The 72,089-nt window shown below is 34.4% G+C and overlaps 2 protein-coding genes across 2 annotated transcripts; one reads left to right on the top strand and one right to left on the bottom strand.

The window, feature by feature from the left end:
* Nucleotides 1–26,505: 26,505 nt before the first annotated feature.
* On the bottom strand, nt 26,506–28,345 carry LOC149537975 (anthocyanin 3'-O-beta-glucosyltransferase-like). Its single transcript, XM_089799378.1, has one exon. It carries the CDS (start codon nt 28,257–28,259, stop codon nt 26,778–26,780), a length of 1,482 nt encoding a protein of 493 aa, XP_089655504.1. The 5' UTR covers nt 28,260–28,345; the 3' UTR covers nt 26,506–26,777.
* A 12,399-nt stretch (nt 28,346–40,744) lies between these two features.
* On the top strand, nt 40,745–42,519 carry LOC149537976 (anthocyanin 3'-O-beta-glucosyltransferase-like). Its single transcript, XM_089799379.1, has one exon. The coding sequence runs from the start codon at nt 40,777–40,779 to the stop codon at nt 42,313–42,315; it is 1,539 nt and encodes a 512-aa protein (XP_089655505.1). The 5' UTR covers nt 40,745–40,776; the 3' UTR covers nt 42,316–42,519.
* Nucleotides 42,520–72,089: the final 29,570 nt, after the last annotated feature.

Genomic DNA, 72,089 nt, shown 5'->3' on the forward strand with positions numbered 1-72,089 from the left:
TAAGTCAGATAGTGATGAAGAACAAGAATACATACCTAATTCATAAAACCAACAAGATATGTGTGAAGATCGAGTCCCTTCTACTAATCTCCTTTGGGGAGATTTAGATAATCTAGTATCTCATGAGACAATTGCCAATTTAGAACAAGAAAGTGTGACTCTTGATAGTATTGAAGCTTCCACATCTAGACATCTCAAGCATTCATGGTGTAAGCATCCTAGTCGAGATTTTGAAATAGATTCCAATGAGTATGAATGGGATTCTTTCTCAGAATCTTCCATAGTTGATATGGATGTTGATGTTGTTCATACATATAGTTCTCAACTTGAGTTATTTAATGAGTCACATGTAGGACTAGAGGATTTGAACTCACATGTTGCCTTAGTGGACGATTCTTCACTTTTGAGGATGAATCTTGATTTGGGTAGTTTAGGAAGTTACTTGACAGACTTTGAATCTTCAATCACTAGAGATATCATCCATATTCACAATCTTGAACCTATCATTGATTTATCCCTTGTTCATCTTGACCTAATTGATTGGTCCCAACGCAACCAAGAACCTGAAATCTTAACATTTCAAAATGACTATGAAATAGCCTGTTATTTGAATGCCATTGAACTTGTAGTCTCTTCCACCAGTGAACCAGCTGCTAGTATGATAGAGCCAGATATCAAGTACCTTAGTCACAAAATAAAGAGAAAAGAAAAGAAAAAGAAAAGGAGTTCTGATGGAAAAAACCACTATGTGGCAGTGTCAGAACCAAAAAAAGTAAAAAGAAAGGACATATCCAAGGGTGAAAACCTATCTGAGGCACCTAAGGATGAGGTACTTGATTCTCTTCCTAGCTATTTTCAAGATAGATCTTCACTACTTATTGAACCAACACAAGCAGTCAATTTGGGTATGGATGAAGCTCCGCAAATGGTACATTTGGCTTAGTCTTTGTCATCACAAGAAAAAGAAGCCTATACTAAATTCTTACAAGAAAAGAAGATTAATTTTGCATGGACTTATTTAGATATGCCAGGGTTGGACACTAACCTTATTATGCATCACTTATCCATAGCTCCAGTTGTTAAACCAGTTAAGCAAAAATTGAGAAAAATGCATCCTCACATAGCTCTCTTAGTCAAGGCAGAATTAGAAAAACTTCTTGGTGCAAAATTCATAAGAGCTATTGCCTATGCTGAATGGATATCAAACATTGTACCAGTTTCAAAACATGACAAAACTATTCAAGTTTGCATAGATTTTAGAGATGTTAATAAAGCGTGCCCAAAGGATGATTTTCCACTTCCTAATATAGACATGATAGTGGATATGACCGCGGGTTATGAGATTTATTCCTTAATGGATGGTTTTTCTAGATATAATCAAATTAAGATAGCTCCTAAAGACCAAGAAGAGACTACATTTAATTGTGCATGGGATACCTATTGTTGGAATGTTATGCCTTTTGGATTAAAAAATGCAAGAGCTACCTATCAATGAGCTATGACAACTATTTTTCATGATATGATGCATAAAAACATGGAAGATTATGTGGATGACACCTTGGAAAAGTCTAAGAAAAGAGATACACACTTAGATGATTTAGAAGTCATTCTAGATTGTATGGAACAATTTCAACTAAGGTTAAATCCTAAAAAGTGTGCATTTGGAGTCACCTCTAGCAAATTACTAGGATTCATTATTTCAGCAAAAGGGATAGAGGTGGATCATAAAAAGGTTCAAGCAATTGTGGATATGCCACCTCCTAAAAACATTAGTCAAATGAGGAGTCTTCAAGGACGTCTTCAATCTATGAGGTTTATTTCACAGTTGGCAAATAGAGTTCAACATTTCAACAAAAAATTACATAAAGAAGTCAAATGTATATGGAATGATGAATGTCAACAGAGCATGGACCAAATCAAGAAATACTTGGCAAATCCTCCTATTTTAATGCCTCCTATCCCAGGGAAACCACTTATCCTATACATTTCAGCAACAAAATCTGCCTTGGGGGCATTATTAGCTCAACTTGATGAACATGGGAAAGAAAGAGCAATATATTACATTAGCCATACTCTTGTTTCATATGACATTAATTACACCAATATTGAGAAAGCTTTCCTCACAGTTGTGTTTGCTTCCCAAAAGTTGTGACATTATATGCTTGCACACACTATACACCTCATAGCAAAAATAGATCCACTCAAGCACTTACTATGTAAGACTGCCCTCACAGATAGAATTGCTAAATGGATGATGATCCTTTCAAAGTTTGAGATAGAGTACATTGAGCGTAAAGCAATCAAAGGAAAAGTCATAGTAGATCAATTGGTTGATTTCCCACTACAAGATGATGCACCTATTCAAGTTGATTTCCTAGATGAGAACCTCATGTATATGACTGAAAGAACATGGAAGATGTTCTTTGATGGGTCCTTTATGCAAAGTGGTTCAGGAGTTGGTGTGTTGTTTGTTTCTCCTCATGGGTACACAATTCCTAAATATTACAAGCTATTATTTCCATGTACAAACAATATTATTGAATATGAAGCTTTAACAAATGGACTTAAAATAGCCATAGAATGGAGAATTACAGAGTTACACATCTATGGAGATTCACAGCTAATAATCAACCAAGTCAATGACGATTGTCTAACAAAAAATGATAAATTGGTACCTTACAAGAAAATGGTTGATTCCTTGAGACTCTACTTCACATTCATCTCATTTTAACAAATCCCTTGAAAAAAAAATAAGGCAGCTGATGCTATGGCTACACTTGCTTCACTTCTTCAATTAGAGCAACATGAATCAAGATTTGAATTCTTGGTGGAAGAGCTACATCACCCTATCTATGAGTCCCAAGAAAGTCATGTTATTTGTACCCTTGTTGGTCATGAGTCATCTCGTTATGGTGCCATTTACTCATACATTCGTGATGGAATCATACCTAAAACCTTTAATCAATTTGAACGTAGAAACCTTATTCGAAATGCCTCTCGTCATTCCCTTATCTCTGGTGATTTGTATAGGAAGGGTCTAAATGGAACACTTCTTAGATGCTTAGAAAAGGATGAATCTAATCAAGCGTTAGTTGACATCCATGAGGGTATCTGTGGGGGACATTCTAATGGTCTTTCCATGGCTCAAAGATTGCTTAGGGCAGGATACTATTGGCCCACAATGCAAATTGATGCAGTAGCTTTTGCAAAGTCATGTGAAAAATGTCAAAAACATGGTAACTTGATACATACTCCAAGTAGGGAGCTCATTCCTTCTATTTCTCATTGGTTGTTTCAGCATTGGGCCTTTGATCTTGTTGGGAAAATTCATCCCAACTCATCATCTAGATAGAAGTAATTTATTATCACTGCCATTGATTATTTCACTAAATGGGTAGAAGCTATCCCACTTTCTATTGCCTCAGGTAAGGCAGTTTCTCTATTTATTTTGAATCATATTATCTATAGATATGGAGTGCCTTCTGAGATTATCACTGATAATGGAGGTCAGTTTAAAAATAAGGACCTTAAGCAACTCTGTAACAAGTTCAAAATAAAACAACATTGGTCCTCTATTTATTTCCTGCAAGGAAATGATCAAGCAGAAGCATCAAACAAAACCATTCTTAAAATCTTGCATAAAATAGTTCATAAGAATGGTAGAGATTGGCATTTACAAATAAATCCAGCTTTCTGGGCCTATAGAATGAGTATTCACACTCCTACTAGGGCTACTCCTTTTTCCCTTACATATGGTGCTGAAGCAGTGTTACCTTTAGAGGTTGAGTTCCTTCACTTAGAGTTTCTCTCAAAGGTCTAGTTTCAGATGAAGACTACCATGCCATGAGACTTCAAGAGTTAGAACTTCTAGATGAGAAATGACAAGCATCATTTAACCATATGAGGGTCTATCAAAAGCATTTAACAAAAAGGTTCACCCTAGAGAGTTCCAAGTGGGAGATCTTGTCCTATGTGTGAATCATAAGAATCAACAGAATGGAGATCAAAAGGGTAAGTTTGAACCTAATTGGCTTGGACCTTACATTATCACAGCAGCTTTTGGTTCTGGTGCTTATTTACTATCTACAGTAGAGGGAGAGCAGCTCCCTAATCCTATAAATGTCTTGCACTTGAAGAAGTTCTATCCATAATGCTCATTTTGTCTAGGGGCATCTTTGTATATATTTATTGATCCTGAAAAAATAAAAATAAAAATTGATATATTTCAAAAATCCAAAAAAATAATATATTGTAAAAAAGTCTAAAAATTGAAAAATGTCCTAAAAAAAATGATCTTAGTGACAACCTAGTAATAGGCACTTCGATGTATCTCCAAAAAATTATATATTCCAAAAAAAAAAAAAAAAAAAAAATCAAAAAATTCAAAAACAAAAAAAAATAGAAAAAGTGCCTTGGTGAAAACTTGGAAACAAGCACCTTGGTAGCAAAAATACAAAAAAAAAAATTATATAAAGTCATGAAAAAAAAAAAAAAAAAGAACCCAAGTGGTGAAAACCTAGAAACGGGCGCTACTTGAGGCCTTTGCACCCCTATTTCTTAGCACATGTCCTCGACACTTAGCCTTTCTCCATCATGCCTTGTCCTTCTTTCCTTGGTTTGGAATTGGTCTTTGTCTAGGGGGCATAACTATCTTAGCTTTGGTCTCTTGGATGTGTTAGTCTTTATGACACCTCGCAAACAGTGTTTTTAAACACCACTCCAATTGTATTTTTCAATACAACCTTTGACATCGAGTGTTTTTCAACACCTATTGGTTTGGTCTTACCTAGTATCATCATGTGATCTTCCCTTCCTGCAAGCATTTGATCCTTATCTTCCAAACTCAATATCAGTTAACACACTTAAATTTTAAATGCAACACTTAATGCTTGACTTATGTCATGATTTTTTTTGGGTGTCCTTGTCTGATAAGTCTCTCCATGATGCATCGCTAGAGGACTTGGGGCATAGGACATGTTTTTATTTGTTTTTTGCTTGCGGGTGTGATCTTGAAACTCTAGAGTGTCTCTTGTTGTCCCCTTGAAATGCTTAGGAGATTTGAGGCATCATCCTTGATTGTTTTTGCACAACCGTTCTTATGGTCATTTTAGCATCTATGCCTTGATGCGAGCATGGTTTTGCTACATTAAATTGGGTAAGCTAACATCGAAGTCATCTTAACCTTTATGTATTTGATGCTTATGTTAGAATCTTTCCACATTCATATCCGATATAAATTACATTCATATCTTTATAGTTGCACTTGTGACTAGTGATGATTCTGTGATTTTTGATGTCCATTAATAATGGTTCAATGATGAAAATAAGTTCTTTTACATTCTTTAATGAATGATGAACACAAAAATCCTATGTTACAGTTGCTCTTTTGCAAGTACACCTTTGCATTTTCATGTAGCTTGCATTATTAGACTTCATGTTAGTTTGCATTTTTAGGCTGCATTATGAGTTTGAGAGGGTTCTCCCTTCATCTTTATTTTGGGCTTTTAATCAACTATGGTCACGTTTTGATCTTCATTTCCTTATCTTCTTTCGTGATCTCAATCAAAATTTCTATCTTAAATAGTTGATTGATTTTGGGGCATTTTCTTTTCTTCTTTCTGTTTCTTTCCATATCTTCCAAACTTATATCTTCCATTTTCTTTTTCCCCACTTCTTTTCTTCTAAATCACCTTTGGGGCATTATATTTCATGCTTGATGATCTACCTTGGTTCTATGATTCTTATATCTTTCATCTTACATCAAGAACCTTATCTTTTGTTTGATTTGATCAAATTTAGCAATTTGTTGTTTCTCCTCTATCTCATTTCGATTTCGATCACGAGGAGGCAGTAATTATCAAATTCAATCTTTGATTCAGTTTTATCAATTTTATCCTTAACTTTTTCAAGTCAAAATTTATTTGTATTCTTTGTTCTATTGTGTTCCCGATTCGACCACACATCTGGGTTGTTTTGTGATCCCAAATCGACCTCACGCTTCAATTTCTTTCTTTGACTACATGTGTTCTCAAATTGATCACACATTGGTCAAAGAGGGGCAAATGTATGCACCCTAAAATGGTCACCTAGACTTAGGGCCCCCATTATTCAATTTATCAAATTATCAAATTTTCTAAATCAATGGTGTGTAATAGTTTATTAAATCAATTCAAATCAATTTCCTTGATCAAATTCAATTTGTTTTATTTCTAAGGTTGATCATTTTATTCTAAGTCTTATTTAATTAAAAGAACTTGCTCTCTTTTAATTAAATAAAATAAGTCCCAGTTTAATTTAAAAAAAACCTCTCTTTTAATTAAATATTTCATCCACATTTAATTAATTAAGAGAAAAACCTCTCTTTTAATTTAATTAAATATTTCCTATTTAATTAAAAAAACTTGCTCTTCGTTAATTAAATAAAATAAGTCCCCGTTTAATTAAAAGAAAACCTCTCTTTTAATTAAATAGTTCATCCACATTTAATTAATTAAGAGAAAAACCTCTCTTTTAATTTAATTAAATAATTCCTATTTAATTAAAAGAACTTGCTCTCTTTTAATTAAATAAAATAAGTCTCCATTTAATTAAAAGAAAACCTCTCTTTTAATTTAATAATTCATCTACATTTCATTAAATAAGAGAAAAACCCCTCTTTTAATTTGATTAAATATTTCCTATTTAATTAAAAGAACTTGCTCCCTTTTAATTAAATAAAAATCTCTTTTTGATGAAAAAGGAGTTAAAACAAATAAAAAATTAAATAAATCTTTTATCTACACATAATATGGAACTTATCTTCATCATTTCTCCACTTTGTTCTCAACCACTCCACTTTTCTCATTGGTGGATCTTTAGTTCACATGGATCATTATTTCTCCACCCTTGATTAAACCTTTTTCCTCTCAATCTAGATCGTCCAATCTTCGTTACAAGGGAGAGTCCTCTCCTCATTTTTGAGACACCCATTATTATGCTATTGTCATGTTGTAAGTTTGGAGAGTGATTTTTGAAGAAGGAGTTTTGAATATTAAAGCTTTTGTGGAGAACTTCTATCTTCTTGTCTCATTCTCTCTTGCATGCATGGCTTCCATCATCATGATCCATACTTTGATTTTCATGTTAGCTTAGATCTTGCATTGATAGATTAGATCTTGCTTTCATAGATTAGATCTGCATTGTTATTTCTTTTCATAGATTAGATTTCATTTCTTGAATTGTTTTGCATTGTTATCATTTAGATTTTTTTTTTCCATTTCCATTTGCATGCATATTAGATCATCGAATCTCTTGTTTCGTTACATACCCCTACACTCCATGAATAGGGAGCTATGAGTCACCATTCGAGACCTCATTTTTGAGAAATCTTGAATATAATGACTCATAGAAGTGTGCTCACATTTTAGGCATACAATGACTAGTTTCTTTCTAAAAATATCTGCTATGATATGTTTTTGTAAAATTTCTTTGCAAACTCTACCTATTTTTCCTCGTCTACATTATTTTTGTGTAGGATCTTGAGGTAAGTCACTTAGCACAGGTTGAGTTAGTTTTATTGTTTTATTATTTGGAGTCTAGAATATTTATGTTTTCTGGATCAATTTTTTGTTGTTCTAAGATATAATAAGCACCTTAAAAAAGATCTCTAAGATATACATGTTTAGAAGGAAATATAAAGAGATACATGTTTAGAAGGAAAAGAAAAGAAAATTTATATAGCCCTTGAAGAAAATCATAGAGCAAGTGCACGAAGATCACAAGGGCATGACATGGCAATGAAATCATAGAGCAAGGGTATGAAGATCACAAGGGCATGACATGGTAATGAAATCGTAGAGCAAGCACATTGCAGTGAAATTACAGAGCAAGGGCATGAAAATGAAATACATAGATCACAAGGGCACATCAAAAAAATCTTAGAGAAAGGGTGGCAATGAAATGTAGAGATCACAAGGGCACAGCAATGTTCAGAGCTCTCCACCTATGTTCGAAGCTCTCCACACTCTTTCATGCATAGCTCTCCATAATCAAAACAAATGGGGATTGATTTATGTCATGTTTTCTTCTTTTTTTGTTTATGCTCACATGGGTGTCACAATTATGATGCCAATGTTGGTATTGTGATGTTATCTGAGACAATTGCAAAAAAAACATATGAAAATCACCACAAATTACACCGCCATTGTAATTTGACCCCAAATATAGTAGTGTCCTTTCCAAAAGAATTTTATGAGTTTTCCTTCTAGTCTTTTGTTAATAGTTTTAAGGGGAGACACTACATTTGGTAACTAAGGATGGATGATAGAATATCTTTAATTTTTTAAGTTTTTCATACCTTGGTTAACCATTTTCCTTTCCAACTTTCAATCTGCTTATCAATTCTTTTTAAGATCGTATTCCATATTTTAGTTCTTCTTGCCCATTTTTCTAAGTGAATACCTTGATACTTGCATGGGAAAGAACCCTTTTTAATCTCATACTATTGCAAATAAGATCTTCCATTTTTGGTACTGTGTCGAGGAAGAAGATTTTTTATTTCTCGGCATTCACCTTTTTTCCTAAAGATTTTGTATATTCTTATATAATTTGTTTGAGGTTTTTTTGTTTATTCTATTGTACTTTCTCCTGGTGGGATTATATCATCAGAAAAGTGTTGGTGAGTAACATTATGGATATTTTCTACTACATTCGTTCCATTGATTTTTCCTTCTTCTTGAGCATTTTTTATTGCTCTACCAAATGCTTCAACCATGGTAATGAATAAAAAGGGTGATATAGGGTATCCTTGTCATATCTCTCTCGATATACTAAAGAACCCTTCTAGAGAACCATTTATAAGGAGTGAAATTTTTGGTGTTGCAATACATTTGAATATGATGTTAATCCATTAGTGAGAGAAACCAAATTCTTTGAGGGTCTTACATAAAAATCTCCAATCCACCATGTCATAAGCTTTTTGGATGTCTAGTTTCATAAGCATGCATGCATCCTTGTTCATGGAGATTGAATGAATTATTTCTTGAATGATAGAGATGTCATCTAAAATAGATCTACTAGGAAGAAAACTAGTTTGCTCTTTAGAAATTAGTTTAGGAAGGATATTTTGATTCTAAAAGATAATAATTTTGATAAGATTTTGTATATTGTATTACATAATGTGATAGGTCTAAAGTCTCCAATTCTTCATAGTTCTTGTTTTTGGGTATAAGAGTTAAGAATATATGGTTGATCTCCATCAATAGTGATCCTACATTTCTTGAGGCTTATATTGCCTTCTAGATGTCCACTCCTACAATATTCCAACACTTCTAAAAGAAGAATGCTTGAAAAGCATCTAGTCCTGGTGATTTATCTAGGTTAAGGTTGAAGAGGGTAATTTTTATTTCCTCTAGAGAAAATGGTTTATTAAGAAATTGATTATCTACTATTATGACCAGTTTTGAGATTTCTTTTAACATCTTTTCTTGTGTTATTTGATCAAAATAGTCAAAGTTGTTCGGGATGCTTTTCTAATAATCTATGAATACCTCTACTACCTTAGTAGGATTTTCTTCTATATTCCCTTCTTTGTTTATAATTTTTAGAATTATGTTGATAGATCTATTATTGATAGTGTTGTTATGAAAAATAATCATGTTATGGTCCTCTTCTACTAACCAATCCCCCCTTGATTTTTATTTCCTAAATATCTCCTCCTTTGCCAATATGTTTTCTTGTTTTTCTAATAGCTCTTTCTCTTTGTTAAATTTTTCATTACCCATTCTTTTTTTAATTATTTCTTCATTAATTTTTTAAGATCTTCTTCATTGTTTAATGTTTCTTTAAATATGTTGTTGAATTGAGTTGTATTCTATTTTAAGATATATTTTTTAAGAATTTTAAGTTTGGACACAAAGTAGTACATTTTGGATCCTTGGAAATTACCTTCTCGCCACCATTGCCTAATGTTTTCCATGAATTTGTTTTCTAAGAACCACATTTTTTCACATTTGAATAGATTTCTTGATGGTTTGACAAGTTCTACTAATTCAATTATGGTTGGTTAATGATCTGAGCCTTCATGTGGTAGAATGGACGAGTGAAGTGCCAAATCTATGGAACTTAAGTCCCCTTTGAAGAGAAACCTATCTAGTTTCTCTACTATATGGCAGCATCCTTTTCTTCTATTGTTCCAAGTATATACTCCATTACTGGTTGATATATCGAATAAGTTATTTTTCCCAAACCATTCTCTAAAATATGTTATTACCTATGTTACCATTTGAGAACCACCATACTTTTCTTCCAGGTTTAATATTGCATTAAAATCACCACTAATAATGAAGTTCTCTCTATGATTAGCTTTCATAAAGGAACTAATTTCATCCCACAATTGTTTCTTATATGTTGTTTGGGTGGGCCCATAAACATTAATTAGGATTATTTGGAGGTTATGTCTAAAGCTTTTAATTTTTTCCCCCATCCAATTATTATTTGAAACCATTTTGTTAAAGGATATTTTCCATGGATTCCAAATTATTCCTATTCCTCCTGAAGCCCCATTAGATTCCATAAGGGAGATTTCCAATTGCCCATTTTTTTTCTAGTTTGCCTCCTTCTTTATTAATTTTAGTCTCTTAAATTAGTATTACTTATGATTCAAATAAAGTCACATTATGCTTTAATAAGATTTTTTTGAGAGAGGCATTTAGACCCCTAGTATTGCAAGTTTTGATCCTTATTGTCCTATGGGAAGGTTCTTCGCCTTCCCTGCATTCAAAATTTTGAAGATTTATTTCTTCTCCTTTGCTTGCCCCACAGCAAATCTCAATTTTTTTAGTGACTTTCTTGCATGCTTCATCTTTTTTTTACCACATATTGGGGTCTTAAAACCATCCTAATTAATTGAAATACCTAAATTATCCATAAACTTTTGAGCATTGTCGATGCTAATTGAAGTCCTTACTTCTTCTGTGACCTCCTCTTCTTCTTCTAGTTCCTTCATTATATGTTCTATTGGAATTATTTAAAATAACTAAGAGGGGGATGAATCAGTTATCCAAGGTCCAGGTGTACAAATAAAACTTTTCACAACTTAGTGAACCCATATCCACAAATCATTTTCATCATACATGTATCCATTAGATCGTACAATTATTTAAACTTATAGGTTGCTCTCAAATCAACTTTGTAGAAATGTAAGCATGAAACATAACATATTCAATAACACATTTGACATAATGATTCAACGAGGAAACCAAATTTGGGAAAAATCATCTATAACATGCTACTCATTCTCACTCTTCTAAAGTGATGCCCTAACAAAGGCCAACCTTGTTAAAGGTTACAATGCACATTATTAAATGTGACCTGCTAAAAGATTTCAATCTCCCTATTAGAAGTGACCCTTGTTGGAGGACTTTAGATCATTCACTTGAAATGTCACCCAGTTAAAGGATTTATAAATGACTATTAGGTCAACCTTAATCCAAAGGATTTACCTTAGACTGATACAATGATTAGAAAGTAACAGTAAGGCTTGATCTGATAACAACTTACAACTCCATTTTGCATATTACAAATCTCTATTTTCAGTCTTTCATTCTACTTGCCTTTCACACACTTCAACTCTGACAGCTTGTCCACACTTTAAGCATCCATACCCTTAAACCTTCTTGATTTTTTTGCCAATTTAGTCTCTTCTCTTAGGTCACTACATGAAGAAATGCACTAGATTCCTTTTTGTCCTTAGGTTCTCGCACATGACAACCTTTTCTTTTGACTAGTCATCTCTATAAATAGAAAATTTAGATCTTTTGTCATTCATTCTCCATCATTCATTTTAGGGTTAGGTTGGATTAGGTAGGATTCAATGAATCTACCCATTATTTCATATTATTCCCTTCTAGAAACTTCTTCTTTAATCTTCTTTGAATTTGCCTCAAAATGGTTCGCTTTGCCCACTAGCTCATCAAGTTTATCTTCCACACAGTTCACACAATCCAAGAAATCAAACTTGTTAGCTCAGATTCATTGAATTGATGATCTTTCTCATAATGTTGATGCTCAACATTAACTTGCTTCTGATGCTCAACACATACTATGTTGCTCAACATCCACTATCAAAACACTCGGTATGAACTAAAGTTTGTTGACCTACTCAGCATCAACTAAAATTTACTCGGCTTACACTATATCACTTGGCATACACTAAACTTTGACTTTTCTCAGCTCCAACTGATTTTTTTCTCAGCTTGCATGAAATTTTCTTGGCACCTACTATGCAGATTGTTAATCTTGGCAAACATACTTCTTTTAACTTGTTCTTCTGAACTTAATCAACTCATCCATTCTTTGCAACCTTAAGTAGATTATCAATGCACATTAATATTATTGTCTTAATTGATCCTTGTACTCTTTTTCTTATCATAACTCAACCTTGTAATATTATTGTTACCTTATTTGAGCAAACCCTCTTCATCAATCAAATAAATGATAGTACTCAAATCATCTAAGCAATTGTCTTACTAGCAAGTAGCAGGTTTGACATCAGTGCCAAAATAATAATTGAAAAGCATTTTCATACTTATATCAATCTATTTTCAATAATCTCCCTTTTTTACATTGATGGCAAACCAAACTTACCAAAAATAATCAGTACAACAACCAAAATGCCGAAAAGAAAATAATTCCTTGTAGTGAAATCTCTCCCTCTATCAACAACTTTCATCTTCTGAATAGGTTACAAAATTTTGTTCTAATCAACAAACAAACAATAGACAATCAATCAACTCATCCTTATGACTCCCTCTGGATCACTTCCTAGATCTCCTTTGACATTAACTCCCTCTTACTAGGTATTCCATATATATTTTGTGTTTTCCTTCATCTCCCTCTTTGACAAAAATATCTCCCTTGGCAGTTAGGATTTCTCCCTCATTAGGATTTCTCCCTCTTTGACAACAATTCCAAAAACTTGTCATCTTAATATGTAGATATGAACATTTTCAATTTCTCCATCTGTCAGCTAGCTTGTGACTGATTTGTAGTTCTAGCTCTTTGATTACTTTGGGCAGCTCCTAAAGTAAGATCCATTGCATCAATGTGTAACATATGTCAATCATCTTGTTTGATGCAAGACATTTCTCATGCTTCTTAGATAGTCTTTGATAGGGGTTTTACCCCTAGTATATCTCTTAGATACTCATGTACATCCTTAGGTAATGCTTTTGTGAAGATATCAACTATTTTCTCTTTTGTGTTAACATATTCCATCTTCACCTCTTTATCTTGAACTAACTCTCTCAAGTAATGACACTTAATTGCAATGTGTTTATTCTTTGTATGCATTACATGATTCTTTGATATATTTATAGCACTTGTATTATCACAATAAAGTATCACAGGTTCAATGATTTCCTCCTTCATACCTTTGAGTAGCTATTTGATCCATACAATGTTTGTACAATTTATTGTAGTACCAACATATTCAGCTTTAGTAGTAGATTGAGGTATACTATTTTGTTTCTTTCTAGTCCATGTAACTAGCCTTTTGCCTAAGAAAAATGCTCCTCCACTAGTGCTCTTTCTGTATATTTCCAACCCAATCAATATCAATGTAGGCTCTCAATTCAAATTTCTCATTTTTCTTATAGTATAGACCATAGTCTTCTATTCCTTTTAGATATCTTATTATTCTCTTAATAGCCATCAAATAATTTTTCTTAGGATTAGTAGAGAATCTTGTAACTATCCCAATAGATAATGCAATATTAGGTCTATTGTGTACTACATATTGTAATTTGCCAATCATAGGCCTATACAATGTTTGATTTGCTTCAGCTGAGTTGTCATTCTTTGACAATCTATGTCCTACCACCATAGGTGTGCTTACTAACTTGGAATCTTCCAATCCAAAAAAAAATCATCATCTCCTTTACATACTTTGACTAAGTGGTGTAAATACCATATTTCATTTGATGTACTTGCAAACCCACAAAGAACTTGATCTCCCCAAACATTGACATTTCAAATTCTATCCTCATATCATTTGCAAAAAAATTACATAAAGTATCTTGACCTCCAAATATGATATCATCAACAAAAAATTTAGATATTAAAATACTTTTTCCTTTCTCTATCTTTAGGTACAAATTGTTGTTATCATCAGTCCTCTCAAATCTAATCTTCATAAGGTAGTTATAAAGCCTTTCATATCATGCTCTTGATGCTTGCTTCAAACCATATAAAGCTTTGTGTAGTCTATATACCATGCTTTTGTTGTTAGCATCAACAAATCCTTATGGTTGTTCTATATAAACCTCTTCCTCCTATATAGCATTCAAAAATGCAAACTTAACATCCATTTGATAAACTTTGAAACTTTAGTATGAAGAGTAAGAAATCAGAGTTCTTACTCCTAATCTTGCAATAGGAGTGAACGTTTCTCCATAGTCTATCCCTTATTTTTGTACATATCCTTTACAAACTAATCTTGCCTTTTTCCTTGTGACTTCACCATTTGCATCTAGCTTGTTTCTGTATACCCATTTGGTGCCAATCACATTCTTATCTTCTAGTCTATGAAGTGAAGTCCATGTCTTATTTTTCTCAATTTGTTAAATCTCTTCTTTCATGGCTTTACTCTAGTCCACATCTTCTAAGGCATCTTTTACTATTTTAGGTTCATGTCTACTAAGAAAACATGTATCATTTCTCAATTTTTTTCTTTTCATTGGTCTTGCATATTTATCTCTAATGATTTGTGCAGTAGGGTGATGTCTCTTGACATACTTTGAAAATCTTGGTTCTACTCTATTTTCCTCATTTGGTCTCTCAACTTCTGAATCACTATGTACATATCTATCAGGTAGTTCGACATCTCTTTCATGTACACTAATCTTAGAATCAGAATGTACCTCAACTTCATCCTATAACTTGGCACTTGAATGTAGCTCAGTTCCTAAATGCAACTCAACATTCATAATATGTGACTTGGCAATCACTGAAACTTGTTGTTCATTTGCAACTTGATTTATAGCATCTTCATCCACAAGCATACCTTCATAAAAGTATACAAATGATTTGTATTCCTATAGATCCTTCATAGGTTCAGCCTCGTATACTTTTGTATATTCATCAAATTTCACATTTGCACTTTTCACAACTTTAGTAGTGTTAGTATTTAAACACTTATAAGCTTTACTTCTTGTGGAATAACTAAGAAATATACCTTCTTAACTTTTTCAATCTAATTTACCATTCATGAAATCCTTGAGAATATAACACTTTCTTCCAAATACCTTAAAATATTTTACATTAGGTGAGTATCTATACCATAATTCAAAAGGTGTTGAACGAGTACCTTTCTTGACTTGTATACAATTCAAGGTATAGATAGTTGTACTTACAGCTTCTCTCCAGTATTTTAAAGCAACATTCTTCTCTATCACGAGTGTCATAACACAGTCCATTATAGATCCGTTCCTCCTTTCATCAATTTCATTTTGTAGAGGGGTCCTAGGAGTAGATGTTTTCCTTTTGATTCCTCTATCCTTACAAATCATCTCAAACACATTTGATGTAAATTCTCCTCCTCTGTCAGATCTCAAGCATTTCAAACTTTTACCTATTTCCTTCTCAACTCTTGCTAAGTACCACTTGAATATTTGGAAAGCATCAGATTCCTATTTTAGATACATAACTATCATCATTCTAGAATAATCATCAACAATTAGCATAAGTCAGTATGAACAACCTCTAATATTCCTTTAGAGGTATGAGGCTTACTCTTAAAACTTGACTTTGTCATTTTCCCTAATTGACATTGTTTGCAAATTATGTTGTTGGGTTTCTCAACTTAGGCAAACCTCTAACTCTTCTCATGATACTGATACTAACCAAGTTATCAAAATTAACATAACATAACTTCGTGTGCCATAGCAACACATCATCAAATTCTACAACTAAATAAGTAGCATCCTCTATATCAAGGTAGAATAGATAACCTCTAGTTTGATCACCTTTTCCAATTAGTTTTCCATTAGTATTATATATCTTAGCAATTTTTTTTTCAAAATCAACCTTAGAACCTAAATTATTCAATTGTGACACACTCAACAAATTGTAGGAAAGTCCTTCGACATAATAAGCATTGTCACATAAATTATTTTCCAGTGAGTTTGATAGAATCTTTTCCTTTTATCAAATAGGGTGCATCATTACCAAATCTTACACTATTTCCATCATAATAACTCAAGGTAATAAACTTACTTTTATCTTCAGTTATGTGATGTGAACACCCACTATCAATGATCCATTTTGCATTCTTGTTCACACAAGACACTAGTGAAATTTCCTCATCCTCATCAAATTCATCCTTCATTGCAACATACACCACTTCATCATCATGATAGTCGAATTCATCTCTTGTTTCTTCTTCAGCAATGTAGCAAGACTTCTTGCTTTTGTCTTTGTAATCTTTGTTGTCTTCATCTCTTCTACTTTTGTACTTGTCTCTACCTCTATAATTCTTCTTTTTTGGACATCTTATAGCAATATGATCAACCTCATTGCAATTGAAACACATGATAGATAATTTACTTTTGAATTTTGCTTTACCTCTATGAAATCTCCTTACTAGTAATGCTTCAAGTTGTTCTACATCTTCCTCACCTTTATCACTATCACTAGAAACATATTTTACCTTTTTCTTCTTATTATTATTAGGTTCCTTCAATGACAGCTTGGATTTGAAAGCAAATTCAACATTTTCAAGTTTGAAATTATCAAAATTAGATAGCTCAAAAGTAGTGAGTCTACCTTTCCAGACCTTCAAGAGTTATATTAGAACCCAGTACACATCTTAGTCCTTGAATTGTAGAAACTCTAATAGCATAAATGAGCAGCAGTGTTCTCAAAACTTTTCTTAGTATAGTCTCATCATCTATTTTACCATTAGCTCCTCTTATTGCATTAACAACATCTTTTATCCTAGAGAAATGTTGAGCAACATTCTCACCTTCTTACATTCTCATATCATCGAACTTACCTCTAAGACTTTCAGATTTGGCTCTTAGAACATTTATGTCTCCTCCATAAATAGTGTGAAGAGCATCCCACATTTTATTTGCACTATAATAACCCTTGATATCATCAAACTTAGCATTACTTAGAGCAGAGGCAATCTCCAACATTTCCTAGTTGTGTTCTTTCTTCTTTTTTCAAATCTTCAACAGTTAGGGCTCCTGCAGGATCAACATGCTCAGTGGTGTTGGTAGATTGTGCATGATCTCCAAGACCTCCTAGGTGTAACTTCATTAGACTTTTCTATGTAGGAAATTTATCTTTATTAAGCTTGGGTACCTCTCTTTTTAACATCTTGATCTTTTTTCTTCTAGTACCTTCAAACTAGTCCTCTTAAGAAAATGGTTCTAATGCCAATTGTTGGAATTCTTTAAAATAATTGAGAGGGGGGTGAATCAATTATCCAAGGTCAAAATGTAGAAATAAAACTTTTCAAAACTTAGTGAACCCATATCCATAAACCATTTTCATCATACATGCATCCATTAGATCATACAATTATTTAAACTTGTAGGTTACTTCAAATCAACTTTGTAGAAATGTAAGCATGAAACATAACAAATTCAATAATGTTAGAGAAAAAGGTTAATTTTAATTTCATTAATTAAATTACCTTTTCTTCCTTCTTAAAATTTCACTTTATGCACTTTTACAATCTCATTCAATAATTATTTAGTAATTATTAAATACCATTTACCTTTTAGGTTACCCTTTCTGGGTTTCAATCTCCTACTATAAGGATGGATCATTTGTAAGTATCTTGTATCTTTTCTTTTTCTGAGAATACATTGGCATATTTTTCAGAGTAAACCCTTGCCTCCTCTTTCCTTTTTCTTCTCTTTGACAATTTTTTTACAAGCAATTATTTAAGGGCTTCATGGATTTGTTTTTCATATTGCTCAAATCCTTTATGGTGTCAAAGCTAGATCTGTTGTAACTTGTTCAGTATTTGGAGAAGAAAGAGAATGAGGGTTTGATAGATCAAATTTGGTATTTCTAGGTATTTTTTGTTAAAATGGGGGGCCTCTAAAATTTAGAGCACTTTGAGGCCAAACTAACCTCACAATTGGGTTCAGAAGGCATCAAAACCCCTATTTTCATATAAAGTTCATCCATTTTGGACAATGTTGATCCACCTGAAGTAAAAACATTTTTCCCTATAGGCCATACGGCCTCTACACACACTTCAAGGTGTGTTTACCATTGAAAATCACAAAAAAAAATTTAAAAATCATGGTTTCTGAACTACTGCGATCAAGTAACCACAGAGGCATTGATGTGGTTATTGTTGCGGTCACCATTTAGCGGCTTCGCTAGCGGCTCTACCAATGGCTCCACAGTGACTCCACCAATGGCTCTATTGTACCTCTGCCGCAACTCTAGCCCTCCACCTTGCCACCACCACTTTGAGTGGTGTATATTGTAATTTTAAAAAATAAATAAATAAATAATTTTTTTCCTTGTATTTCTAGGGGCCCTGACAATTTTTTCCCCGCATCTTGAGCATACGGAAGTCTTTTTCAATCTAATAAAAGCACTAAAAAGTTGGTTCCAAGATGGAGACAATGGCATATGATTTTTTGGGTTTTGATTCAATTTGGTTACCTGTTTGGGCATTCAAAGTTGGTTGTTCTATTTTTCACTCCAGAGGGCATATCTTGAGTATCCTAACCCCATCTTTTGAAAATGTTATATTTTTGGAAATCTCATTCAGTTCTCTTTCCAAAAAAGTCAGTTTATCTTCTAGATTTTGCTCCAAGCTCTTTCTATTATGATTTTTGCTTTATTGTACTATGGTAGATATCTTGAGTGTTTCAAGTTTGGGGATCATTTTTGTGGCATGAGATTTCTTCTTTTGGGTTGTACTATATATTGTAATAGCTCTTTGTCCTTTTCTAATCATTGTTGATATCATTTGTAAGCATATTTATGTAAATGCACTGAGATAAAGTGCCACTCCTTGCATTTCAAGATTCTTTTTCATCATTGTGACTCATTGTACTCGCACTGCATTATAAAATGTCATGTGGGATATTTTTTTGTCTTTTAGTGTCATCTTCCTTTGTTAAGTGAGTATCCCTTCCATGACATTAGCCCCATGATGTGTCAATGACACGTGCCTTTATAGGTGTTTGTACCTCTTCTTTACTCTCGATGTTCTTGGTTCTTTTTGTTTTGCAGGGGTTATTGGCCCACTTTCTCAATTTCTTGTCACCTCACCCTTGTCTACATTGGGGGGGTTCTTCTATTGTTTATCATGCTTCCTTGGTTTGATTGATCATCTCTTTGGGCTCTGGTGTTTCATATCATCTGTATCTTCAAGTTTGGTTTTTTGCCTTTGTGTGCCTCTTGATTCGATGCAAATTATAGTCTTATCTACCTAGTGAGGTTCTATTTCAAAGGAGGTTCTATAGATCAGCAGTTTCTTTTTGACAAATTTTACAACTTCTTCATGCTTCAATGATGTTTTTTTCATGATTTCTCTTTGTTCCTATTTTCTAGAATAATTCTCTAGTTGGAGGCTTCTGTAGTCCTTCACTAGGTTTTCAGCTATCTCCTTTTGGAGTAAAGTTTTTCCCACTGGGTTTTCTCTATTTCATAGAGATTTGGTTGTGATTGGGTACCTCATCGGGCCTTGTTGCCGAGACCCAAGTTTTCTTTTAGCATTGCATTGTAGTTTTTTCGCTCTTTCTGCATTATTTGTAACTACATTGTTGCTCATCTTGGGGGGGTGTTAGAGAAAAAGGTTAATTTTATTTTATTAATTAAATTACCTTTTCTCCCTTCTTAAGATTTTTCTTTATACACTTTTGCATTCTCATTTAATAATTACTTAGTAATTATTAAATAGCATTTACCTTTTAGGTTACCCTTTTTGGGTTTCAATTTCTTACTATAAGGATAGATCATTTGTAAGTATCTTGTATCTTGTCTTTTTCTAAGAATACATTGGCATATTTTTCAAAGCAAACCCTTAACTCCTCTTGTCTTTTTCTTCTCTATGACATATTTTTTACATGCAAATATTCGAGGGCTTCATGGATTTGTTTTGTGTATTGCTCAAATCCTTCAAATAACACATTTGACACAATGATTCAACATAGAAACCCAATTTGGGAAAAGCCACCAATAACATGCTACTCATTCTCACTCTTCTAAAGTGATGCTCTATGAAAGGTCAACCATGTTAAACGTTACAATGTACACTATTAAACATGACCTAGTTAAAGGATTACAATCACCCTATTAGGAGTGAGCCTTGTTAGAGGACTTTAGATCATTCACTTGGAATGTCACCCAGTTAAAGGATTTACAAATGATTTTTAGGTCATCCTTAATCCAAAGGACATATCCTAAACTGATAAAATGATTAGAAAAGTAAGGCTTGATCTAATTACAACTTACAACTCCATTTTGCAGATTACAGATCTATGTTTTTAGTCTTCCATTCTACTTGGCTTTCCCACACTTCAACTCTGATAGCTTGTTCATCCTTCAAGCATCCATACCCTTAAGTCTTCTTGCTTTGCTTGCCAATGTAGTCTCTTATCTTAGGTCACTAAATGAAGCAATACCCTAGACTCCTTGTCTTCCTTAGGTTCTCACACATGACAACCTTTACTTCTAACCAGTCGTCTCTATAAATAAAAAATTTAGATCTTTTGTTTTTCATCCTCCATTGTTCATTTTAGGGTTAGGTTGGATTAGGTAGGATTCAATGAATCTACCCATCATTTCATTTCATTCCCTTCTAGAAATTTCTCCTTCAATATTTTTTGAATTCACCTCAAAATAGTTCACCTTGAATTTTGTGCCACCAGCTCATCAAGCTTATCTTCCACACAATTCACACAATCTAAGAAATCAAACTTGTCAGCTCAAATTTATCAAATTCATGATCTTTCTTATAATGTTGACACTCAGCATTAACTTGTTTATGATGCTTGGCACATACTACATTACTCGACATCCACTATCAAAACACTTGATATGAACTGAAGTTTATTGGTTCTTGACATCAACTAAAATTTACTCATCTTACACTTTATCAATTGGCACACACTAAACTTTGACTTTTCTCGGCTCCAATTGATTTTATGCTTAGCTTACACTAAATTTTCTCGGCACCTACTATGCAGATTGTTACACTTGGTAGACATTCTTCCTTTAACTTGTTCTTTTGAACTTAGTCAGTGTATCCATTCTTTGCAACCTTAAGTAGATTATCAATGCACTATAATATTATTGTTTCAACTTATCCTTGTAATCTTTTTCATATCATAACTCAACCTTTCCTCTAGGTGCTAGTGTTACCTTATTTAATCAAATCCTCTTCACTAATCAAACAAATGATAGTACTGAAATCATTTAAGCAATTGTCTTACTAGCAAGTAGTAGGTTTAGCATTAGTGACAAAACAATAATTGAAACACATTTTCATACTCATATCAATTTTTTTTCAACAGGTTCCCCTCTATGTACATTTCACCCATATCTCATTCCTTACTCTATTTATACTTTTTGGTCCATACTTTTAACCTTTTCTTTCTCAATTATTTTCTCTGCATCATTTAAGACCCCAAACTATTCCCATGTCTAGCTAGTTTCTATCTGATTATCATTAACTACCCTTTTTTCTTTATAGGTATCTTATTCCTCTATACTAATTGTCTTAATGCAAGAAACTACTTCCATTTGTATTAGAGGATCCTTATTCTTGTTCAATTCCACATGGCACTATTGTTCCCCTCTATCACTTCCTTCAAAGGGGTCTTTTCCATTTGTAGGATTTTGCCAAAATTTGTGAACTCTTTTCTTCTTCTTTTCTATAGTTTGTGACATTACCCTTATGTTTAGATGAGGCTTGAGGTATACTAACTTCTTAAGCATGTTGTTCTACATGTAAGTGTGTTTCTAGACATGCTTGGCAATCCATGACTTCTAAATTCTTATCAAACTTTGTCTGCACTCTAATTCCATTTCCTTTTGTCGATTCTTGAAGTTCTTTGTCCTCATTTTCTAAATGTTGTTCTTATTTCTCCTTTGTTATGATCTCCATACTTTGATTTAATGTTGCTTGATTCTCTTTTATGTAATTTTCCTTCTGGGTTAAGAATTTATCATAGCTCTAGCTTTTAGGTTGTTTAGTTTCTTGTCTTACTCCATCTCTTGATCCCTCTTTAATCCTTTTATCTATGAGTATTTCTTCTTCTTCTTTATTTGCTAATTTTGAGGCTTTCTCTACTCTAGAACCTTGAGTTGAAAGTTTCAAATGCTTTGTATGCAATCTCTCTCCTAAGACTATTTGATCATAGATATCATTCTTTGTAAGTTTAAGATGTCATGAGATAATCTATTACAGCTCTTCATACTAGAATTGAGGTCTTCTATGAAACCATTCTGTCTTTGGCAAAGTATGCATTGTTTAAACTTAGATATTTCGTATTGCATATACATATATTCCCTAATCCTATTTTTTGTTTCTTTTGATCTCTTCATTTTCCCCTAGTTTTTATTTTGTTTTCTTGATCTTTCCTTTTCTATAAATACATTCTACTTCTTTGGTTCCCCGAATCTTACTTCTTCTTCTTTCATTGCTTCTTTCTTAGCTCCCTTCCTCCATTTATGTATTTTTTGAATATATCCATCCTTTTCTTTTTCTTTTTCTTTTTCATACTATGATCTTTTCCTCCACCTATTCATACTACTAAGTACCTCTTTAAGATTTGTGATTTTATTAATCTGGTAAGTATCACAACTAAGATTTGATCTAATGATGCCTTTGATTTCTCCTTTGAATCTTGTGAAGGTTAGTTCATAAATAGATCTATTTGTAATAATCTTCTTGGTATTAAGGTCCTTCTTCCCTAGCATTGTGTCCATAAAAAACTTAATGGTTTTGGATATGTCAAAATCTGATTCAATGCCCAGGAAATGCCTAAGTTTTTATCTATTTTTTTAAGAATTTGAATATGATTTAATTTTGGTGGAAAGTTTTTGCATTCAAACCAAGTAGGAGCATGATACTTTCCTAACTTTTGTTCATTACAATTTGGTTCCCATGTTATAGATTTTAATGAATATCCTATGTATAAACAATATGAAATTGAAACCAGATCATTCCTAATTTCTTTGTTTAGGCAATTTAAATACAACGAACACTTGGAATAAGTAATGATACTTACCTGATCCCCACAGATAATTTTTAAACTTCTTACAAATTTTGGGATTAAATCTCTCAGGCCACTACAAAATGTGTCTACTCCTAATTCTAAACATTCATGCCATCTATCCTTGCTATATTTGTCACTTATTATCTAGATATCCTTGTATCTATTCTGGTTAGCAATTAGGGTTTCTACTTTTAGTGAGCTATTAGGTATGTCTGAATAATTGTAATTTACCCTAGATCCATTAGATTTTCTGTGAGGTGGGATATAAGCTTTGGGGCATCTGGAAAGGGTATTAAGATTGCTAGATTCCTTGATCAAGTTTAAACTAGAGGATATGTTGGGTTTCTTAGGGCCTATAGGAATTCTATTAGCTACATATACATTTTTGGTTGAGGCTTATTAACACGGGTTATGTCATTATTCCCTTCTTTCGTAGATTTGGATAAGGTCTAAACATGAGGGAAAATGGGATTTCCTACAAACTTTGTTTTACTAAAAAAAATTGTTTATCGCTTGAATCGCAATTCCTCCCTATTCTCGTTATGTGGTTTTGAATCAATCTACACTTGAGGAATTACTACCCTTTTGATTTTTATTTTAAACACATGTTTCCATCATTTTTTAGTTTCATCTAAGTTATTAAGATCATAATTCTGCTTTTCTTGTGCTTTGAGATTTTCTTTGTCTCTTGCTTCAGGAAGCTTGACCAACGATATGAAACTATCTTTCCTATCCACTATAGATTTTTCCTTGCTTTCTTCCTATAGGGAGGTTAAGATGTCAAATCTATTGCTAGTTTGTAAAGGGGGAGACATCACTCGTGAACTACTTCTAGACTTCTGTAGTAACAGAATAATCTTCTTGCTCAAGCATGCATTGTTAGGGAAATTTCCTTTGCCAAGTTTTTGTGAATGAGATTACTCGAATTGAAAAAATATTTTTTTAGCCTTTCTCACATTTTCTACTTTCTTTTTGGGAGAATCGCCAGTTTTAACAACAAAATCAAGAAAATATGTCATGTTGATTGTACAATATATTTAATTAAGTCTAATAGATGAGTAAAATATTTCATGAAATAATCTATAATATTTTTTAAAATGTTCACTTCATGATTAGAATTTTAAAAATTTACGATCATAGTTAACTTTCAAATTAAAACAAATAAATATTATTAAAAAAATAACAGGCTAAAAATTAATCAAAATGAATCATTAATATTAATTTAAAAAAATATGACAATATAAAACCATAAATATTATTAAAAATTGAATGGAAAAATAAAATCAATTAGCATTTCAAAACTATAAAAATATAAACATTTTCTCGTAAGTATCTAAGTTACACACATTTATCTAATTTGAAAATATAAAATGAAAAGTTGAATATTACAATTGTAAAAAAGTGACATAAATTTAAAAATAATTTACAATCTATGTTTCAGAAAATATATGTAGAAGAGTAGCAAGAATTCTAATTAACTAATAGAATATATAATCATATTCAATATACAACAAAATCAAAATTTATAAAAAAATGATTTTTTTTATATGAGTATTATAGAATTAAAATAAATTTAAATTAATCAATATAATAAAAAAACTTACTAAAGTATGAAAAATAAAATTTTAATATTAAATTAAAGAGTGTAACAAATAAACAATAGATAGTGGTAATATTAGAATAATAGATAAAAGAGGAGGAGGAGGGAGGGAAGCAAAGTAGAGAAAGAGGAAGAAGAGGACAATGAGAAGAAGGATAACAGGTGGAGGAGGAAGAGGAGATGATGAGGAGAAGGAAGATGAGGAGGGGGAGTAGGTGGTGAAGAAGGAGAAGGGAAACATGAGATGGATGAGGAGGAGAAGAGGAGGAAAAGAAGAAGAAAGAGAAGGAGAAAAAGGAGAAGGGGAGGAGGTGGTGGTGGAGAAGGATGATAATAAGAGGAAGATGAGAAGACAAAAAAGACAATTTAGAGAAGATGAAGAAAAAGTGACATTGATAGTCGACTCCACTTCAATGAATTAGCTGAGGTTGTATCAAGACAATCTTGGAAGCCTCTCCAACATCACCACCACAAACAATTGAGAGATAAAATAGAGTGTAAGTTGAACAACCCACTGAATTCAACGTGTGGAAATGTGTGGACATGTCATAGTTTACTATGTGAATAAAAATATGGATGTATTAGAGAATGAGAAATTTCTCAATTTTGAAACATGTAGTCCACCCTTTCCAAATGATGTAATATATCTTATTATCTATGTAATCTTTCACTTAGATAGAGGAAAAAAAGATAGAAATACTAAATATATTTTTCTATCGGCTAAAACATTGCACTTCTTTTAGGTGCAACTGCTAGTTAATACAAAAATAAAAATATAACATAATTACAAATGACAATTTAGTATTAGCAATATTCAACAATAGATTATACTAACATTATTTCAATATAAAATTTATCTTAATGTAATATATAATACAAAGAAAATATTATGTGATATTGAAATATTACAATAAACACTATGCAATGATTTTAAGAATAGTTAAAAAATATGTCAAAGCTAATTAATATTTTGAAAAATGTTAAAAGAATAACAATGATTACAATGAAATTATTTTTATGTTTATCTATATTAAATTGACTCGAAAAACTATACAATTTCCAAAATGTCAAAAAAATAACAATGATTACAATGAAATCAATTTTATGTTTATCTACATTAAATTAAAAACTATACAATTTCCAAAATGTCAAAAAAATAATAATGATTACAATTAAATCAGTTATATATTTATCTACATTAAACTATACAATTGAATCTTTGATAACAATTTCACACTTTGACTTATTATGATACGTGGCTCTAAAATCATGATGACATTAGATAGTTGGCACTTAACTAAAAAGATTCTTCTAACTACATCACTATTAAATTCAACACTTGGATACTTCAATTTGTACCCTTCCATATATTAACAACTATTCTATCATAATGAACAAGAGCCTATAACACAATGATAACCTGTAAGCCTCTTATCTAAAAGACAATTTGAATTTACTAGAACTTCAATAAATAAAAATAATAATAATGATCAACCAAAGACTTTGACTTGTATTCTTTAATTTATACCTTTCGATCTATTGACAAGTCAGAGTCAATGATACAATTGAGTGCACTACATAGACAATGGTTAAAGACACAGCCAACACCCACTACATAGACAATGGTTAAAGACACAGCCAACACCCCCCGCCCAAAAGGCCCGTGGCTAACTAATTCAATTAATTAATTAATTCAGAAAACTGTCACATCGATGCAAATCCTCTGCTGTATAGACATCGCCCGCCCAAAAGGCAGAGTTGAGTAAATAAAGAAAATATCTTAGAAAGCAACAGCAATAATTTCGACGGGACGGAGCGTCCAATTGCACGCCCAAACTTTTCACACATTATCATGATCGAAGATGCGATTCTGTTTCAAAAGCTGGAAAACCCAAGTGCTGCAGCTGTTATTTGCAATCCTGAATCCGTTCCGTTTCGTCTCAACACTGCGGGAGTGCATTGATCTCTGAGACGAACAGATCCAGATTCTTAGCAGAAGATCCACCTTCACTGATTGCGCTTCTTGCAGCCGCCTTCAATTCTTTGACCCTCTTCCTCAACTCTTTCCCCTTCTCTTCAATCATCAACAACCGTACAATCCTCTCCACGTCATCTCTGCTCACTAACCAATTCTCCTCAATTCTCTGCGGCGCCTCCAGAGCAATCCCGATCTCATCCACAACAAACTTTGAGTTAAAAGGCTGCTCAGCGTAAAGTGGCCAGGCGATGAGCGGAACTCCAGCGGTGGTGGATTCCAAAACGGCGTTCCAACCGCAATGAGAAATAAAGCCCCCGGTCGCCGGGTGGGCCAGAATGCCCAACTGCGGAGCCCATCCGAGGACAAAGAACCCCTGATCTTTAGCCCCCATACGACCGTGCAACCCCGTCGGGAGAAACTCCAAAGGCGACGAAGAAGACGTCGACTTCCCGGCGGCGTCGGAGGGCGTGCGGAGAACCCACACGAACTTCACCCCGCTCGCCTCCAAACCAAGCGCGAGCTCCTCCACCTGCGCCGTCGATATCGAATTCTCGCTCCCGAACGAAATATAAACCACAGATTCCTCGGCTTGTTTGTCCAGCCACTGCAGACACTTTTCTCCGTCCGTACTCGCCCCCAATTCAACCGCGGGGGCGATTCTTTTTCCCTTCCCGTCCTCGAAAGCCTCCGGCGGGAGAAGAGGCCCGATTGTTCTGAGAGTCCCGTTAACTCTCTCAAAATGATCGACAAATTCCCCTTCGAGCTCGTGAAACGTGTTGACGATGGTCCTCCAGCTCTGCTTGTTCCCGCGCCTCTGCCGCACCCAGAACTGATGCGTCCCGTTCTCCGCCGTCGCCTCGGGCAGCTCGGGCAGCAGCTGAAGCCGGCTCAGTCTCACTTCCCTCGGCACGCCCGGCACCAAGTAACGACCCGACTCCGTACGCGGCAGGTTCCGGGGGAGCGTGTCCCATACGATCTGCTGCACCGACTCCGCGAACATCCCCGACGTCTCGAAACTCACTCTCGGTATACCGAACTTTTTAGCCACGGCCGAAGACCAACCCAGAAGAAAATCTGCAATCAGACAGACCGGGGCGGGCAGGGGGCTTATTTCTCCGGCCAAAAACCGGCCAAGAAATCGGTCGAAATGGGGCTCGAGCCTCTCGTCGGCGTCAAGTAACGGCGGCAGCTGGTGCCACTGCACGCTGTTGCTGTTCACTTTGCCCAGCGTGAGATGATCTTTGGGAATCTCCATCTCGAGCAGGTGGATTTCTAAGCCGGCTTGACGGGCGGCGTCCACTTTCTTTTGCAGGGAAGGGACGTGGTGAAAGGTTGTGACGAAACTGACGGTTAAGCCCTTGGCGGCCAGTTTGTGGGCGAGCTGCATGAAGGGGATCAGGTGACCGTGTCCCAACGAAGACAGCATCATCACGTGCAAACCCATCTTCTTCTATTTTTCTCTCTCTGCTACTCTCTTTGAATTTCAGTTCCAGGTAACTCTTTTTTCTTTCTTCTGCACTGAATTGATGCGGAAGCATGGTTAATATATATAGATGATCCAAGCTTCAAGCCCATGACGTTTCGCTGACGTTTCGCTGACGTTGGCATAGCCACTTACCACACCATCACGTAGTAACATTCGTTCTACAATTACGCAGTCACATTTGCTCTACATTGCCCGTCGAATTGGACCGACGTTTTTTCACATTGAAAAAGACGATTACTCCTGTCTAGTTTCGTGGGGTTGGCACAATCGGCCGGCTGTTAGAGCGAATTAAAAACCTAGTTGTAGATGATGGTTTACGCCTTGGACAAAGGCATGGATTGGGGAGGGATGGCCCCCTTATCAGAGGAAATCGATGGCCACGAATGCCCTGATGTCAAATTCGTGACGTAATGATAAAGAAGAACTTCGTCAAACGTCTCTTGGGCGGTCAATTTCGTTTAGCCAGGGGGTGATTGGAAGGGAACTTGAACAGAGTGGGGTTATGGGTTTTATTTATTTAGTTTTAAAAACTTCTTTTATCTGGAGGTACTAATGAGTGGTATGGAATGATTGATGTTGATATTAATGATCATGTTTGTGTTGTTATATTGTAGATTGATAATATGATTATTAGTCCCTTTGAACTAATGTTTTCATTAGACTCCTCAGTATTAATTTGATTGTAGAAACAAAATGTTAAAAGTTAAGGTTTTTGGATCTGTATTTTTTAATTCAATTATAACAATCAATTTTTTTATTTTTCATCGGTCAAAGATCAATTTCTTGAGTATTAATCTCTTTTTTCAAATTGAGAAAAAGGAAAAAACAGATAGATAACAACATATTTAATGTCTGTCAGTGTTGTGGACCGTTGGTGTTATGTTGCTGAGAAATATTTGTACGGCAAGTCAAGAAGGATGCCATGACACAATTAGACTGAAACACACTCCACACAATTTTATATTGGTAACTTTGCACAGAATTCTCTAGAAGGCAGATTGTACTATGGCATCTTCTACTATCCAATCCCGATTATACTAATAGATTATGCAGGGAATTGTGTGGAAATTCTCTAGAAGGCAGTAGATGTGTTTTTTCAACAACCACAATTTTAAGCCACACGGATATTTGTCCAAAAGAAGACTAAAAAGATTTGAATAAAATGTCATCTGAATCACAATCTACCTACCTAATTAATTTTCAATTTTGACACCACATTTTGTTGTTGAAGGAGGACCAATGAATTCAGCAGGCATTAGCATGATCACACAACTTTTCCCCTATTTGGAAAAATACACAGCAAATGACAAAATATGAGTGTGGATGTGACACTCTTTCTTTGCATATATGACATCCCTGTTTCCTTCACCTTAACTATGGGAAGGGATTTCTTCATTATTCACTTCCTATTCAAACATATAAACATATCTTATTGTCTTTTGTTTGTTGACAATGGGAAGAATTTTAGTGTCCAAAAATCATGGGAAGTATTGCGCTTCCATATTGTAAAGTTGCATTTCCAATCATCCAAATATTATGTTGCTTTACCTCTTTAGCTACAATTGCAAGCCCCCTCCCTGAAAGAAATATTCTCTTAGATTTGAAGAAAGTCGTTGTAGATGAAGATAACAATCTAAGTTCCTAGCAGGGGTTCAATTACTGCACTTGAAAGCCGACTTTTGCACAGGCCACTTCTCTTGATTCAATTTGGGAAGAGATGAGTTAGAAGGCCACATAAATTCATTGATGTTTGACCTTGCAGAGTAATCAAACCCATAGACTTGCTCCTCCACAGAGCAATAAACCATGATAAACTTCATTCCTTCTTTAAACTCCTACGTGTATTTTGTATTATAATTAATATTATATGTGCTAGTGTGTGGATCTTTTTCTGAAAACATGGCAAGGAATTTAACCTACAATGTGAGGGAATCAAAATATTCTGAAAATATTCTATTTGTTAAAAAAGAAATTCTTAAAAACGATAGAAATAATTAGAGTAATCTAATAGTTAAAAATAATAATAATAATGGGCATCACCTATCTTAGCAATTAATTATAAAAATAAAAAAATTAATATATTTAATCAAAGCTAAGTTGAGGATCTTGAATTTAGCTCTTCAATGGGTCAACCCACACTAAGAATTTGTTAAAATTGATATCATGATTGATTTAATCTTTTACTTTTTATGCCATTAAGATTGAGATGTTTGAATTGTTCCAAAGCCAATTTCTTCGTTTCAATTCATTTGACTATGTTCTAAAGCATTCATTCTAGATTCAATTTAAGTTATCATGATTTTTGACTTCATGGCTCTCCCATTTTTCAAAAGGCAGGGACTCCAACTCATCAAGAACTCTTGTTATTGATGGTGGTCGGGTATATTTACTTATTGTATAGCTATGAACACCTATAATCATATATGGTTATTAGTCTTGCTTATTTATAGGCAAAGACTATATTTTTGATGGACTATTTTGTATTAATCCTTGTTTCAAGGTAGTCGTGTAATTTTCAAAACTTTCCCTTTATATTATATGGTCGAACTAAAATTTCTTATTTAATAAAAAAATTGAATTTAATTTCCAATTATTCTATTGGTTGTGTCCATTTTTGTCCGCAATCTTTCCATTTTCTCTTAAGGAAATTTAAGTAAAAATGAACTTGTGATTTGGAAAAGGCAAGCGTGTCATTTCAGGTTCTCTATGGATAATACCGTATAAATTTTCTTAAGTTTATTTTTTCAATTACATTTTATCTTTTTCAAATTTGTTTTAATTTGAACACTATTTTTTTTTTAAATTTACTTATTCTAGTTTTTTGCTATTTTTGTATAATTAGTAGTATTCATAATCATAATGTAATTACAACTAAATATAAAAATATTTGTTATTAGTTTTGTAGATTATTATTTAGGTTTCAATAAATTTAATCTAGTAAATATTAAAACCAACTCTTTATTTAAATATTTTAACATAAATATATACACTTTTTAAATTTTGGTAAATTATTTTTAATTCTTCTATACCTTTTATAATTCTTTTCACTCTCGATTTAATTTTATTTTTATTTTTTACTTCCACTGTCATTTATATATTGCACCAAGTGGGACTCTAGCTTGCAAAGCTCTTGTTATGTTCATGTATTGATTTTGGTTATTAAAGGACAGGTGTAGTTATATTGATTTTTAAAATTATTTTTTGGTTATTGTTATGTATGTGAGAATAAAGTTAATTTTCTTAATGGTCTATTTTATAATTATGATAAAAAGTGACTTTATTATCATGCTACGTGGTACTAGTTATCTATTGCGATGTTATTTTGACTATATGGCTACCCCATAGAAAATAGAAGAGCTACAAATGTGTGATATAATGATAATGATAGAGAAAGCTTGGACACTAGCTAAACGTCTTGTGAGTGATGATTTTTGTTTGCACTAGGGAAATTGGAGAGGAATTTAAAAAGAGGGGGCCATGGATTTTCCTTTTTGTTTGGTCTTATTTTACCTTGAAGCTATATGATGCTCATGTTTGGTATGTTTGCAGGACATTTTTAGTGGAGAGTTTATTTGCATGGGTGATATGGAATAATTGATATTGGATATTTATTATAATGTTTGTATTCTATTTATAGTGTGTATTGAGTCTATGATTGATAAGTTATCTTTATATATTGATGTTGGGGTTTATAAGGGTCGTGCTTAGGTATGTTATATCATATTGATGTCTATACATATTATATATGTTATCATGTTGGTGTAATGCATACCCCTAGTTTACTTTTCAAATTGTATTGCTGAATTCTTCATAAATTTATGAAGAATTGATTGTAGATGAGTTTTACAATCTGAGATAGTATACTATGAACATGACAAAGTATGAACGAAAATTCTATGAGCTCATGCCCTATGCAGGGACTGGTGAGAGTTAATCGTTGATGGTTCAACACTTCATTCAAGGTTTGAACAACCATCTTATTGGGGGTGTAAAAGTCTTCCAACCTAAAACCCTCAAGGATGTGGTACATTAGACTATCCTTGTAGAGAAAAGCGTCACCTTGGGACATGGTGGATTTGTGGGAACACCTACAGCATCAAGGTCCAAAGGTAGTTAGGGATCGAGTAGCAATAGCAAGCCTGCTTCTTCAGAAGGTAATCAGTAGCAGCAAGGATGATCTTATCCTCCAGTATAAATGGTGACAATGGTTCACACTCTAGGGATTCTCAGTACTCTCAGCATAATAAGCGCAACTAGTATGACCAGTCGTCTCGAAGTACTCATTCTTTTGCTAGTGGGGGTAGTTTTTACTGGGCGCACTTAGAGCGTAGAGGAGTTTTGATGGAGAATGTTTTTGATGCGGAAAATGCAGACACAAGTTGTCCCATTGTCCTTAAAGGAAATCATAGTTCTCATATCAGAGACCTACAACTTCAAAACCCATGGTTGGAGATATGGGTAGATCACATAGGGTGTTTTAAGTGGAGTCTTGTTCTCCAACAAGGGGAAAGGATCCAATGGGACCTGCGTAGTGAGTGCTTTAGTTCTATCTTTCTTGTAGGCTTGCAGGAGTAAGTCTAAGTCAAGGGGGGTGGATTTAATGCCTACCCCTAGTTTACTTTTTAGATTGTATTGTTGAATTCTTTTAGGCTAGTTTTATGATTATGTTTTATGATTAGCGGTACTTGGTTACTAGATTTGATTAGATGTTATTTCAAACTCAGTGTATGTTATTTAATGAGCTACTTGATACTTAGTTGTTTCGTGTGTTTAGGATTATCTCGATGATGATACATGTATGTTCATATAGTGACTTCAGTTATTTCATGATGATAGTTAGATGGACTATTTATATGTAGTTTCCATGGATACTTACCCCATACTTGCATGTGTGTGGTGTACTTGCATGTTTTACTTTATGGTTGATGTTTCTAATGTGGTTGAGGGAGGGAGTCGTAGTCACCTGCTAGTCAAGATCTATACGATGCACCACTTCTTGACATTGCTTATTTAGTTTAGATTATATGTATATGTACATGCTCGAATTTTATGCACATTATAGGTATCGGGCATCAACTTCATTGAATTACCAAGATGAGTGTGCCCTATCATAGTATCTCAATGGTGAAAGAGGGGAGATAATTCTTAAGTCCAAATCTTAACCCTAAGCCAATTGTCCTAGAAACTAGGACAAGTATGTGAGTCATTTACCTTTTTGAATTCGTCAAGTGACATGAATTCGTGATTTTGAACCTGGAGTTTGAATCTATGTTTTGTCTTTCAGTTGGGTTTTCATATTAAGTTTTGTTGGTCAGTTGTGATTTTCAATTATAATTAAATCAAATTAAAAGATAATTAAATGATTTAATTTAATTTAATAAAAAAATTATAAAGAAAAACTAATATTTAATTATATTTAATTAATTGAGAAATTAATTGAATAAAATAATTAAATTTAAAGATGTAGTTAAAGTTCTAATTTTGTCGTAATCATATTTATTTTATTTAATAATAATATATTTAGGATTTTAATTTTTATAATAAACTCTAAATATTATTATTAGTTAAGTTAATAAATATTTTATTAAAAAACATCTTGTGATTTAATAAGAGAGAGAAGAAATTAATTTAATAAAGTTTATTTTAATTAAAATGCAAAAGGTTGCATGTGAGATTAAAATAAAATAAAATAATAAAGTAAAAGGTTTCACGTGATTGCGAAATCGAAGCCCTAATTCGAGAAAGCTCTTTATTAAGAAATTAGAGCTCATTTCTCCACAGACAGGTTTGGAGGAGTCAATTTTTGAGAAGAGGGTTTCGAAAGAAAGGGAATTGCTTGCAAGTTTCATTCATTCGAATGTTAGCATTAGATCCAGGCATGATCTTGTTGAGTTTTGTGTAGTGATTTCTCTTTTGAATTCTTTGTCTGCTTCGTGTTTGTTATGGATATGTATTCAGAATTTCAATTGGGTTGACACCCTTGTTTATGTATTTATTGTTTTTCATTTCGAAAACGTTTGTAAACAATTTGAGATTGGAAACCTGGTTTGATGAATTTGGGGATTCGTATTTGGATTGTTAAAAATTTGGGATAGGGGTTCTAAAAAGAGAATCCAATTTTAATTACTAAATTTAATTGTTTAAATTTTGTTGCCCTATCAGATCTGTATTATATATATATATATATATATATATATATATATATATATAATTACCACAGTAATTGGTAATTACATTATTAAATAAAAATAAATGATTTTTTTATATGGGGTTTTTTGTTTTGGTTTTAATGGCGCTTGAAGGAAATTTTTTTAAAATAAAATGTATTTGGGTGGGCAAGGGCCCCCACTTCCCCACCCCCCTTCTCCTCCATTCTCCGTCACATGACTGCAATGGCAGCCAAGGTTGTTGTGTAGTCCTTGACTATTGCACGTAGGCCTAGGGTTGTGTGGTGGCTACCCCACCTTAGGGTTGGATAAGTTGTGTTTTTACTATTTTTTAAAAATTTGAATATCTCTAAATTCTAAATTAGTTGTATTTTATGTATATTAAATATTAATAATTTAAATATTTTTGTTATTAAATATTAAATATTAATAATATTAATAATTAAAATTTTGTTAATAGATTTGTAATTATTTTGTTAATGATTAATATAAATTATTAATAAGTAAATAATTATGATCATTAATAAATTAATTAATGATTATTAAATTTTAATAACATTTAAATGGAAGATTGCTAATTAATAAGATATATTTGGTAAGTAAATTTGAAATTGTAATTGGGAAATTGATTATTTTAGTAAAATCGAGTTTTACTTGATGGTTCAATTTTATATGAAATGATTTCTATTATTAGGGGAAATTTATTACATCTTTTGATAATTCAAAAACCTTAGTAATTTTGATACTTTGGTAATGAAAACTGAAACCCTGGTTGTGTATTGAATCCTTGTGTTTTGATAACCTAACTAGCTATAAAAATAATTCTTGTTATATTCTTGTGAGATGTATGTTGTATTTCATGTTGGGTTTCGGGCTTGACTAAGTATGTTGACCAGTCAGGGTGTCTACAAGAGGCTTGGGGGTTTTGTTCTATGATGATGTTATGTATACGATCTTTTATGCCTGACCATGGTGATGTGTCACATATTTTCTATGATGAGATTTGATCAGTGCTTGTTAGTGTTTTCCAATTGCTTGTATAGAACTGAGGTGATTATTGTGACTTTCTTGTTGTAACCTTTAAGTTTTCGATCAGTTATCTTTTGGTGCTTTCTAGTTGCTTGTATAGAACTAAGGTAATTATTGTGACTTTCTTGTTGTAACCTTTAAGTTTTCGATCAATTATCTTTTGGTGCTTTCTAGTTGCTTGTAAAGGACTAAGGTGAATACTATGTTTTATCTATTGGTTCTTTCCAGTTGCTTGTATAGGATTGAGGTGATGATTGTGATTTATCTTTAGGTTAATTTCTTTTGGGTTCCCTGGCGGGGTGTTATTGTTGGTGTCTTTAACTATTATATGTGCATCTGGCATATATCACTATTATCATGCTTTGTGGAATTAGTAATCTATTGTGATCACAATTTATTTAAACATGACTACATGACTATATTACGCATTCAAATTTTTTTTTTAAAGTAGTTATATTTATCTCTTATCTTAATTATTTTCATTTCCTTTTTACTCACCTCCATTGTTTGACCAAAGAACCTTTCTTGTCCTTCTCATTGAGTCCTCCACAAGAGCCTTGAACTCTTGGAACTGGTTGAAAACCTCATCCTTGGTCTTCAAGAAGTATATCAAGGTCTTCTTGGAGAAATCATCAATAAAAGTAACATATTACTTATATCCTCTAAGATATTTTGTCAACATCAGTCCAAACACATATGGATGTACTAGATCAAGAACACCCTTAGATCTGGTGTCACTCCTTGGAAAAGATGTTTTTGCAAACTTCCTCAACACACATCCCTTGCATACATCATCGTGCTCTATGCTCTCTTCTGGAACACTTGTCAGTCACGAAGAAATTTAAGTGCTCCATGAAGAATATGTCCCATCCTTGTATGCCATGTAGCTCTCCAAGATCTCTAGGATTACTGCTACTCATGAGTGCCTTAAGAGTATCAACTGCAACCTATAAAGGAGAACACTCCTAACTCCAATAGTTATGGGTGATTTCCAATCCTTTTGCTTGATTAGAATATGTGCCTCTCTAAAGAGTGCATTGTACCCTTTATCTTGAAGGATAGATACAAAAATCATATTCATACCTAATCTTGACACATCATGAAGTGGAATTATATTTCCATTTTCCCTCTAAAATTGAACACTCCCTTTCCCAACTGAGTTGAGTTTAGACAAGTTTCCCATAGAAATATGGATATTGGTGTTCTCCTTATAACTAGAGAAGTACTCTCTAACTCCTGTCAAATGAAATGATGCCCCACTATCTATATACTAAACACACTGTGAGGTTGAGCTAACCATACAAGTTATAAGTGCAAACTCATCTTACATTCTACTAAAGAGCTCTTTTGCACTTGCAAAATCTGCCACCTTCTTCTTTCCCTTCTTTCTTTGTGGGAAATCACTAACATAGTGACCATAGTCCTGATAACCAAAGCACTCAATCTTAGACATGTCCTTCTTCTTCTTCTCCTCCTTACTTTGTGAATTTGATCATTTCCTAGACCCCTTCTTTGCTTTCCCTTTTCCCATTAGGGCGACATTTTCCTATTCCACCTCATTTTTTTGACTCTTGTTGGCCCCATTGACAAGACTTAGTCTAAACTCCTCCTAAGTGAAATCACTCCATAGTTAATCCCAACTCGGTAAGGTGTCTCATCCAATGAAAACTTGAACAAAGACACTCCACTGCTTATTAAACCTAGTTAGGGCTATTTGCTAGCTTGTCATCACTAGGGCTATCTCTAATAGCTACTAACTCATCCTTGACAAGTTTAAACCTGGTGAGGTAACTTATGAAATCTTCTCTCAGTTCATTCAAGTATTCTTTAACATCTCTATGAGAACCAACTTCCTATTTGTGGTAGCATTCTAATGTAGATTCAAAATGGCATCTTGCGTCTTCTTCATTGTATGAACTCTGAGATATGTGGAACAATATGGTCCTTGACACCATCAAGGATCACCCTCCTCACCTTGGCATCATCCTTCTTGTATGTTGTAAAATATGTCACATATATAGGTACAACTACAACACTAGTAACATAATCCTTAATACTATTCTCTTCCAACAGTAAAGAAACTTTGGCCTCCTAGACACCAAAATTTGAGGCACCATCCAATGTATCTTGATCTCTCAAACCAGTTGAAGCCATCTCAAGGGATAAATCAATATTAACTGTAAAAAGGTCAAACTAGGTTTTATAAACTCTCAGTTTCTTTCCTAGGGCAAACCCTCAATATTGCTTTGATACCATATCATGAAAATTCCTATTGTAGTCGCTAATTATTAAATTCCTACTTTAAATGATTATTTAACTGCTAAAAATTAATTCACAACTAATATTAAATATAACACAACTGCAACTTCAACAAAAAATAAATACACAAAGAAATTTGCAATATAATGAACACAATATTTTTGGATAAAGTGTCCTTGGGAAAAACCCTAAGGGAAAACCAACTCTACAAGTGAGGAATTATATTCTAGACTTCAACAAATCAAGATATAAAAAATTCCTTGTCTCTTATTGGCAAAACTTTGACAATCTCCCAACTTCTCCCGTTGATATTCCCTTATTGCTATCCCCAACACTAACATTGTGCCCTTGTTAAAACTACAAGATTGTTTGATATCACTACAAATGTGTCTCAAACTTTTTGTTCTCCAAATACCCCCCAAACCCCCTTTTACACTACTCCTATTGGAAAACCAATGACTGAGATTGATTCACAATCAATAGTTGAGACTTAAAAAAACCCAACAACCAATAACAAAATTGGTTTCTAGTTGCTTCTATAAGAGGTCAATTATTTAACAAATAATTTTCCTTACTCTAACCAATTTTTTAATAAAACAATTATTTGCTAAATAATAGCATGTGGACAAACAATTGTCCAAGCTACCTAATTGACAATCAAAGGGCCCTCTCATTGAATAATTGTGGTTGTATTTTTAAGTTTATTATTAATCCATGTTTATATAGGTAGGATCTAATATTTTCATTAGACCCCCCACTTATTAATTTTTTAAAATTTGACATTCTAAAGTATAAAATTAATTTTATTTTTAAATCAATTTATGTACAACAATTTTTGAATTCTTATTGGTCTGTGTCAATTATGCTAGGATAAAATTGAATTTTTTACATCAAAAATAGAAAACAATAAAGTGAACAGATAATCATGCATTAATTAGACTGTCAATACTGACATCAACAAAATTAGTGTAAGGAAGATGAAATCATCAATGAGTTGTACATGGAACCGACAAATAAGATTTGAGACTTTCAAATGCAATTGGCAATGGTAAAATCCCAATTTTATAACCATCGCACATTGGCACATTTTCTTAAAGTGCAGTGTATTCATAGATGATATCTAGAACAAGAAAACGGTTACAATACTTTTTCTTGTACATATAAGGATTGGAAAAAATGTAACTTTATATTTGAGTGTTTTTCACCTCATTATATATGGAGACCAATATGCAATAATATAGGATTTGCAATCTATGATATTTGAATGAAAAACAAAGTTAGTATGGTTGATTGTTTCTTTTTGCATAATATAGGCAAGAAAGCACATTATAAAGTGTGTTCTAGGATGCATTTGGCTCATTTCCCATTTGAGGGTACTTGTTTGACCCCTTCCCTTAGTTATCAAGTTTGTGGAACACGCATAACTTGACTGAAACAATGGATATTGGGTGGATTTGTAGTCACATGAATACATATGCTTCTACCTCTAATGTAATTATCACATGCTCATAGACAAAAAATGAATTTGTGCATTTAAGTTATTTAATTTTCCACTCTAAATGCAAAGAATTTCAAATGTTTCTTTGTAGGGTTGGCTTAGTGTTATTTGGAGTGCCCCCTCTATGAGATTGGTAAGTAATTTTCCTTCGTGAATAAACAATAATCTAGTCCTCATCATCTTTCTTGAGTTCCAATTTTTTTTGAATACCTACAACGAAATTAACAAATGTTAGTGATTATCTTTTCCTACAAACATGGCCACTAACCTTCTTTTTGGTTTCTAAATTATTGTATACCAACTCAAATTTATAGATTTTGATTCTTAGCTCCACCCTACACAACAATATCACCCTTGTTCTATCATACCCAATTTACAATATATCAATAAGATCGTGTGCTTTTTGTCTATAATGTTCAGATTCATAAATAACCATAAATTAAAATGTACAATATTATATATTTAATACCTATTTCATAAATTTAAATGTAAAATATATCGTTTGTCATAATATCCATTTCATAAATTAAAATGTTTTTCATAAAAGGTTATGTAATTTACCATTACATCTCACTCTCTCCTTGTCACAAACATACTCTAGTTATGGAACATGATTATCTTATTGATTCATATTTCTCTTGAGGCTATCACTTCTCCATTCAAACTTGTTTTGTAAAAACATCATTTTCAACAACTCTCACCTCGTGAACTTGTGTCCCTTGACCCCTATTTTGTGAATATATAACTTTATATTTATATTAATAGAAAGGAACTATTCATGAAAAAATAATGTCCTACCAATTAACCTAATGCATTGCTTGACCTTACACACCTCCTCACCCTACCCATTAGAGACCCTACCCATTAGAGACAAAGGTGGTATATACTTTATATCCATCTTTTGCAGACTACAAACACTTAATTCTATAAATAAATAGCTAAAATAATCATAGTTACACACCATCCAACGAGTATAAACATTTAATAGATAGTCCATTGAAAGCTTTCCCAACCGAACTTCAAAGACAGGGACGGCGGGCATGGTTTCTCCCACGCGGACTAAAAACTAAACTATTAAAAATAGTTCGTTTTACCAGAAGAAGATTTTATAATACAATTTGTGCGTCCTCGGACTTCCCTCCACCGAATAATTAGCTGCAAAACACTGTCAACTTGAAAACAAATAATCTCCGATTATTTCGGTAGCCTACAGTTCGTCGTCGTTGGGGGACGCTATTGCATTTACATCAAACACCAAATTAAACACGTCAACTTAGTTCTTTGAACCGACAGAAAAAGACTAGTCATTAACTCCAGTGGAGCAGCTGAGTCCGGAATTTAGAGCTTTGTGATGGGAGCGAATCTGTGGATTACATGAATTATACGTACCGAAAGACAACCTTTTCCTCAATATTTTAGTCATTAGAAAGACGTGGCCGAAATGAAAGGGCCACGAGAAAAAAAAGAAATGGTTGCGTCAAGGCGAGGTCATAAGCGCGTCAGCAAAACCTGGTGTATTATAATGCCCGAGAGAGTAGGAGAAAAAACCACAACAGAAAGAAAGAAGAAAGGAGAGATGGGTGTGCATGTGATGATGCTCTCTTCGTTGGGACACGGTCACCTGATCCCCTTCATGCAGCTGGCCAAGAAGCTGGCCGCAAGGGGCTTAACAATCAGCTTCGTCACCACCTTTCACCACATCCCTTCGCTGCAAAAGAAAGTAGAGGAAGTCCGGACGGCCGGGTTAGATATCCACCTGGTGGAAATGGAGATTCCTCGGGATCATTTAACGGTGGGCAAAGTGAACAGCAACAGCGTGCAGTGGCACCAGCTGCCGCCGATACTCGACGCCGACGAGAGGCTCGAGCCCCACTTCGACCGCTTTCTCGGCAGCTTTTTGGCCGGAGAAATAGGCCCCCTGCCCGCCCCCGTCTGTCTCATCGCAGATTTTCTCCTTGGCTGGGCATCCGCCGTGGCTAAAAAGCACGGTGTGCCGAGAGTGAGTTTCGAAACGTCGGGCACGTTCGCGGAGTCGGTGCATCAGATCGTATGGGAAATTCTTCCGAAGAACCTCCCGCGAACGGAGTCGGGTCGTTACTTGGTGCCCGGCGTGCCGAGGGAAGTTAGGCTGAGCCGGCTTCAGCTGCAGCCCGAGCTGCCCGAGGCGACGGCGGCGAACGGGACGCATCAGTACTGGCGGCGGATGAGGCCCGGGAACCGGCAGAGCTGGAGGACCATCGTCAACACGTTTTACGAGCTGGAGGGTGAGTTTGTCGACCATTATGAGAGAATTAACGGGACTCTCAGAACGATCGGGCCTCTGCTCCCGCCGGAGGCGTTCGAGGAGGGGGAGGCCGTGAAGGGAAAAAGAATCGCCCCCGCGGTTGAATTGGGGGCGAGTACGGACGGAGAAAAGTGTATGCAGTGGCTGGACAAACAAGCCGACGAATCTGTGGTTTATATTTCGTTCGGAAGCGAGAATTCAATATCGACGGCGCAGGTGGAGGAGCTCGCGCTTGGGTTGGAAGCGAGCGGGGTGAAGTTCGTGTGGGTTCTCCGCACGCCCTCCGACGCCGCCGGGCAGTCGACGTCTTCGGCTTCGGAGTTTCTACCAGCGGGGCTGCACGGTCGTATGGGGGCCAAAGATCAGGGGTTCTTTGTCCTCGGGTGGGCCCCGCAGCTGGGCATTTTGGCCCACCCGGCGACCGGGGGCTTCATTTCTCACTGCGGTTGGAATGCTGTTCTGGAATCTACCGCCATGGGAGTTCCGCTCGTCGCCTGGCCGCTTTACGCTGAGCAGCATTTCAATGCTAAGTTTGTTGTGGATGAAATCGGGATCGCTCTGGAGGCGCCGCAGAGAATCGAACAGAACTGGCTGGTTACCAGAGATGACGTGGAGAGGATTGTACGGTTGCTGATGGTGGAAGAGAAGGGGAAAGAGTTGAGGAAGAGGGTCAAAGAATTAAAGACAGCTGCAAGAAGCGCTGTAGGTGAAAATGGATCTTCCGCAAAGAATTTCGATCTGTTCGTTTCAGAAATCATGGCACTGCCACGGGCTTAAGATAACCAGTAATTTTGTCAAAGCACTTTTGAACTGACTCGTTTGACTTGCCGATAGAAGTGTATGTTTGTAGATGAAAATCGCGTCTTCCATCGTGAGAGGTCAAAGGTTGGGTGTTTTTCATGAGAGCGTCCTTTACATCGAAATAATTGTGGCCTCTTAAAGTTCTTTATTTATTTGGGTTGTCTCGGGTTTTTATGGTAAGTGTGATGGCGGTTATTAGTCCCTCCCTTTTATAAGACACGAAACTAACATTTTTCGTTGTCCCGTTATTTTTCTTTTTTCTTCTAATTATGATTACGAATTCTGAAAGGTTTGATTTACAAAATAATTTTCAGATTAGAACTGCTAATTTTTTATAAGTAGGCCAGTAATTTTATGGGGTTTAATCGATTTATTGCAGAAGCAAAAATGGTAATTAACCAAAAAAACAAAACAAAAAAACAAAAAAAATGAGCAGATATTAGGAAGAATTTATTGTGTGACAAGAGGGGCAAAATATCACTGGAAAAAGCAAAGATCACTAATTATATTAAATTATTGGCAGCGACACATTTTATACTTTAAGGCGCAACTTAAGTAACAGGAAACCAAAAAAAGAAAAATAGGAAAGTAACCAGTCCAACGTGATAACAGTCAAAGACAATTTTAGTCCCTCCCTTTTATAAGGCACGAAACCAACATTTTTTGTTGTCCCGTTATTTTTCTTTTTTCTTCTAATTATGATTATGAATTCTAAAAGGTTTGATTTACAAAATAATTTTCAGATTAGAACTGCTAATTTTTTATAAGTAGGCCAGTAATTTTATGGGGTTTAAGCTCGACAATTTCCACACCAGTCAGTTTACACGCTTAGTTTAATACTTTCGTAATCACCTATAGATATACCCCGAATTACAATTTTTACATTTAACATTTGCCCCACCCACCGTAGGTGTAAAATCATAGCAAATTGTATAGGCCTTTATTGTTAGTTATCAAAAAAAATAGTCAAAAAAACTGACTTAAGAAGATTTCAAACCACTTTCAAAGCAATCATGTGCAACGACATTCTTATCATTTTTGGCCAGATTATAGTAGAAACAATGTCATAATTTGCTTCCACAGCTTACAACATGCAATGGTATAGATTTTTATTTTTTCTAAACTGTTATGTATTGGCATGTACATATTCTCTGTACTCACTCTCTTGAAAGGCAACGACTCCAACTCTTTCAAGAGCTCTTGTTGTTATGTAATTTATATTACTATCTATTTTATGAAAAAAAAATTATAGTTAATACTAGCACCTTTACTAAAAGGAGGTGCAATAGTTATGTTGATAGTATTAGTACTTGCATCGGAAGAAGGTGCAAGGGGTAAGCTGATAGGTCAGTTGTGAAAGCAATATTAAAAAACATGTGATATTGTGGAAGGATGGCTTGTACCATTTCAATTAATTCCAAAACATTAGAAATGTTGTATTTGTAAATACAATGAGAACAAATTTAATAGAAATTAATTAGGAAATCAAGACTTCTTTTTTTAAATAAAGAGGGATGGAAATTAACTTAAACATCACACAAAGGAATCGTAGTTGTTTGTGTAGCAAATGTTAAATGCAAAACATACTATGAAATGGATTCCATCAAAAAAATTTGGAGGTATGTTTTACGAGTTGTTATAGAATATATTTCGTTGGATACTAGATTTGATCAAGTGAGAACTCGTCACTTTGTTTTTTCTCAACCATTTCTGCCATGGCATCAAGATTTCTTTCCCCTTTTATTTATTTACTTCTATGAGCAAGGCTAGCACGAGATTCAAGAAAAAACCCTCTCTGAATCCTGCCCTACATTAGGGATTATTGTTGTTAATTTATGAGCATTTTAAAGCCCAGACTTTAAGCAAATCTCCTCATCCTGGTGCAAATGCCTCTGAGGACTCAGGCAGCTCTAGTTTTTCCTCTGATTTAGAGGATATTCAAAGTATCAACTCAGAGGGGGGGGGGGAAATATTTCCTCTGGAAAGAAGGCCAAAGAGTCGGAGAAAAAATTGCACTCATCTATTACCCTAAGCAGGAAGAGCCCTAGAGAACATGGGCCTAAAATTACAGGCCAGGGTGATGAAGAAAATAATGAGGAAGGGGAAGAAATGAAATCTGATGAGGAGGAGGAGGAGGAGGAGATGGAAATTAAGAGGGAGGAACCAGTTGCTAAGAAAAGGAAGAGGAAAAAATAGATGGATGTTGAGGGGGTTTTGGGTCAGGGTCGGATATCTCAACTATTCCTCCTTCCCCTATTCATCCCCAGGAGCAAGAGAAGGAGAAAATTGGAGGAGAGGGTGGAGAAGTGATTATTAAGGATAGGCAAAATGCATGGAGAAATTTCAATGTTAGAACATCCAAGATGGGAATTTTTAGAGAGACAGTGAATCCCCAAATGCTAGAAGAAAAACAGGGCCAACTCCAGTTTGAATAACTCATCAATCCAACTATGGTGGCAATAATGGATAATGCTAGGGAAATGGGCATGAATCTGTTGAATAATTCTTGAAATAGCATGATTGACAATTTTCAGTCAATCAAATGGCTTTACCATGAATTGGAAGAGGTCAGGGAAAAAATTGGCCAAATGGAAAACAATAAGAAGGAGCCAAGTCTAGGAAATTAGAAGAATAAGGAGAGGATAGAATCAGTTTAGCTGAGAAGAGAATCCTAAACCTGGAAAACTATAATCATAATATGGCGAATCAAATGATTTCCATCCTCAATTCTATCAATGATAACATTTTGTCCCTTACTGAAATGTTAAAAGCCAGAGGTCTGCTGGACGAGAGTGAGGACAAGGACAAAGAAAGAGCCAGGGTGGAAGAGGATATGGTGACAAAAATTACTTTCAATAGCCTGGACTAGGAAGCCCATAAGAGTCAAGAGCAGATGGTTGAGGAGACTCACAAAGTCTATGAAGCAGCTCAAACAATGCAGGAGCTTGAGTGAAAGACAAAAGAGTAATCATGGTTTCTTTTTCCCTATCTTTTGCTATTAGGTTACTGTTTTTAATGTCAAGTTGGCTTTTTCTTGTTCTAGCTTTTTGGATGTAAGTTGAGTTGGCCTTTGTGTTTGGTTGGGCTTTCATGCTTATTATCAACATTGGTTTTTGTTTTAACTATTGGGTTCCAGGGTCCCTGTAAAACCTTATTTTCTTATCAAAAACAAATGTTAAATGGATTAAACGAATAATGTGTGAGCACATCTAACACATTTTAAAAATTTTTTATACAAATGAATATTCTTGAGCAATTTTAGGTTTGTAAGAAGATATTAGAAATTATTATTTCAATCAATGTAACTTAAATAAGGAAATATAAGTTTTATAAGTCAGTGTCATTAAATCTTATATAATGAAAAGTATTAGATTAAAGTTTAATGAGAAATTGTTATCATTATTATTATTTTATCAATAAATGACAAAGGCCTTGCAAAATATATTATATTAATAAATCAAATTATAAAGTCTTCGTTCAAATGGGCATTGGTAGGAAAGAATAGAGAATCAAACATCCAATCTTGCCCAAGACTAAAGTCTTATGTAATACAATTTTAAAGTGAACATACCTCAGTTTTAAGATTATTCCCAACACGTTCCTTTCTTTCCTAAAGAGCTTACTTTATCCTTTTTTCTTTTTTGAACCAATTCATGTTTCCACCTACTATTTTAAGCATTCATTTCCCTTATTTAATAATTTTTTTTATAGTGATGGTCCTATTCCATTCTATCTATTGTTCTTAATATAGACCTTCTCTCTATCTTCCTACATCTTAAAACACTTCAAACTCAAATAACACATTAGTCTTTCAAACCATTAGTTAAGCACAGTTATGACCAAAACTTTCTATTTGAAATTTTAGCATAATCATATATCACTAATGTTTTCTTTTGCCTCAGGTTTAGAATGGTATGCTAATTTAAACCTACCTAAATAAGTACTTATTGTTTTAATGTTCATTGTTACACCCAGGGGTTACTTTACTCAGTTTTAATATTGTTATTTCATTTTTTAATTGATAGATATATTGCAAAAATAATGTAAAGACATGTAACGCTCCGCCAGGGAACCCAAAAGAAATTAACCTAAAGTTTTCACTAATTTTGCCAAAAAATTTTTTTTAGAAAGATAATAAACAACAATAGATATAATATAGCGGAAGCAATAATCACATACATAAACACAATACCATAAAACATATTACATCTCTTAAGGGTCCCATGACGTTGAATCACATTTAAAATTTATTAATACTAAAACCAATATATAACAAATCCACATTAAAGAATAACTACACGTACAAATCTATTTAAATATTATACAATTATCTTGAATGCCACTCAACAATAATCAAAATGCACAATTATCCACTATACAAGTCACAGGGTATGAAAGGCTGAAAGAATATACATCATAAAATAGATTACATCCTCTCATAAGATCTATGAAATCAAATACAATGAAATAGAGTATAACCATCCATCATAGTACACAAGAACATAATGAAAGGTAATACAAAACAAGGAACTCCATCAACAACATCAAACTGTCAGATCTCAATGGTAAAAGTAAAAAGCACTACCACCCAACCTTGTGGTAGCCCAAAAGGGTCCACTCCCACCACACTAAGGAGATAGTCTCAAGTCCCAAACATGATAACAATACTAAAAGTCAAATCCAACATCTAGGTCAAGGAAAACATGAAAGCAATCTATCTCAAAAGTACCAAGACATAAATGACATTGAAATCCAAAGGCAACAATGACACATGAGAATTCTACTATGTAAGTGGGCAAGTCTCATCGCATGAGTCAACTCTAAGGTTACCTTGACAGCCTCACTAGACTCCAGCCCTCTAGTGACTCTATGCAGCACTAGTATCCTTTTGTATTGATAAGATATACTAATGAAGCAAGGTCACAACCAAACATCCTCTCTACTCTCACCCTAGCATGTACTAGCACTCGAGGCATGGGCGAGGAAAAACAATGACTCTTATTAATTCATTTTACTCTCATTTAGTAAAATGTTATAACTTATTAAAATAACCTATAATGGGTTGCCTAGGCAGCCTCTTTAGGGCTTTGACCTTCATTGCAAGTCATTTTCCAATGTAACATACAGATAACGTACCCTAAGCTTAGTAAAAGAAAAATGTCTCAGACGACCATAAACCACACATTAATTCTTAAACAAGAAACTGGAAAGTACTAAAATATCACTGATCAAAATATAGATTTCACTAATACAATCATCCTAATAGGATTGATCCAAAATCAAGTACACATATATCAAACCATGACATCATCAAAAAAATAACTCTCGGCCTGTGGTAGACATCCTAAAACTAGTCAACACTCTTTAAGTCAATCCCAAATCCAACACACAAGAAGACATACAATTGGAAATGTAGTTTCATAGTTATGTTTGGTTTTGAAAACAAACAATTTTTAGTTAACATTAAGGCTCAAGTTTTCACTTTGTAGTAAGCTTTCGACTTTAATAAAGTTTACAAATTTCCCCTATAATTGAACCCCTTTCAATTTTAAATCAGATCACACAATTACCATTAACCTCTAAAAATAAAAAATGCCTCTATTAAATATTACAAAGCAATTAAAATAATAATTATTGATTATTTAATAAAATAATTACAAGATTATTAATAATCATAATCATTAAATAATAACATAATTAATTTTTTTAAGCCAGGCAGGTAAGTTAACTCTTCTCAAAGCTTGTCTTCAAAGCATACCAACTTATGCTTTAAGTCTCTTTAGAATCCCTACTAAATTTGTTGAGTCTATTGATAAAATTCAAAGAAATTTCCTTTGGACTGGTTATGAGGAGAAAAGGAGAATGCCTTTAATTTCTTGGGATAATGTTTGCAAACCGTTAAGAGAAGGGGGTTTGGGAATCAGGAAAATCAGATGCTTGAATGATGCTCTTTTAGCAAAACAAGGTTGGAGAGTCTATCATGACAACAAAGAGTGGAGTACCATATGGAAACAAAAGTACCTCTTTAATGCTAAATCCCTTCTTGATTTCTTCTCTGCTCCTGATGTTTTTCATCCTTCATCTATATGGGGGGCTATTCAAGGGACCAAGAAAACTCTAAGAAAAGGATGTTCATGGAAAATTGGTAATGGGCTACAGGTGAAATTTTGGGAAGATGTTTGGTTAATGGATCACCCCTTGTTTGAAGATTTTCTTGACAATGATCTTGTTGACCGATGCAAGTAGAGATTTGGCATATTAGTTAGTCATTATTGGCAGAATGATTCCCGGGTGAATTTAACTGATGTTGATCAAGGCTTCAGCAATATCCAATTATCTCTCAATGTTGTTTCTCTCTATCCTAATCTTGAGGATGAGGTTATTTGGCATGCTGACCCTAGTGGCCATTTTAAAGTCTCTTCTATATTCACCTCAAAGGATAAGGGAAGTCAACCTCTTTGGTCTCATGCCTAGATTAAGGGTCTCATTCCCAAAATTAATATCTTCTTTTGGATTTTGCTTCAAAATAAAATTCTGACCCTTGATAATTTGCAAAAAAGAGGTATTAATGTGGTTAACAGGTGTATTTTATGCAAAAATAGTTTTGAAGATAGAGACCATATGTTTTTGAATTGCTCCTACACCCAGCAAGTCTGGACTGAGATTCTTAACTTCTGAGGTATAACATGGGTCCATCAAAACAATGTGGAGCTCTCTTTTAGAAGTTGGCTTTGCCCCTCTAAGGATCCTGATGCTCTTTTTCTTTGGAAACTTACTCTCCCTCACCTCTGGTGGGGAATTTGGAAAGAAAGAAATAATCAAATTTTTAGGAGTAAAGATCTTCCAGGATGGGTGCTTGGTTAGAATATCATTAGAGCCATCAAGGAGAACTTTAAATCCCAAAGAATTTCTCAGCAAACTTTCCATTTTGAGAACCCTTTACGATTTGAAAGGTCCAATCTGAAAATTGATAATCCAAGATTGAGTATAAAATGGAAGGCACCTCCTTTTGGATGGATCAAAGGGAACTTTGATGGGGCTACAAAGGGAAACTCGGGAAGAGCGAGATGTGGAGGGGTCCTTAGAGATGAGGTGGGTAATGTTATTGACGCTATTGCTATCCCTATTGGTAAATCTAATAGCCACATTGCTGAAGCTATTGTTGCCCTCTATACTATTAAGCTAGCTATCGAGTTGGGGTATCCCAAATTATGGTTGGAAGGTGATTCTTTGAACATTATAAATACCCTAAATAATAAAAATGCAATCTCATGGTCTATTGAAGCTACGATTACGAAAATCAAAACATTAATTCAAAAATTTGAAAAGGTGGTCATCTCCCATACATACCACGAGGCCAATGGTGTTGCTGACTGGATAGCCAACTGTGTTGTTCAAACGGGGCATAAGGTGAGGTGGCATGAGGAATTAAAAAAGCATGCTAATCTTAAAATGATTATTAATTATGAATTCATTCATTCCGAAGTGGGAAAGATTTGTTTGGATTAGCAATTTAATGATTTGGTGGAGTGGCCTTACGGCTGTCAGATTACCTTCCTCGAGGAGGTACATTCATGTGAATGTTATGTGGTCTCAGCATGTATCTTCTAAAAGGCGACCTCCAAATCATGCAACTAATAATTGGTTTCCTTTCAACCTCTTTGTGCTCTGTATCTAGGTGTTTCTAGTTTTGTGTTTGCTTGGTAGAATGGGGGGTGAGCCACGGAAACAAGAACCCAAAAAATGTGATGACTGGAAGGCTCGTCAAGATGTTTGGAAGATTCTTCAGAAAGGGAAGGTGGTTAGTTATCTAGAGCATTTGCATGGCTTCAAACCCCATATCACTACCACTTTCTTGAAAAATTTGGTTGATGACAGAGTCACTCTCCATGGAGTCACTGTGAAGCTTACGGAGGACTTCATTGCCGAGGTCACAGGGCTCCCCACGGGTGGCCTAAAGTTCTCAAAATAGACCAGTATCTCCAATGCGGCCTATAAAATTTTTTTGAAGATGGATGATGAGGAGAAGCAACTAGAAAAGAGTGGAGACTTCTTTGATGTGGAGCAGATTAAAGGTATCTGGCGTGATGTGCTTAGCTACATTCGTGAGTACTTTATCCTAGATGGTAGGAATAAAAGAGTTCACAAATTTCATTTTTTTTTCCTCAACCACTTTAGATACAAGGATAGAATTTCTTTCCCTTTCTATCTACATTTTTCGTTGCTTCAAAGTTTATTTTCCCATAGGAAGAAGGAGTCTTGACCTATTTTACATGAAGGTCTAATACTTCTTATTGAGGGCTTTTGTAAAAATAAGTTCATTGCTTCGACTCCTACTTCTGACAATCAGAAAGGTTCTCAGTCCAAGAAGTGTAAGAAGGATGAGAATGTTAAAGGGGAAGAAAAGGTAAAACCTAAACCCTCTAGTTCTCAGAAACATATTGTTGAAACTAAGTCTGAGTCAAAGAGTTCTGAGGGTTCTGAGAAGGCTATCCTGAAGGAAGAGGAAGGGACAGATGTTGGGGAATTCAACTCAAATTTGGAGGGATATCTGAAAACAAAAGAAAATTTTGATAAAGAAAAAGAGGAGGATACTTCAAAGGGTAACTCAAAATAGAGCATCTTTGAGAATGAAGGTAATCAGATTGTGTCCGGGGGGGGGGGGGTGTTAAAGAAAAAGATAACTTAACTGATGTCCTAGTTACTATGAAGGATGTGGATCATATGGTTCTAGCTTCTACTCTCGCTACGAAGATTGGGGAACAACAAAAGGAGAATCCAGTCCAACAAGAAGCCCCTGTTGAGAACAAAGAGGAGGTCCAGATGGATAGGGAGGAACAAATGGATAAGGTTGGTTCCCCTCTACATGAGAGTAGTGATGACATTTGTGACTCATTGCAGAGGGACAACAAGCTTTCCTTCTTACATTCTGCAAAGCTCAAAGCGGACTCTATTCTCCAAGTTGATTCTTGGATCTATAATGAAATTATGGGGCTGAAGAAGAAAGTGGAAATAATGCAACACAACCAGGATGTTGATCAGGCCATAATTAATCACTTGGAGGTGCAAATGGGAGATATCCCTAAAAAACTTAAAGATTATGTGTTAAATCTTAGAATGCTCATCAAGGAAAGTGGTACAAAAATAGAGTAGATAATATCAAGCATTTGTGCCGCTGCAGCTAGCCTTGGAAAAAGAGTTAATGAAGATACTATTTCTTTGGAGGGCCCGAGTAAGAGGACAAGGCATAGTTCGAGGAGAAAGCTGCTGCGACTTCGGCTGCCAACTCCATATAGAACACTATTACGATTGGGAAGGAGGCTGTCAAGATGATTATGGATTTGCATTAGAAGCTTTGGGTCTTCTATGTTGTTTTTGTTTATGTATAGGTCCTTTTTTTGGTCTATGTTTTTGGTTTTGGCTCTGTTTTTTGGTAAAACTTTATTTCAGGTTCTAGGTCCTTGTAAAACCTGGATACTTTTATTGAAGTTTGCTAGTGGTTTCAGGTCCCTGTAAAACCTGATTTTCATACTGCTTTTTAGTAGGTTTCAAGATTGTTCCTGGTGGTCTTAATTGCCTATCTTTCTTGTTTTTGTTAAAAGGGTTTCGGGGCCCCTTCAAAACCTGCTTTTACCGTAATCTAAAACATAATAAAAAATTTAATTTAAACTTATAAATAATATTTACCATTAATAAAAAATTACTTAAATTACATTAATTAAATTAACTGATAATTAATAAAACTATATTAATTATAATTAATTAATTAATGAAACTTATAAAAAATTAATTAATAAAAAATTTAAATGAATTAAAATTTTATTTTTCTAAAACAAAAATATGGCGTGATTAAAGGCTTGCCAGCCTACAACAAGTTTGTTGTCGTAGTTGTAGTGTACTCATGCTGCTACAACAATACTTACAGAGATCTCCGAGGTAAAAAGGGGAGGGGAGGTGGGATGTGGTGGCCCACTTCCCTCCAATATATATATATATATTTTTAAATTTAAACAAACAAAAAAATTTGACCCCCTCCCCAATAAATTTCAATTTCACGATTTTCTATAATATATTATATGTGATAAAATTATCACAGTAAATATTTTATTGTGGTGACTTTTATTAACATATTTCATTTTTTTTTTTTATAAAACTATGAATTAGATTTGATAGGGAAAACCCTAGTAAATAAAAAAAAATTGCATTTTATAGATCGATTTCTATTCCAAAACCCTATTACCTAATTAAAAATGCTATTATATTAAATTAACAGAACAAAGGTTTCTAAATTCTCAATTCTCATATTCAGATAATCTCAAAATGCAAAACAATTAAAATTTACAACAAGGGTTTCAATTTAATTAATTCGTTCACAAACGTATTCAAGAACAGAGAATAGTAAATTCCAACACAAGCATTTCAACCAATTTAAAACTCTAAAAATAGATTTATTCAGACACAAAGAAGACAAGAATTTGATCAAAGGAAAACTATTGTGCAAACAACCCACAAGATTCTACCTAAATCTAATGCTAATACGATAATGCATAGAGCACGCAAATATTCTTTTTTTTTTTAAAACTCTTCTTCTCAAAAATTGCTCCTCTAAAACCTAGTAATCAATAAATGAACTCCAAATCTCTAATAAAGATTTTCTCCCCAAATTAGGACTACGATTGTGCAACCACACAAAAATCCTTTATCTTTTATTATTGGGTAAGTGCACCAAGTTGTGGTGCCAAAAGTGGGGTATAAGTGGCTACATTTTTTTCTGAAATCAACAATTTTTGAACTTCGACAAGAATTTGAAGATAGTTACACTCAAAATTTTAAGATATGACAAACAAAACTAGTAGTCCTTTGAATCTAGTTTCTAAACTACTGACTTTTTTTCAAATAGGTTTAGTTTAGGTCCCCAAAAAAGGGGGCCATAGAAAGTGGTACTATTTTTTCAAAAAAAGTATAACACATTGTAAAGTGTGCCCCCCCCAAAATTTTAACTTTTTTTTTGAAATTCTTTAATCGCTTTGGTCAAAAGTTACCTAACACTATGTAGTTTATCCCAATCTTTTTGGAAAATTTTATAATGTGTATTTTTTTAATGAGTTTTTTAATTGGACACATCCCAAAAATGTGAAATATCTATGTGCTACCCCTAGAAATGGTTGAAAACTAATCTAAAATCAAAACTTCTTTTTTTCGTAGTGTATAGAATAGAGTCTAGTTTCTAAAAAACTAAGTTGTTGCAAAATTCAATGAACAAGATAAAATCTATAGCCCAATTAGTACACATTGGTTTTTGATAGAAAATGGACATACATTCAAAAGAAATTATAGTTGAAAGGCTTGAAATAGTTCAAATTAAAAATAAATTATATGGTTATATAGCTAACATAGAGATCTGCAATGTCATGTAACCTAATTTTATCGATGCTCAAGCACGAGGAAAGTTGAAGGAGACCACACAAGAAAAATCAATCATTTTTTGTATGTTTGCAGAAAAACACGTCTTAGACTAGTTTAGAAACTCCAGACCTTTGGGTTGGATCTCCAAGGCAAAACCAAGCCCTAGGCTTGGTAGAATCCAAAGCTTTAAATAGTGTGTATGCACTTTTTAAACCATTTTAAAAATTTAGGCTTGCATAGTATGTACACGTTTTAGTGTGCACAAACTCTTAAAGTCTAAATTTCAATAGAGAGGGAAGGAGAGAGGGAGAGAGGGTAGAGAATGAGAGAGAATAGAGGATGGGGAGAGAGTAGGAGGGAGAGGGAGGGAGGGAGGGAGAGGGAGAGGGAGAGAGAGAGAGAGAGAGAGAGGGAGAGAGAGAGAGAGAGAGAGAGAGAGAGAGAGAGAGTAGGAGATCGGAGAGGGAGAGAGTAAGAGAGAGGGAGAGTAGGGGATGGGAGAGGGAGAGAGTGAGAGATAGGAAGCGTTGGGGATGGGATGGAAGAGGGCGTGAGAGAGAGAGAGAGAGAGAGAGAGAGAGAGAGAGAGAGAGAGAGAGAGAGAGAGAGAGAGAGAGATGGGAGAGGGAGAGAGTAAGAGAGAGGGAGAGTAGGGGATGGGAGAGGGAGAGAGTGAGAGATAGGAAGAGTAGGGGATGGAATGGAAGAGGGTGTGATAGAGAGAGAGAGAGAGAGAGAGGTGTGAGAAATATATAGTAAAAGTGAGGAGTGGGAGAGAGATTTGGATAGAGAAATATGGAGATAAAGATCAAGATAGATACATGAATTATATATATATATATATATATATATATATATAGAGAGAGAGAGAGAGAGAGAGAGAGAGAGAGAGAGAGAGTAGGGGATGGGAGAGGGGAGAGGGAGAGGGAGGGAGAGAGAGAGAGAGTAGGGGATGGGAGAGAAGAGATAGAAAATGAGAGAAAGAGAGTGTAGGGAGGGAGGGAGAGAGAGGGGGGGGATGGGAGTGTGTGTGTGTGAGAGAGAGAGAGTAGGGGATGTGAGAGAGAGAGTAGGGAGTGGGAGAGGGAGGAAGGGAGAGAGAGAGAGAGAGAGAGAGAGAGAGAGAGGGGGGGATGGGAGTGTGTGTGTGAGTGTGTGTGTGTGTGTGAGAGAGAGAGAGAGAGTAGGGTATGGGGGAGAGAGTGGGGGTGGGAGTGGTGGGGGGGGGGGGGAGAGAGAGAGAGAGAGAGAGAGAGAGAGAGAGAGAGAGAGAGAGAGAGAGTATAGGGGATGAGAGAGAGAGTAGAGGGAGGGAGGGAGGCAGGGAGAGAGAGGAGAGAGAGAGAGAGAGAGAGAGAGAGAGAGAGATTAGGGGATGCATAGAAGGGATACTACTCTTGACAAGATGCCAAAGAGACACAACCCTCCAATAGGTAATAAATAGTCATTCTGAGAATTTGAAGCAAGTGCATCCAATAAAGAAAAGGCACATCTTTGAAGGATATATATGCATATATGAACATTAACCAATAAAAAATATAAAGGAATACCAATATTGAATATTGTATACAACAAAGATTTTTCCAAACCAAAGGCAACAAGTCATTCAAAGTAGTCAGACAATTAAGAACAAGATATATGTGAACAAAATTATTCTTACATATGTATATAGTATTATTGACTAAATCAGAATTAGCAAAATGATATTGAACATAATCTCCATTACAATAGCATGGAAGCTTTGTGATTTTAATAGTTATATTCTTTAGTCCCAAAAAGGGACACTACAAATATTGTTCACTAATCCTTTACAACAGAAAATGTTTATAAAAAATGGCATGAACTTGTATGAGGACATTATTTATTATAGAAATCCCACATCGAAGTAGCTAGTTAGCCGCTCAAAAAACAATAATTGAATGCAAGTGGGATCATAAAGATACCTTAATAAACTAGTATCCCCTTTACTCAAGCAACATCTTGGTTATCTACTTGACTGGGACATGTTTGGGAACTAACAATCTCCATTTAAACTCAAGTCTCTAGAAGAAATTATAGATGACAGTTGGTCACCTAAATGATAGACAAAAATTTGTTAGGATTTACCACTTCTCTTTGAATGGGATACTCTTTGATCATGGACCTCCTAGCAGTCCATCACTTAAATGAGAACCTTGAGATTTATTAGGAACTCTATGAAAGAAATCAGTACCTTGAGAAGCTCTCCATTTGTTAGTTGAATTAAAACCTTGGATTATAGATGTCTAGCCTTCATTGTAAAAGGAGTGAGACTGCCTCACCAAAGGTGGAAATGAGCTTTTTGTTGTTCTGTTAAGATCATTAATATATTTCAATGAGACCTTAGAGGGATCATGCCCAACTTGAGTGTCTTGGCTTCCCAAGTCTTTTATGTGGGAGTTGATGAAATGCAACTCCATAGCTCACCAAGATTACCTACATGCAAATAACCTATCAAAGGGAAACCAAAGAAGGAAGAGGTGGAGCTTGGAAAAACCCTAAATGGACTTGAGAGAGAACATATTGTAAAACAAAGAAAATGTATTTACAATGAAAATGAGTTGTGAGATATAATGAAAGAGCCCAAATATAAAGGCCTCATGGAAGCTTGTAGAACAAGCTAGAAGGTGGTAGAAGATAAGGTCAACAACTAAACACTCTTCCACAAAAAGGTGGAACATGCTAGAAGGGAACAAACTCCCGTGTTGTCAACAACTCATCACTACAACAATTAACTATTAAATATTAAATAAATGCATTAACCTAAGTAAGCTTAAGTAAATAGAATAATTAATTAATAATTAATTATTTACTCTAACACCCCCCCTTAAGTGCAACTTAGGGGAATGCCTTAAGCTCACAAAAATAAGAGAAAATGTAGAATGAGTCCAGGCAACCAAAAAAAATTTGCCTCCCAGAGCTCTATCACCAAAATTGGAAAATTTTATATGAATCCTAATTTTAAACGACCTTTCGGATCTAATGGAAATGTTTGTTTGGGCCCACGGTGCTTTGAAAAAAGGCTCTTCCCCCATATTGAAGAAAAATGCACAAATAAATTAGGGTTTGTGTCTCTGAATCATAGCTTCAAAAATTCTTTAGCCAAGAAGTAGCAGGGAGGCTCTGATACTATGTAGAAGTTGATGAAATCCAACTCCACATCTCATCAAGATCACCTACATGCAAATAACATGTTGAAGGGAAACCAAAGAAGGAAGAGGTGGAGCTTGGAAAAACCCTAAATGGACTTGAGAGAGAACATATTGCAAAACAAAGAAAATGTATCTACAATGAAAATGAGTTGTGAGATACAATGAGAGAGCCCGAATATAAAGGCCACATGAAAGCTTGTAGAACAAGCTAGAAGGTGGTAGAAGATAAGGTTGACAACTAAGCACTCTTTCACAAAAAGGTGGAACATGTTAGAAGGGAAAAAAAACTCCCATGTTGTCAACAATTCATCACTACAACAATTAACTATTAAATATTAAATAAATGCATTAACCTAAGTAAGCTTAAGTAAATATAATAAATGATAAATAATTAATTATTTACTCTAACATTTTAAATGCAAGGACATTGATGAATTGACATTTCTAATTGAAATATCTTTGGTGTTGGAATGAAGTACATGACCATATTCTTTGCCTACTAATGAGCCAATTTGAGGCTTCTCTTCACATTGCTCCGTGGATAAGTTTATAGCACTTGTTACTTCTCTATCTAAAATTTTTGTGTCTACGCACATGTGCACTCTTTCCCAATAGTTGTAGGTTTTGTCTCTTCATCCTAAGTAATTGGCATACCTAGCACCAAGATAACAATTTTCTTTTGAAATGTCCTTTTCTCTTAGATTAATCTCTCTATTAAGCAGGTTTTCTATATCTTCCTCTATATATTTAATAGATGTAGCTGCAATTCCTCTATATATTAAGCTTTCCTTTGTAGGAATGAGAAGGGATGGGGAGTCAGGCCAACTATTAGTCACTATATTGAAAAGTAGTTCTTGGGCATGCCATTGATGGGAATCATTTCAATCTTATTTTCAAACTCGGTACCTTATTCATCTTGAAAGAATAATATATTGTTTTCAATATCTTTTAAATATTTGTGGCTGGTAGCCAATTTCTTATTCACTTATTTTGTGTTTTCATTACATAAATATCAAGTGACATTTTATATCACCATTCATTCTACAATTATTAACAATTCATCACCTTTGAATATTCATCAGAAACTAAGGTATTTGGTTAACTAATAGGTCCTAGGAATCTTAGCTAGGGTCCTAGAATAGTCCTAGATGGACCCATTTGACCTAAATATGTAAAGAGCAAAAATTGCTCAAAAGTTGCAAAGTTGCTTGAGCAACTTTTGCAATTTCTACAAAAAGTTGCAAATGGAGGTTTGGGAAGTAGTAACTATCCATGCTTGGATACACGAGCATGGGAAAAATATTTTGAAAAGTTAGAAGGTTTCCAATCAGATTTGCATTTTTAAGCAACCTTTACAACTTTTGCAATTTTGCACAAAAAGTGCAACTTTTGCAAAGTTCACTAGATTTCACTTCTAAGACTTGGAAAAGGTTCCAAACTACTAGAAAACAACTAAAAACACCTAATCCTAGGCTATCTTGACCAAAAACTCAAAAAGACCCAATTTTGCCTAATTAGCAACTTTTGCTCATATCTTGCACAAAGTGGCTTAGGCATACATATCTTGCTCATATCTCTCTAAGAATTCTTCATGGGATCAAACTATCTATTCCATTAGCTTTGAGTCATTGGGTGAACCCTAGTGCCAAGATTGTCCCATCTCGTTGAGCACTCAAACATTCTCAGGCACACTGAACTGAATTGACCCTAAGAGTCACTAAATGTCATAATGCAAAGGTCTTTTATGGGGCATATCTCAGAGCTTGTGCGAGGTATGGATGTGATTCTAGGTGCTACATGACCATGTTGCCGAGACCTACAATAATCACTCTCTCATTTTGGATATTGCATTCCATTTTGATTGTGTGCCCTCATTTCGAGTGATGCTGAAACTTGTAGTGTTAGCCAGTACAAAGTTGCCAACTGTTGAATCTATCTCACCATTTGTCATGGGATCGAACTATCTATTATGTTAGCTCTGAGTGGTCAGGTAAACCCTAGTCCCAAGCTCATCCTATCCTATTGAGCACTCAAACATTCTCTAACATGCCAAACCGAATTGTCCCTAAGAGTCACTAAATGCCATAAGATAGCAATCGTTAACAGGGCATATCTTAGAGCTCATGCGAGGTATGGATGCAATTCTGGGTGCTACAGGACCATGTTTCTAATACCTATAATAACCTCTCTCTCTTTTTGGAGATTAGATTCTGTTTTGATTTTGCAACCCCATCTAAGGTGATGTTGAAACTTGTAGTATTGGCCAGTACAAAGTTGTCAACTGGTGAATTTCTCTCACTATTAGCCATGGGATCACATTGTCTATTCGGTTAGCTATAAGTGGTTGGGTAAATCCTATTCCCAATCTTGTCCCATCCTATTGAGCACTCAAACATTCTCGGGAATGCTAAACCAAATTAACTCTAAGAGTCACTAAATGCCATAGGGATGTGATCTTTGAAATGACATATCTTGGAGCTCATGCGAGGTATGGATGAAATTTTAGGTGCTATAGGACCATTTTTTGAGATGTACAATTACCTCTCTCTTTTTGGAGATTGGATTCTATTTTGATTTTGCGACCCCATCTCAAGTGATGTTGAAACTTATAGTGTTGGCCAGTAAAAAGTTTTCAACTGTTGAATCTCTCTCACCATTCATCATGGGATCAAATTGTCTATTTTTTTAGCTCCAGGTGGCTAGGTAAACCTTAGTCCCAATCTCATCCCATCCCACTGATGACTCAAACATTCTTGAGCACATCAAACCAAACTGACCCTAGGAGTCACAAATGCCATATGGTAGTGATCTTTGATGGGGCATATCTCAAAGCTCATGCGAGGTATGGATGTGATTCTAGGTGCTATAGGACCATGTTTGATCTGATTGGTTCGATCTAGACTAATTGCAGTATTGAATGCTTAATAAAATAAATAAATCACAATTTAGCGAAAGTCTTAATACATTTATACATAACTGAAATTATGCATTAAAACTTAAGAATTTAAGGTGAAATAAACAGAATTGAGAGAGAAGAAGATAGAAAGTGCAAACAAGTTTGATTTCGGAGTTCGCCACAAACGTGACTACGTCTCCGGGTCGACTCCAATAGAGTACGACCGATCCGATTAATCTCCGGAAATCAATTACAAATGCACCAAGTCCATTTCTTCTAGCACTTTGACAGCATAATAGTCCTCCAAAGTACGAAAATGGCTCAAAAAAAATCTCCTTTTAAAAAAAAACTCTCCTCAAATTCTCCACTATGTCACCTATTTCCCTTGAAAAATTATCCGTGTCCAAACTCACTCACACTCTCCCCTTTTATACAGGAAAATTCACCCAATTTGGTGAAACTAAAAGATTTATAAAAATTCCCCATATCTTCTAAATCTCACATAATTCCCCATTTTACATAACAAATCTTCTTTATTAGGATTATTAATAATCCTAATTAATCTAAGCCCATTAAATTTATTCTCTTCGGGCTTTAGTTATTTGAGAGAATTAGTTTTTAAATAAAAAATAGTGGGGTTTGTTTGAGTTATAAGGCAATCGGTTTTAAAATCATAACAAAACTAACCAATGCTAATTTTAAGCCAATAGCGCAATGGTGGCAAGAGCTTTTCGTGGGCCAGCGGTTGCGGGATCCAACCCCATAGATAGTTTTTATTAGCCAATTTTTGGCGTTTATACACCAAAATCGACCGGTGCTCATTTAAAATAAGGAAATGCAGATTTGGCGGAATGGCAATGCCGCTATATTAAGAACGGCAGGTTCGGGGTTCGAATCCCCCCAACAAACTTTTAACAACCCAAACGACCACTATGAAGATGGGGCCATGTGTTGCACCAGGAGGGTGCCACGTGGCTAGCTTTGATTCACCAAAAGAGACACGTCATCTGACAACTGCCTGCCACGTCTTTGCTGATTTGGATGCCACCTACTTACGAAATGGACACGTGTCAGCACATGATTGGTCCACTAATGTTTCCCTTACTGCTGATGTCATCACATACGGATGCTGACATCATCAACTTCCCCCAAGTCAACCAAACTTTAAATGTTTGTAACTCGAGCATACGATGTCGAATTTCGACGAAACGAACGCCGTCAGAATCGTCTCGATGAGCTCTTTGCGATGACATGGGTTTCATCCATTTTTTGAGATAATTATTTTTTTCACCTTTTGGCCACCCCCTGATCCTAGTTTGACCCATCTTTGACTGGCCATAACTTGCACGAACAGACTCCTTTTCGCTCCATTCAAGTTGCGTTGGAATCAGGACGTTGAGATCTTTTCGATGGTGCAGATTCTAGAGAGAAACGAGATACTTCAATTTTTATTGAAATTGTCCACTGGATCAATGTTTTTGTGACCTATAATAAAATCTCTCTCTTTTTGGAGATTAGATTCTATTTTGATTTTGCAGCCCCATCTTGGGTGATGCTAAAACTTGTAGTGTTGGCTAATACAAAGTTTTCAACTACTGAATCTCTCTCACCATTCGTTGTGGGATCGAACTGTTTGTTCCATTAGCTCTGGGTGGCCAGGTAAATCCTAGTCCCAAGATCATCCTATCTCATTGAGCGCTCAAATGTTCTCAAGCATTCCAAATCTAATTGACCCTAAGAGTCACTAAATGCCATAGGGATGCGATCTTTAACGGGGCATATCTCAAAGCTCATGTGAGGTATGGAAATCTTCAAATCACCTATAAATACTAAACTATACACTATAAACTCTCAAAGAGCTCAAACAAACAAACTCCAATACTCCATTACCTTATCAAAACCTTTCCAACTACTAACTTTTGGGCTTTTAGTCATTGAGTAGAAGGTAGATTCATCAAACCCTTGTCTTCAAAGCCTTCCAACACACATGCAAACTCTAACCAAGCCACTCTCATGTTTTCAATTATTGATTCTCTATATTTTTCATGCAATCAAAAGGTATTTACTAATTCTTGGCCATATCCATAATAAGAAACAAAGGTATGGTGTCAACTTATAAGATGGTGAACTAAAACAACCAAGGAAACCTTTAAACCTTCCTCCACTTTATATAAAGATAACATGTAGGTACTGTGATCATTTAACCCAAAGAAGCAAGTAGTTTACTACTCAATCTGTGAATACAAAGAACTTTGTGAGATAGTTGAAGAATCCTTTGGAAGGATGGAATAGATGAGAGACTGAATTTTGTGAGATAGTTATCTTATTCAACAAGGAAACCTCCATTACAATAAGGGTTTTGAGGTTTGTGTGTCTCCTCAACAATTAGGACTTTGAAAGTCAGAAGTTTCTAAGATCTTGGTAAGGTAAAACTATTAAAAATTTCACTTGTTATTTTTATTTTAAAGTTTAATGAGTTGGGAGTTAGAAGGTGTGTTTTAGGCCTATTTGTCTAGATTCAGGCCTACAAGTTATATGCTTTATTGAATAGTTGGAAGTCTATGTTTTTGGAATTTAGTCAAGCTTAGTATTGGGTATCTTAATCCCTCATTGGTTTTGGTATTTTTTGGAGAGATTTTGATTTCCTACCTTAAAACCCCAAAGGTAGGGATACAAGAAAGAGCCTCTTTAGGTATGTTTGTGAGAATTGATGTTTTGAAGTCCACTAAGGTGTATAGCACCTTATGAATGTTAAACCACTTAAATGGAAATGAGTTAAGCCTTTTGGAATATTATTGGGTTATGGTGTTGTGAAAGATCCTAGAGGGTGTAAGGTAGTGGACGTGTTGGGTATTGTGAGAGGTAGTTGGATGAGTTTGTGAAGGGTTAGGTAGAGACATTTGGAATAGGTAGTTTTCCTTAAAAGTGTTCTTCTTGGGAATCCACTAGCTTTTGGTATGAGCACTCTACATCATTTTGGATGCAAATTACATTAAAATGAAAAACATTAAATGTACTTAAAATGTAAAAAAAAAAAAAAAAAAAAAAACCAATAATGTCATACATGAACAAACATATAATATATTATGATAACCAATAATGTCATACATGAACAAACATATCATATATTATGATAACCAATAATGTCATAAGTCTAATAATGTCATGCATCAAATATATGTCATACATCAAATATAATATATCATATATACATCAAAAGTATGTCAAATATGTCTACTAACATAAAATCCAAGATATATGTCCACTAATGCCTATACATGTGTATATATCCCTACATCTTCTCCTTCCCATGAGGGGAAGGAAACAAATCCCTAGAGGTCTTATGTCGTTGCATGGAGGGAGATGACGGGGATGATGGGATCTTCCTCACACACTCGCTTGTCCTCTTGTTTAGGCTCCTCTCTAACTGGAGTTGATACAAACAAAGTAGATATGAATCAATAATTATTATAAATTAAAATCAAATACATGTACACACAAAATTAATTATTTTCTTACCACCATCAAATAGTCACTCTGTACATCCACCTCAAAGGTTCACGGATGATCGGGTGTAACAAGACCCTACAACAATTCAATCAATATAATCACTTATAAATAATATTTAAAATTTTAATACTAACTATTCTAAATAATAACTAAAACTAAGAAAAATCTTTCATACCTGGGTCAATGGCTCAGAACTAGCCATTACAACAGCAACTCCACGATCGATGGATTGGCAAAGATGAGGAGTCTCAAATGTCAACAACTACATGTCATATAATAAAATTTACATGTAACATGAATCAGGAAACAAATATAATCAAACGAATTAAATTAACATGAAACAAATGTACCTCTACGAAGCTCATATCATGCCTAGGCTCAGAGTCCCTTGTGAATGTCAATGGTCTAGTAGATAACTAATGCATAATTATTTTTTGTCAATCCTTCATATGATTACTTAACAAATATATGTATTAATTTAAATGATTAAATTGATACATACCTCTTGACTCATCGACAAGACATAAAATGAGGCTGGGGAATCTGTACTAGGGCCATCAACACTCTTACCCTGAATTTTGAACAATGTTAAGACATGCTACTTAATTAGTCATTCACTATACATATGAAATGTGATCAAATTAGTTTATTGTAATTGTAATTTAGATGTGTGTCAATGCCAAATGTGTCACTCAGGAACTCATCAGTGACTAGCTCATCATCCATAGTGTCTCCAACATGATTTCCAAATGTGCATAAGGATCCACATGATGTGGACATGTGACTGCGATGCAAAGAAGGCTCCTCCTCAACTAATGAACTGGTGCACTAAATGAGAGTCTGTGTCAAAGCATTGATAGTCCCTAGAGTACTGGTCTCTACATCTTCCTTCACAACTAAAGGAATAATCATATGCTCACCCTGTGGCTTGACAATAGGCACCCTAACTACATTAGGGTCATGACGTGCCCCCAGCCTCTCAAATGATGACCCCACCCCTCTACCCTGAGAATTTAACATATCAAAATAATTGGGGATCTCCCTAAGGACAAATTGACAATACAATTTCTTTAAGAAATACATCAAAACCTCGTGATTATTGTAGGCAGGGGCATCAAAGACCATCCACTATCTATCCCAAAGGTTATTCCTAATATCATCATGTATGCACCAATGGATGGGGAACATTTCGGTGGTATGTTTAATAGTGTCTTGTTCTCTAAGCTTTTTAAACAATGCACAAATGCTACCTTTTGCTATGTCCTTTTTCCTTACATCTTTATAGGATAATTTATTTGCATAATATCTTCTTTGTTCTTCTCTCTTAACACACCAAATATCCAAACTAACCACTAATAGAAGCTACATGGCTCATAATGGACTCAAGGGAGGATGCCAATTGTGCTCTCAAAGGATTGGTTTTTCCACAAGCTGTCAACCTACCAATGATTGCTTCTAATTCATTTTGCCCTCTTTCTATTTCATTCATTATATTGTCTTGGGTGCTAGGAGGATGTCTTTCAATTGGTGGAGGTTGTGAAATTTCTTGCTCTTCTTATGGAGGTTTTGATTTTCATATTATGGAGGGTTTTGATTTGGATCTTGTGGAGGGTTTTTATTTTGATTTTATTGATCAAGTTAGGGATTTTGTGATTGATTATACACATTTTCTGATAAGAAACCAATTGCATTCTAAATAAATAAACAAATTTAAAGCAAAATTGGAAACACCTACAAAACAATGTAAAAATCTACAAAACAATACAAAAACATATAAAACAATACAAAAATAAGAGTACAAAATATACTACATGATCTCGATCTTGATCTCCGACAATGAGGAGGCATTTTGAGGAAGTGAGTGAGAAAATTCTTCAAGTTTTACAAATCGTGTGCATGTTGTTGAGGAGAAAGAAGGCAACAACAAAAAGAAATGAAATGGGCCTTGGGTTTGCAACCCATATATAAAAACTTATAATTTTAAAAAGCTCGTATGCACTATGGGCTTGGGCACTTTTAGAATTTTAAAAATTTGTTTTTTGTGTCATGTTTTTGGCACCACAACTTGGTACATCAACCCTATTTTATTATATTTTAATTTCCATATGTAACATTTTTGCAATTTAATTAAAATATCTTTATTAACTCAATTTCTTTCTTCTCTTTAATTAACTCTTGAGACATTTTAATAAAATATTTATTAATTTAACTGATAATAATATTTAGAGTTTATTTTTAAAATGAAAGTGTTAAATATTTTATTATTAAATTAAATAAATATGATTATGCCAAAATTAGAATTTTAACTACATCTTTTTAATTTAATTATTTAATTTAGTTAATTTCTCAATTAATTAAATATAATTAAATATTAAATTTTCTTAATAAAATTTCTATAAAATTAAATCATTAAATACTCTTTTAATTTGATTTAATTATAATAGAAAATCATCACAGACCCCCAAAGACTGAATATGAAAACCCATTATAAAGTACAAAATATTAGATTGAACCCAAGGGTCAAAATCATGAATATACATCATTGACGAATTCAGAAGGGTAGACAGCTTAGATACTTGTCATACTTTCTAGGACAAATAGTTTAAGGTTAGGATTTAGACTCAAGGATTTATCTCCCCTCTTTTACCATTGAGATACTGGGATAGGGTACACCCATCCTAGCAATTCAGGAAAGTCAATACTTGGTACCTGTAATCTACATAAGATCCATTCATGTACATACACATATAATCTAAACTAAACATGCAATTGTGGGAAGTGGTGCATCATGTAGATCTTGACTGGCAAGTGACTACGACTCCCTCCCTCAACCATATTAGAAACATCATACATAGAGTAAAACATACAGGTACACCATACATATGAAAGTATGGGGTAAGTATCCATAAAAAACACATATAAATAATCCATCTAACTATCATCATGAAATAACTGGAATTACTATATACAATCATCATCATCGAAGAACAATCATGCATGCATGAAATAACTAGTACCAAAGTAACTTATCATATAATCAACTAAGTATGAAATAACATTTAATAAAATCTGGTCACCAAGTATCGATAATTATAAAACATAACCATCAAACTGGCCTAAAATAATTTGGCAATACAATCTAAAAAGTCAACTAGGGGTAGGCATTACAAGACACTTAGCCTGAATATGGAGTAGATTTGCTTTGTCTCTCAACAAAATGATTATAATGTTTTCTGACTAATTTCTACCACAATACTATAGAGATGCAAACTTCTGATCTTCTAAGATTTATACTATCTATTTCATGTTTAGAAGAGAACAAATTTGTAAGAAATTCCTTGTAAAGAAAACAATTAGTTATCAGTCAACTTGCTTTCATGATTCTTGCAAATTCTTATTCATTTGTATTGAGGTCTAAATCAACTGTCTGACCTAATCTATGGAGAAGATGAATCTATATCCTCAATATCTTCATCTCTGTCCATAATAGGTAATTCAAGTGTACTTGGATCTAATCTAGATTTACCATCCCATACCTCTATCTCCTCTTCTAGGAAGTAATTTCCCATCCAATTATTACAGAAAGCTGGACGTATGTGGAAAAAGATGAATAAGAAAGCTAGATTTCTTCTTACAATTGGGAACTAACCAACCTATCTATTAGAATCAAGTGATGACACGAGAGGATATAAAGGGATGTGTCGTCATTGATTGATAGGAGTATCGTAATGACATGGTCTGTAGATGTAGATATCATTTCTAATTCTAGAAACCACCTTGGCAATGTTGGCAATATATTCATGATTGAACAACCATTTACATAAGGTCAAGATGCTCGATTTATCTGACTCTAAAAGACAAGCAATAGCCAACAACAAAGCTAGAATGTCATTGAGAACTCTATACCAATCCATTTTAGTGATAAATTCTTTGCCTAAGATTCTATAAACTGCTCTTTTAATCAAGAAATGTGAGTTCTACATTACTATGGAAAGACGATAATTAGAAATGGGTTCATTGAAGGCAACTTGTGAAGAAGGTCCCAAAAGCTTGATGATCAAATTCATTTTGGGAACCTTAACTAGGAAGGGGACAAGAGCTAGCATGAATATATGCCCTACTCGTGGGTAGATAAACCAAAAGGACAAAGACAAAACCTACTATCTAAGGGAAACCAAGGACAAAAAGGAAAACCCAATGATGAAAACCAAATGAACTAAAACTAACGAAAGGTTGGAATGCCATAAGACATGAAAATAGAAATGACAACAAACATTATAGTCACATCTTACCCATGTTATCCTTCATCTAGCCCACTATTAGAGTAATATAGCTAACAAAATAATTAAGTTAAAAAATTAACAATATTCCAGCTACACCCATATTGAAAAGCTAATTAAATAGTCATAGAAAAATATATAAACTAGAAAAAACTATCGAGGAGGCATGCATAAGTAGAGAAAGCATACCCAAATAGTAACGAGAAAAGATAACTTCATATATTCCATTAGATATCCCTAAGTTAGATTACATATAGATGGGCTATCTGAATGCAAAAAAAAGAGCCCATAAAAGGAAGACTAAGAAATGAAATAGGGGAGAAGACAAGACCTAGCAAAACAAATACATACTTTGTTTGGTCAGCTCCCTATTAAAGGTCTCCACCAAACATCAAAGACTGGATCTATTAAACATACTAGAAGTATTTAGAGAAAAGTGTAATGCCCTGCCAAGGAATCCAAAGAATTAACCTAGTATTTCACTAAGTTTGGTAGCTTTTTTTTTTTTTTTTTTTTCCATGAAAGTAAATACCACATACAACTTATTCGTATTAACGGAAGCAATAGCAATGTCCATCTAAAGAGTAAACTTAACATATACAACAAATTACATTCTTTAAGATCCCCTTAACGTGAATTACTTACATGAATCCATCTAGTACAACATCCACATGAAATAATATGATAAGTCCAATGTTCAATTTTTACATATCCAACTGCTCATTCATCCACTATACATGTCACAGGGTATGAAGGCTTAAAAGAATATACATATGTAGAATAAGGTACATCATCCTATTCTAATCCATGATACATCAAAGTAAAGATAATCACATGATACTCATGATACATCATCATAAAAGTCATTTACATCTATCATAAAGATCAAATAAATAAACTAAGTGCACGGTTCCTCCCAACCGTTAATAGCATCATTAGACCATCGTGGATCCTAGCCATCCCTCCGTGCATAACATTCCAAGCACCAAAGAGATCATCGGTATTATCATAGTAGGAATGTCACTCCTAAACATCCTACTAACATAAAAAGTAAAGCATAAGATATCATCATCTAACATATGCTAATCATCAATGAAAGGATACATATCCACCATCACGAAGGACGCATTAACCACAAAGTCTCAATGAATCTCAAATGATAAGAGTGGAAAATACACTACCACCCGACCGCGTGGTACCTAAGTGGTCCACTCCCACCGTGCTGAGGAGATAATCTCAAGTCCCAAACAGGTTATCAAAACCACATAGCACACGACTCCAAAGTCCAGGAATCCTAAAAGTATACTAACTCAAAGGTTCCAATCACAAAATAGACATCTACTTCCCAGAGGCACACAATGACATGTAGGAACCTACTATGCAAGCGGGAAAGTGTCATCGCATTTATCTCGTACAAGTTACCCTGGCAGTTAGCTAAACTCCACGGGTCCATACAGATCTCATGCGGCCACTAGTATCCTTTCATACTGACAAGGCATACTATGGAATGCAAGGTCGCAACCATGCGTTCTCTCTACTCCCATCCTAGCCTATACAAGCACTCAAGGCATGGGCGAGAACCAAAAACTCTTATCTTTTTAGGTTCATTCAGTTAGTATTAAGTGTGTGAATGTTATCACTTATTAATCCAACTTACAATGAGTTACCCTGATAGCCTCTTAGGGCCCCGACCTCCATTGCAAGCCACTTCCCGACACTACATGCAGATATCCTACCCTAATGCTCATGGTATCATAATCATAAAGAAAGTCCACAAAATCACCATAATAAGGATCAACAAATATCCATGATTAAAAATCATCAAATATGCATAAAAGCATCAAATCACCATGAGCAACATCCATAGAAAATCATGAACACAACAGCTCTCTATTGGCAACTGAAGTATCACTGATAATCAAAAATATCCATTGGTTATCAGTAACCAAAATATATCTCAAAATCATACTGATCGAAGACTCCAAAATGGTTGAGTCAAACATGTCACAACATGACATCACCAATAATAAATCCACATATTAGTCCCATCATGGCGACTAGAATATATCCAAGGATAACTGATCGATGACCAAAAATAATGGATAAGTCAAGGGTCCCAGACATAAGAATCTTAACTATAACAATCAGTATTCACAACCAATTCATAGAGCATTCCATCACATAATCGTGGTTGGGTTAATAAAGATTGAGATTAAAACATCATCAAGACATCACATTCACATAACCCCCAAGCCTCTGGTAGACATCCTATACCGGTCAACACTAGTCAACCCAAAACCCAAAACATTAGCATAATGAATACACAATGTAAACACATGTTTTGGTTTTGCTAAGTTTTCAAATTTGAATTCATATGCAAAATCTCAGTTTTTGTAATCCAAATTTAGAGGAAGAAAATTTTCCTACGTTTTTCCATGTATTAATTTTTTTGGATGGATTAAAAATTCCCTCTAAACTTCAGCTTCTAGTTATAATATTTAAAAGACGTTTCCACTAACTTAATTTTCATATATTTCATATATCTTATAATCTTAAACTATTAATTAATTCATAATAGTTAAAACTATAAAATTACAAAACTATTCATCATTAAAAGATGAATTTATAAATCTTTTATTATCAACTTTAAATCTTTCAATAACATATATATATTACATATATATATATTTATATTTAAATATATACATACGTACATATATAATATAATATTTTTTTTTTTTTGCATTTTATAAAAAATGGAACCGAATTTTTATTAGTTTCGATTCATAAAGGAAATCGAATAACAAAATTTCCTTAGAACAAAGCCGAATCAAATATGTCGTCGGCTGTCACTGTTGTGACATTTGCTGCGGGAACCCTACGACCAATATAGTCACGGGTACACTGCGTAGCAGGTACCGCGCGACCCTTTAAAGTACGGGTACGAGATGCGATTCTGCCCCCACCCAAACATGCATTAGTATTTGTTTTATCAAACAATCGCAGCGCGATTTAATAAGTTGCGAAATACGTTTATAAAAAAAAATGATTCCGCCATAGTAAGGTTGCGATAATATAAATATATTATATATATATATATATATAACAAGGTTTATGTATATATATATATATGTGTGTGTGTGTGTGTACATATATATATAATATACAGAGTCTCGGTATGTTTATAAAAATACAAGCTTTCATTTTCAGAACCTTTCTATGAAACTTGTTCTTTTAAAAATTCTCTGATGACTAATTCTAATGGGTTTGTCCATGAATTGCAACCCTAGTCCGTATTATTTTCAGATCTAAGCATATAAAATCCTTAAACAAAACTTAATTGCCCAAATTGAAAATGCACAATGAAGACATATGGAAAATACGAAGAAGACAGGGGAAAGCAAGATGTAGAAGTATCATAATGAAATCACAAGAATCTACTCGGACTCTGATGCTAACTCGCTTATCCTTAGATAACCCGCAGAGCAAGCTCCCCTTCTTCAGAATTTTCCCGAATCCTCCAATGCTTCAACTGTTCTCCACGCTAACCACACTATCCATGCTATGTCCAAGCTATTAAGGAATGCCCGAATATAAAGAGCTTCCGGATAACCCTAGAATGCTTCTAGAACTAGCTGGAAGATATCACCAACTAAGCATGGACCTATTTCCAACCTTTTTGATAAGCCACTAGGGTTGTAGACACCATGTGCTCAATTGATGCACTAACCCCCGTGTTGTTGACACATGAAAAATGGGGAACTGCATTAATTTCCAAGCAAGTTTATAATTCCAATTATTTTTAACTAATTTCCATTTATAACTCCCATTTTCATTTTTATAACTTTTATTTTAATTTTTTTATAACTTTTATTATTAATATTTGTTTATTAATTTATTAATATTTTATAATTATTATTTATTTTAATTTCTAATTTCCTTTTAATTTAATTCTTTTATTTCTCGATTAATTCTCCTTGAATTAATCATAATCAAAATATCAAAAATCATGATATTTAATCTCTCAAATAATTAATTTATTAATTAAATCTATTTGTTAAGACTTAATTAATAGAAAATTCACCATAGACCTTCATGATAAAATATGAAAACCCATCATAGGACAATTCATACGAAATCAGTCTAAAAGATTAAAAATCACAAAATATGTCATCCGACACATTCAGTGGGTACTCAACTCAGATACTTGTCCTAACTCACTAGGACAAATGGTTTTAGGGTTTAGGATTTGGACTTGAGAATTTATCTCCCCTCTCTTATCATTGAGATAGTATAATAGGGTACGCTCATCCTGGCAATTCAGGGAAGTCGATACCCGGTACCTGCAACCTGCAGAAAAGCCATGCATGTACATATAATATATATAGTGCTAAGCTAAACAGGAAATGGCAGGAAGTGGTGCATCGTGTAGATCCCGACTAAGCAGGTGACTACGACTCCCTTCCTTAACCACATCAGAAACGCCAT

This window comes from Cupressus sempervirens, chromosome 9, assembly GCF_028749045.1.
Source record: "Cupressus sempervirens isolate cs-2001-9-10 chromosome 9, ASM2874904v1, whole genome shotgun sequence".
Classification (NCBI taxonomy): domain Eukaryota; kingdom Viridiplantae; phylum Streptophyta; class Pinopsida; order Cupressales; family Cupressaceae; genus Cupressus; species Cupressus sempervirens.

What these genes read in the sequence shown, in the direction of transcription:
- LOC149537976 (XM_089799379.1), top strand. Translation starts at nt 40,777, where the DNA reads ATGCCCGAGAGAGTAGGAGAAAAAACCACAACAGAAAGAAAGAAGAAA.
- LOC149537975 (XM_089799378.1), bottom strand. Translation starts at nt 28,259, where the DNA reads ATGGGTTTGCACGTGATGATGCTGTCTTCGTTGGGACACGGTCACCTG.